At 33.9% G+C, this 60,000-nt stretch overlaps 1 protein-coding gene across 1 annotated transcript; it reads right to left on the bottom strand.

The window, feature by feature from the left end:
• Positions 1–13,323: 13,323 nt before the first annotated feature.
• On the bottom strand, positions 13,324–37,327 carry LOC138714641 (protein takeout-like). The gene is made up of 6 exons (XM_069846690.1): positions 37,214–37,327; positions 28,575–28,667; positions 26,591–26,741; positions 24,069–24,202; positions 16,904–17,056; positions 13,324–13,691 (listed from the first exon to the last, which is right to left on the bottom strand). Exons 1-6 carry the CDS (start codon positions 37,299–37,301, stop codon positions 13,540–13,542), a joined length of 771 nt encoding a protein of 256 aa, XP_069702791.1. The 5' UTR covers positions 37,302–37,327; the 3' UTR covers positions 13,324–13,539.
• Between the last annotated feature and the right edge of the window lie 22,673 nt (positions 37,328–60,000).

Below are 60,000 nucleotides of genomic sequence, written 5' to 3' on the forward strand. Positions count from 1 at the left end.
CAAGAGCAAGAATAAAGAAGAAACAGAAAGAGAAAAATACACATTTAATATAAATTGACAATCCGACAGAAGCCAGTGATATTCAATAAAAACATGAATATAGTCGACAGAAATAAAAGATAAAAAAATAAATTTGTTAATATTATCCTATATCATGGATAATTTTACAAATTACTTTTTTAAAAGATTCAATTTTAAAATATTTCAAATTTGGAGAATGGTTTGTAATTTTATTATAAAATCTTGGGCCGAAACTAACACAATGTTTAAGAGCTGCACTTGTATGACATTTAGGCTCAATTAATGGGAAAGCAGACTTTTGTCTTCGAGTACGATATTCATGTCGATTAAATTTATGTTTTATTTGATTTCTGTGGTAGTAAGTTAGTAAACTATATTTATAAATTTCTTTAATTGGCAATACATTAAAATCTGTATAAATTAAATTTGTTGGGTAATCCATATTTTTGGTCAGACAAATTTTTATTACACTTCTATGTAATAAAATTAATGGATTAAGTACAGATGATGCTACTCCACCCCAATTTATTATACCATATTGTATTAATGATTGTACCAACGCTAAAAATATTATTCTCAATGCCTCCTTAGTGACAAAATTTCGAAGTATTATGAATTTATAAATTGTCTTTCTTATACTTGTACACATGAAATCAATTTGCTTATCCTAACGTAAATGCTGATCTATAATAATTCCTAAATATTTAACTTGTGTGGAAGGTGTTAGATGTGGGCAAGTACAATAGTTACTAGTGGCTTGTGCAGCAAATGCTGCAAACTAAGTTCATTAGACGTTCAAATAAACATTTTTCAGATTTATTATCAATGAAGAATACCAGACATTCGGAAAGTTATTTGCTTCCATAATAATGAAAGATACTCTCTCTCGAGCCAATACTGAAGAGAATCACGAATATAAATATCTACACCACACCGCCATTAAATATATGAAAAAGACCCAGCCCCACTTAATTAATAACTATAAAAATATTTCATTTTTAATAATATTATTATCTTACGTAAGATTTATAGCTTTCAGTAACATATACTATATATACTATATAGCCGCCACTCAGTAAAATATAGAAATCAAAATCTAATTAAGTTATTCTCTACACCTACTTATATAACCGCAAAACGTTTCACTTTCATATCATCAATATAGCATTAATATGTATAATTAATGAAAAATAGTCATATCACGGCATTCACTACAATAATATTTCATTTCTAATAGTAGTAATGTCATCAAACCACCTCAAGTTTTGTAGTTTTTAATATACAATACACAGCTGTACCCAGAAAATTACACACCACAGAATCGAACCTGTAAATTATTTTTAGTAAGTTAAGTTTTTAATAACCAATTTAATTTGAGCTCTAAATATTTCAGCATTCTTGCAGATCATGGCCTTCGTGTAATATTGTTTACTGTAGTGTGTGTTTTGTTTTATTCTGAAATGCAACACGGCCGACTTGATGCTCGCTTCGCTTCTCCTGAATGCAATCAGCTAGTTTTCAAAACTGACGACAGGAGGATTTTGGAAAATAGGAAAATTATGTAGGAAAATTGACATTTCACTGAAAACTACTATTTTCCCGAAAAACTTTGTGTTCCAAGCTTCAAAATGAGGGGCCATTTATTAAATTCCGTTCAGCCGTTTTCCCTTAATTTCTATTACCAGTTCAAATTATATATATATATATATATATATATATATATATTTGTTAATTCATTACATGAAATATTATGTATTACTAAGTGATAATTATTCATAGGTGGAGGTAAACCTTTCGTTTGTTGAACTGTTTGCATAGCTCACGCTGTGTATCTTCTCTCCCTCCCTCTCTCCCTCTCTCTCTCTCTCTCTCTCTCTCTCTCTCTCCCTCTCTCCCTCTGAAACTCTTAAGTTAGTGTTTTCGTGGTGTGTTGTGGCGGCAATGTTTTCATTCTGCAATGTAGAACATGCAGACAATCACAAAAACTTGCAAAGTAGGAAACCTGTTCTAGTTAAGAGTTCAATAATCTCGAATGGCAACATGTTTCACTCTCATTAGCATGCAATAAACTTTATACTTCATTACAGTGTCGTTTGAGTAAATGCCATTAAATGTGCACAGGCATCATAAGAAGCTATGCGCGTGTTTTAATAATTAGGGCCAGGATTTATGTCCACAAAAAGTCTGATATATGCAAAATCAAACCAGAAATATGCAAAAACATACCTGCAAAATCAGTTTCGTTCACATATCAAGTATTGGTAACATGTAAAAAGAGTTTTAACCATCAATCCATACTTATAGATTTTTACTTTTTAAGGGTTTACTAATTTAAAAAAAAAAAAGAAGGAAACGCAAAAAATTATTGTCATATCACGTTTATTGACTTCACTAAAAATTGTACATATGTGGTACAGTACATAAATTATTTTTCTTAGATTGATTTTTGAGTGCAATTTCTCAAGATTTTCTACCGACATGAATTGCCTATTACCTGCAAGGATGTTTTTGAAAGCACAAATTAAGCGTTCAACATCGCACGAGATAACTGGACAACAACACTATAATGAATTTATTTTATTGGGTTATTTTACGACGCTGTATTAACATCTAGGTTATTTAGCATCTGAATGAAATGAAGGTGATAATGCCAGTGAAATGAGTCCGGGGTCCAGCACCGAAAGTTACCCAGCATTTGCTCATATTGGGTTGAGGGAAAACCCCGGAAAAAACCTCAACCAGGTAACTTGCCCCGACCGGGAATCGAACCCGGGCCACCTGGTTTCGCAGCCAGAAGCGCTAGCCGTTACTCCACAGGTGTGGACACTACTTTATTTACAATCCATATACATACATACATACATACATACATACTACATACATACATACATACATACATACATACATACATACATACATACATACATGCTGAGTAACTTTCGGTGCTGGACCCCGGACTCATTTCACCGGCATTATCACCTTCATATCATTCAGACGCTAAGTGACCTTAGATGTTGATACAACGTCGTAAAATAACCCAATAAAATAAATAAAATACATACATACATATATACATACATACATACATACATACATACATACATACATACATACATACATACATGCTGGGTAACTTTCGGTGTTGGACCCCGGACTCATTTCACCGGCATTATCACCTTCATTTCATTCAGACGCTAAATGAACTTAGATATTGATACAGCGTCGTAAAATAACCCAATAAAATACATACATGCATACATGCATTCATACCACATACATACATACATACATACATACATACATACATACATACATACATACATACATACATACATACATACATACATGCTGAGTAACTTTCGGTGTTGGACCCCGGACTCATTTCACCGGCATTATCACCATTTCATTCAGACGCTAAATGACCTTAGATGTTGATACAGCGTCGTAAAATAACCCAATAAAATAAATAAAATACATACATACATACATACATACCATACATACATACATACATACATGCTGGGTAACGTTCGGTGTTGGACCCCAGACTCATTTCACCGGCATTATCACCTTCATTTCATTCAGACGCTAAATGACCTTAGATATTGATACAGCGTCGTAAAATAACCCAATAAAATAAATAAAATACATACATGCATACATACATACATACATACATACATACATACATACATACATACATACATACATACATACATACATACATGCTGGGTAACTTTCGGTGTTGGACCCCGGACTCATTTCACCGGCATTATCACCTTCATTTCATTCAGACGCTAAATGACCTTAGATGTTGATACAGCGTCGTAAAATAACCCAATAAAATAAATAAAATACATACATACATACACACACATTAGTTTTACATAAAAAATCAAAGAACTCGGAAAAGCGACACTTCATAAACGGAGTTATTTAGATTATAAACATCCTGCAAAATGTTATTTTGTCCTTAAGGTAAGCGCTGAATTCTCGATATGCTACAAATATTTGTTGTAAACTATTCACTCCTTGTCGGATGTCTTTCAGTAGAATGCTGGTATCCCTGAACGCTCAAGAGAATCAAGTGGTCCCTACTCCTGATATAGGCTATAGCTTTACTTAAGATTTTTGCTCCATCATGATAATCAGGTTGACTAAGGAAGGTTATTGTCAACACTCAGAGAACGTATTTAACTTTGTAATCGGCTTTTAATCATACGAGGTTATGTGCGATCAGTATGATTGATTATAGCTAGAAGAGACCGAGGATACGCCAAGTACTGCCAGACAATTACAGAAGAACACAAACTAGGCAATCAATCCAGCTGCAGTCAGTCCAGCAAACCGGTCCTCACCCTAGAGATACGCCATGTTTCTTGTTTCTTGCTGTTCTTCCAACTCAAGAGAAACCTGATGCCAACGAATGCACTTGTGATGTCTGATGAGGTTTGATGAGGAGATATTAATGTAATTTACACGCACTGTCGATTTCAACGTTCGGCCACATTGTATTTCTACTTCATTTCGCTGTGATAATGTGTTTTCATATTTTCAAGAACATGCGTTTTCTTCCTGTGCATTAACATAACCGCAGCACAGTGGTCTAGAATGCAAATTTAGCGGGACACATTAATAACTTTTCAGCTACATAACAGATTTTTATGAAATTTTACACAGTAGTTACAGGTAGCATATATGTTTTGTATGCAAGCTCTCGTTACGTTGGTATAAGGGGAACTACCCCTTATAGGGGGGGGGGGCGCATTTAGACAAAATTAGAAACTTTTCTCCTATCTGACAGATTTTTATGAAATTTTACAAAGCAGTTACAAGTAGCATATATGTTTTGTATACAAGCTCTGATTACGTTCGTATAAGGGGAACTACCCCTTATAGGGGGCGCAATTAGACAAAATTAGTAACTTTTCTCCTATTTAACAGATTTTTATGAAATTTTACACAGCAATTACAGGTAGCATATATGTTTTGTATACAAGCTCTCGTTACGTTGGTATAAGGGGCACCACCCCTTATAGTGGGGGCGCAATTAGACAAAATTAGTAACTTTTCTCCTATTTAACAGATTTTTATGAAATTTTACAAAGCAGTTATAAGTAGCATATATGTTTTGTATACAAGCTCTGATTACGTTCGTATAAGGGGCACCACCCCTTATAGTGGGGGCGCAATTAGACAAAATTAGTAACTTTTCTCCTATTTAACAGATTTTTATGAAATTTTACAAAGCAGTTATAAGTAGCATATATGTTTTGTATACAAGCTCTGATTACGTTCGTATAAGGGGAACTACCTCTTTTAGGGGGCACAATTAGACAAAATTAGTAACTTTTCTCCTATTTAACAGATTTTTATGAAATTTTACAACTTAGTTACAGGTAGCATGTATGTTTTGTATACAAGCTCTCGTTACGTTGGTATAAGGGGAACTACCCCTTATAGGGGGGCGCAATTAAACAAAATTAGTAACTTTTCTCCTATTGGATAGATTTGTATGAAATTTTACAAAACAGTTACAAGGAACATATATGTTTTGTATACAAGTTCTGATTACGTTGGTATAAGGAGAACTACCCCTTTTAGCGGGCACAATTAGACAAAATTAGTAACTTTTCTCCTATTTAACAGATTTTTATGAAATTTTACAAAGTAGTTACAGGTAGCATGTATGTTTTGTATACAAGCTCTCATTACGTTGGTCTAAGTGTAACTACCCCTTATAGGGGGGCGCAATTAGACAAAATTAGTAACTTTTGTCCTATTGGACAGATTTTTATGAAATTTTATACAGTAGTTACACTTAGTACATTTGATTTGTGTACAAACTCTGTTTACGTTGGTATGAACAGAAGTGCCCCCATACAGGGGGATGCATTTATACAAAATCTTATGGGGGGGGGGGAAATGTAACATTTTAGGTACTGTTGCACCTTTTGGACACTCGGGAAGCTTATTTGGTACATAATTAACAAGCTGTCAATTTGAATTCCCTGAATTATACTGCGTAAGCAGATTCGGTTCACAGATATTGAAATAACTGCAACCGAGAAAAATTGCACTACTGCACCTCGAAAGAATAGTGCTCATGAATTATTACTTCCTCAAATCTGCGCACCTTAAGACTAGATTTAAAATAGAGGTAAATTGTGGAGGAAGTGAAAAAAAATCATTTTTGGACGAACTAAAGGGGTTTTTTTTTTTCTCTATCTTAGCAAAGTCTGCACTCAATGGTTATAATTATATTTTGTCCCGTGTCCATTCATGCTAATTTTACATACTATAATAACATTAAATGTAACACAAACAAACAGTGTTACATACCTAAAGAACTACTTGACATGTTGATACCAAATATGAATGGAATCGACCACTTACAACAGAGTTACAGCACAAAGAAAACGGCAGACTCGCGGCGCTTGCTGAGTAAGAATGCTGGGTGGCGAAATGTGGCATGTTACCGGCTTCTTATCTCGCTATGCTATGATTAAGATGATCAATTGAGTGTTACTCAGTTATATAGGAAAAATAATTTAAGGGTTTAATTTCATTTTTTTACATGTCATTTTTCTGCATTTGTCCTCCTAAATATGGATTTTAGACCACTGTGCGCCGTTATGCTCTGTAATCCTTGCATTTGACTACTGCAGTCAATTGTTAAAGAATATAATCACTAGTTATACTATAGGGCAGGCCTGCACAAACAGCGCTCCTCCGGAACGGGAGAGCGGTGTTTACCGCTAGCCGAAACGGAGAGGAAGATACGTCAGAATGACATAGACTTGTGTAGGTAGAGGAGAGGGAAACGACCACTCAGTTATCTAGTGGAGTGCAGTGTGTAGGCCTATTCTCAGTAACTGTTTCACGTTGCTTACCTACTGCTACAGTACAGTATGGAGGAATCTGAAAGACGGAACATAACATTTAACGATTTACAGCTCGATCTTATTGATCTTCAATGTGACCTAAGGGCCAAAGATCGTTTGAATAATACTACTAGCCTGGTTGAGTTTTACAAGACTAAACATTAGCAATAATATCCACGACTACGCAGGCTGGCTGTGAAAATAATTGCTATGTTTGGCTCAACATTTATATTTGTGAGCAACTGTTTTCTATAATCAACTTTAATAAAGGCAGACATCGAACATCTGTAACTGATGTTTCATTACGATCAGTAGGCTACTGTTCCTTTCAGCTGCCAACAGCATAAAACCCCGTTTTGAAGTACTGATAAATAAAAATATAACAAAATGATATTGTACATTTAAGTAGCTATAGAATTTCTATTACTTCTGTAAAATAAACATTTCTTTATTAATTAATAATAGTCCAAGATAGTTTTGCAAACACTGAACGGGAATTCATTTCATAAGCACTCGTAATAGTACTTCCTTTTGTGCATATTTTGTACGAGATCACCCCTTCTTCCAGTCCACCCTTATACAGAGCGCAGCTAATATCTGCATTCCGCTCATGAGCTGTGAGCCGGCTCGGAGAGCGCAAACCTTGTGCAGGCCTGGTATAGGGGAACAACTTACAAAACTCCGTTGGTCTGCGCATGCGACAATCTTAAGAAGGTGACATAATATACTATTCACCTCCTCCTTCCTAATTGTCAACCAATAACGAGAGAAGGTGGTACTCACGTAGACTTCCAATGAAGCAGAATATTTTCGCATTTTTTGTACTTAACAATAACTGAAAAAGTAATAGTGAGATTCTAATAAGGAAAAAAGCATGTTGAAGAGTTGTTTGCAGATTTCTAAGATGTTTGAGTCGCCGCATTATAACAAATGTAAGACTTCTTAATTGAGGTTTACTTTATACTACTGTAGTGTGGGAAAAATATGTTCTTGAAGTAGAAAATCAATCAACGATAACTTCTTTCCTTGAAGAGTTAAGTGGGTAGTTGCAGTGTATGAAATCGTCTAAATACATTATACTTTTTGTTGAAAAGAAACAATGTTAATAGATTGAGTCTACAAGATATTATCACTTGTTAAAGGTTTATATCTGACTGCTCGCAGTCCGTCAAGTAGCGCGTACCTAAACATTATTTATCTCCCAAACACGACAGTGCTTTAAAAATAAGCATTTATTCTTTTGATTGGTTTCATTTACTAAATGGCCAGACTGAAATGTTTAATCAGTTGTTTCCAGTCTTTTCAATTGGATGTTTGTAACAAAAATCTCACTTAAAAATAACTAAGAACAATATTTTTGCAGTGCTAATGTATTAGACAGTGAAACTGACAGAGTAATTTCGTTACAAGTTTAAGGCCCAATTGTATAAAACTCCCTGACTAAAGATCAACTTTGATCGAAGATCGAAAAGTGAACCGAGTTCAGACACTTCTTCTATTGTATAAAACTTTTCTGCGATCAAATTACCTTGGTTCAAATGCAATCTAAGTTCACGTGAAAAGATTTGGCAACATCGCATGAACAGGTGAAATATGTGATGCGCGGACCATGTTGTACAGGTTTGTTCAGTGTTGCCAATCTAGCGACTTTCACTCGTTTTCAACAACAATTTCTTTTAACTTTTATATTGCTTAAATAGAGTTTTAGGGACCTTTTCAGCACCCCATAGTGACGAAATTTAACCTTTCTTTGTTGATAATGGGAAATCTAGCGACTTTACAACTACTTCTTGGCGACTTTCCGTACACTCTGTTGGAGACACTGGTTTGTTTTGTGCAATGTAAATAATGGCGGACAATAAGAAGAAAGTTGACTGTTGTCCAAATTGTTATCATGTTATGGTGTTTGATATTGCTAAACATAATAAAGCTTTATAAAACGACAATTTTCGTTTAGTAATACAGTTAAATGAAAATTTATGAATGTACCTATCATATCCATTAATAATAATTAATGGTTGTTATAAGCATAATATAATTATAGGTTATGTTATTTGATACTGCTGAACACGATAGAGCCTTATCTTAATATATAAAAGTGAATATGGGTATGTATGTATGTATGTGTGTATGTATGTGTGTGTGTGTATGTTCTCTATACAAATCTACACGCTTTGACCGATATGTGTCAAAGTTTGCACATTTAACCTTCATAACCAGGAGAAGAACATAGGCTACATTAAAATTGTGCAAATGGAAGTTAAATTAATTAAATATATAAAAAATAAAAATAAATAGATCAAATATTCATGTATTGTATTAAAATGCAAAATCTTCTACAGTCAATTGTTCTTATTATTGTCTGTTGTATTCAACGTAGACTTTCACGAGGCCTTGGAAATTTTAACACGAAATTAAATTACATTGTTGTTACATATGAAGGCTAAAACTAGATAATTAATGCAATAAGTATCTTTACGCAGTCCAGGGCCGTATCATGAATTCCTCAATGCAGTTTTGTAGATAGTGAGCAGAGTGTGCTTTATCAAACTGAATTCTTAAATTCTTTGAAATCACAAGGATTGCCAACACATAATTTAATACTTAATATTGAATCACCAATAGTACTATTGCGAAATATTGATCCACAAGAATTATGCAATGGAATAGGAATTGGTGTAAAAAAACTCATGACAAACGTAATAGAAGTGACAGTATTAACTGGCAAAACGAAAGGAAAAGATGTTTTTATCCCACATATTCTTATGATAGCCAGTAACATGCCATTCGATTTTAAGCAACTGCCATTTCAGTGCAACTATCATTCGTAATGACCGTAGTAAAATAAAGCTCAAGGATAGTCGCTCAAAGTTGCAGACATTCACTTAAATCTCCGTGTTTGTCACATTGTCAATAATTGCGTAACTTGCTTTCGAGTGAGCACACCTGAACATTATATATATACACATTTATACAAAAGAGGGGAAAACGAATTGTATGCATATCAATGAAACTTTTGTCATGTTCCTAATGTAGTATGTGAATATACGTAAGCCCACTGAAAATAAGACATTAATTTACAGTTTCTTTATTTTTGTTCATTTGAATTGATTGGGATGCCGATATTTTAAATCCAAGATCTGGACGGCTATCATTTCGATATACTACTTAATTCTAAACTATATATATCTGTCAAACTATTATTGCCCATGTCCAATAATGTGTTATTGCGAAATTTTATCTGTGTAATCAGGTTGCCAGTGTAGTATGTCAAGCGTTGTGGAAAGAACGGTCACTTCATTTTCTATAACATAGGATGTTTTTCAGAATATTATTATTTATGCTGAACAATGATTTCTTGCAAAATTATACTCTATCTGCATTCTGTATATAAAATAAAAAGTAATATATTCAATATGTTCTGAATTTGTTAGATATGTCATCCCAAGTAATATTTAAAAAAAGGCAGAGTATGATATAAGCGGGCGTACAGCTGTTAATGAGTAAAACATATTCCAATATAAATTGAATTACATACGTATATATTGATTCATTGGTACGGCCGATAGATAAATTTAGGCTCACGATGACACCCCAACGATTCAGACTGGGAACAAGAGAATTCTCTAATTACCATCAGCTGTCTCTGAAGTTCAAGTGAAAGCACACATAGACATGACATTACGTGAAATGTATGTCAGCACAGCTTCAGTTAAATGTACAGATCTTATAATTATTTTTGCTCTGCCTCTGTACAACGTCACATTTGTGGCGGGGAGGAAAGGAGACAGCAGAAAAATTAATGGTGTTTAATACGCTGACAGCCACGACTAAGATAAAGCACTTGAAGTTTAGCGATAACTGACCGGCAGAGATAAATAAACAAAACAAATAAATATATAAATTTAAAACAAAGTTGAACGTCAGGCACATGATGAAATAATTTCTTTTCGGTGCCTGATCTACAATTGTTTTAAATTTAGTTAAACCTGGCAGGCATTTGGCTAAGTAGTATTAATTCATGTAAGTGAAGTTAAGTAAAGATTCATCTTTATGTGCGAGGAAAGCTTAGTAAAACAATTCGTTTTGGTTGTCTATAGTTGGGTTTCCGAAATTTTCGAAAATTTAACAAACAGTTCATTTGAAAACAGAAGCAGAAAGGAAAACCCGGGCAACGCCGGGTACTTTCAGCTAGTAAAATATAAGTTTGTTTGTGTATTAAGGCAAGAAATTGAAAAAAAAAAAAATATATATATATATATAAATGTACCTACCATACATATAAATAATAATAATAATAATAATAATAATAATAATAATAATAATAATAATAATAATAATAATAATGGGTATTTTATTTGCACAATCTGTCACTCGTATATTTCAAACAGAAAAGAAATACCTGAACTTGGATCATCTAACTTAATCGGAGAAATTTCTTCAGTCAAAGTTGACTTTAGTTTAAGACAAATTAATCTCAGATTAGACTTTATACAACACAAAATTCCAAGTTCAGCTAGAACAAGGATCAATTTAACCTCTGATCTAAGATTAAGGTTTATACAATCGGGCCTAAGTGATGCTTTAGATAACTTGTCAATCAGTGCGACAATGGTTCAGATTAATCGAGGAAGACTCCACCTCCAGCGTAGCCTAAGGTTTAGTCCCTCCTACAGCGGAGTTTTGGCAGTTGTTAACCTATAGCAATACAGTATTTCGATTCTCTTTTGTTTGACATGGCTCGGTACTGCCCGGTGACAATACCGGTTTTTTTCTGAAGATGAGACATGACATTAGCTCTGCGATCGGAAAAACAAATGAGTATCACACAGTGTGGGAGCCCTGTTGCTATGGTAACAGTGACTGAGTTACCAATGTTACAGTTCCCATTTAGTGAGTGGTGAATCCGGTGAATCGCTGTCTGGGCGTTATTCGTTGTGCACGCAATGTCAGCATTAATACGTTTATTGATTCATTCTCTGTCGATTTTTACATTATTATTATTTTTAAACCTTTGCGTCAATCATCAATATTAATATTTTAACGTTAAACATCTAACATCTAGTCGACCTGGTTGGCAAGTTGGTATAGCGCTGGCCTTCTATGCCCAAGGTTGCGGGTTCGATCCCGGGCCAGGTCGATGGCATTTAAGTGTGCTTAAATGCGACATGCTCATGTCAGTAGATTTACTGGCATGTAAAAGAACTCCTGCGGGACAAAATTCCGGCACATCCGGCGACGCTGATATAACCTCTGCAGTTGCGAGCGTCGTTAAATAAAACATAACATTTCTAACATCAGCTGGTAGCTCGCATCAGCTGATTGCGTCGTCACCAATCTTGGCAACATAGCGCTGTAGTTCCAAGCAATGCCGCATAACTGTCATGTCTCGTCTTTCGAAAAAACATTAACAAGCAAACGTTCTGATGGGGGCAGATAAAAAAGTTATTTTTTTTTCTTCCACCATGTTAATAATGTCAAAAGGAGTGCTTATACAAATTTTGGCCACTCGACCGCAATTACAAGGCCGTCCAGAAAGTGATTTTCCCTGGGGCCGTTTGTAGAAAAAAAACACAATTTCATTGCATAAATTTATTGGAACGGATACAGCAATTGTTGCGCTATTTCTAAACATATCCCCCACTAGAACTGAGACATTTGTCATATCATGGAATCAATTTTTGTGTCGCAGAAGTCAGCCGCCTCAGATCGGAACCAGCGTTTGACTGCGTTTGCACCTCTCTCTGTCGATCCCATGATATGAGAAATGTCTCAATTCCGATGGAAAATATGTTGAAAAATAACTCATCAATTGCTGTGTCTGTTCCAATAAATTTATCCAATGAAATTGTGTTTTCTTTCTGTTAACGACTCCTGGCGAAATTATTTTTTACAGCCCTCGTAATTGCGGTCGAGTGACCAAAATTTGTATAAGCACTTCTTTTGATTTTATTTTATTTTATTGGGTTATTTTACGACGCTGTATCAACATCTAGGTTATTTAGCGTCTGAATGAAATGAAGGTGATAATGCCGGTGAAATGAGTCCGGGGTCCAGCACCGAAAGTTACCCAGCATTTGCTCGTATTGGGTTGAGGGAAAACTCCGGAAAAAAACCTCAACCAGGTAACTTTCCCCGACCGGGATTCGAACCCGGGCCACCTGGTTTCGCTGCCATACGCACTGACCGTTACTCCACAGGTGTGGACACTTCTTTTGACATTATTAAAATGGTGGAAGAAAAACATTTAACTTTTTTATCTGCCTCCGTCAGAACGTTTGCTTGTAAGCCTAAGTTATAGAGGCTATTCCGCATTACCCAGTTGTTCCATTCTTTTCCGTTCATTGATTTATTGTCTCATTTCTTTCTGCTAAACACACCAGTAACGGAAAACGTTGTTAAATAAATCAACAGAATATTTAAATAAAACGAATTTATTTTTCATTTATTTACAACGTATTAAATAAATGTTAGATAATGTGTTGCGTATCTGAAGCTCAAGAATTCAGCTCAGACTGAAATGAAAACCTAAGACATTCCCATTGCAGTGGTGGCGCTGTCTTAAATAAACCATGAGTCATGAAATGTTTTCTTATCGGTGGAATATAATACATTATAAATAAGATGCGAGTTTTCAGTCTAAAAATAAGTTCTTTTCTGGAACTTTCGAGAACAATACTTTAATAATCTCAAGAAATATTTTTCCGAAAGTTTCCTGCATGGAGGGTCTCAGTTCTTCCCAGAAGCCTTCCCAGTTGTCGTTGAGAGCCTTGTTTGTAGAATCTCCTGGAAAACAAAGAAAAACAATATTCAATTACCCACTTGTAAGACTTTGACATATTAAACGCGATGTGAGAGATCTTCTCATATGGTTATACAGGCCTAGACCTACAGTGTGTTGGAGCTACGCGTAGGTCTCTTTCATCAGGATTTCCTTCTTTTTTGTTTTAACGTTGAATTTCATTATTCGAGTGTCTTTTGGAGATTATTACACTTTTACTACGTTATACTACTTTTGACCAATAAGCAGTGGCGTAGCGTCAATGTAAGCTAAAAAGCTCAGCTTTCCCAGTTAATAATAATTTCATAATAAACCTGCAGTTTATGGAGAAAATTATTTATTAATTTTGATAGAATTTATATTTACGCGTTAAATATTGTGATGCGGCAGCTCAGGATGATTTGTGATGCAGCAGTAAACAAGAAGCCTGCACACACCACCTTCCAAGCAGACTGGTTTCTTCTATGTAATCCACCCCGCCGATTTTCCATCCCTTTCTAACAAAACTGCCCTAGTCGTAAGTCTCGCAAAGAAGCTAGCTTTAACATTTAAAATAAGTAGTTTCCGAGTTATCCCTTTTCGTCAGTTGTGTTCAGTTGAAGTGTTAGTGTGCACTGTGGCTGATATAATAAATAATGAGCGAAATAACAGTTCTTGACACTAGTTTACTTGAATTTTTTAGGACAATTCTATTATCAAGACTGACTTACGAACAAAAGTGTGATTTAAAAAACAAATGACCGACTCCCTTGCTGTCAATGAAGGACACAACCAAAAGACAGACGCATACTTACGTAATGATACTAATATTGTGATTTCTCTAAGTATGACAGGGAGTGAGCTAATGTTATACGTACACGAATCTATTTGTTAAGAGATATGTGTAAACCGTGAAATCATATTTTACTACGTATCATTTGAGGTCATGCCTTATTGGTGTTACTTACGATGTTCCAACCAATCTTCGACTGCTGACTTGAAATTGACTACTATTTATTTTAAGACTATATTTTTGTAATACGTTTTCTCATATTGCATGAAAGACAACTTGAGTTAGCTTCCCCTGCTCAAAATTTCATGCTACGCCACTGATAAAAGGGTACGGAACAACAATGGCTGCTTATCCTACAATTTGTATTACCTCCCTAGCATTTGTTTCTTTGTTTGCCAACATTGTACTTTCAATAATTGCACCTTTTAAAATGATTCATGTTTATTTGATCATCCTAAATTAAAACTTTTCTATCATTTATCTTGTTTATATTATTTTGGTTATGTTATAGCTTCTGTTTTATGAGATTACGGATAGTGACGTATCAGATCGTATTACCTGGGAAAGTTAAAGGAAATTACATTCTACTCTCACTGGAAAAAAAAGGTAACACCTGGATTAGCAATAAGAAAGGTCCATCTTGTGGCCAGTGGACCGAGGCCATTAAAATGAGCACCAATGTCATCGCAGTTAGATCTCTCCCCGGTAGAAGCCTTAGCAGTACCCATTGCAGGAGATGAAATGAGCTTGAAACGTTGCCCCACGTGCTAGGTTTCTGCCCTCAGGGCGAATTACTGCGAATTGACAGACATAACACAGTCCGCTCAATAATTGCTAACAGATTAAGGGAACATGGTGAATACGAAGTATATGAGGAAGTTCAATGGAAGGATCTACACGGCGTGCTGACATCATAATAATTGACCGAGAGAAAAAAATTGTCTCATTCTTGACCCCACTGTGAGGTTCGAAATTAATGAAGATCAACCAAAGCAGGTACATGAAGAGAAACGCGCTATTTACCTTCCACGCTGTGATGATCTCAGTCATAAATATAATATTCAAGATTGGAATGTCATTGGACTTATGTTTGGTGCGCAAGGAACAATTCCCAAATTTACATTGGAGATCCTCAGAAAATTAAAGGTTCCTGATATGACTCTTCAGACAATTGCATCAACCATTTTAAAATCTTCATTAAACATCATCAATCACCATCTCTATTTATGTATATTATTATTTTCAATAAATTTTTATTGTTTTGATAGCTACCAAATCTTGTCGCAGAATATTCTTTTTTAAAATTTCATTATGTATAAGTTTAACATTAATTTACATTTTCTTTTTTGTTCATTTGAATTGATTAGGATGCCGATATTTTAAATCCAAGATTTGGACGGCTATCATTTCGATGATATTCTCGCTCTATATTGATAATTGAAGTGGAATGCATCTGTTTTAATAAAAATGAAACTGAATCAACAAAGCCTTCTTGACTAGTTATCATCCATAGAGTTCGGTGAAGATTATGTAGTTGGCACAACTGATAACAAGAGAAAAGCTTATCATAACACACTAAAGCCATCTAGCGGAATTTTGTATTGATGAGACGGTACAACAATACATTTGAAGACAGTTTAATATTTTATTAAGTCTATTAATATTTTATTGCATTAGAGTGGGCCTACTTTGTTCCTTCTAATCCTTATATACTTTCTCCTAATCGTATAATAGTCAATTAAATCTTACTCGAGTTTCGAATTTCTCTAGATAAATCAAAATCTCTAGTGAGATTACTGTTGAAAAAAACTTATGGGAATATGTACACCTTCCGCTAGTATAAATTTAGTCAAATTCAAAATTTAATTTCTATTACTGTATCTGAATTAATTTTGCGCTCGAATGTGGTATAGTGATTAGAGAAAACTTCTAGATTAATACAAATTTTTAGGATCCAAAATACTTCTATTGTTAAGGGTAATTATATTTTCAAATTGGAGTACAATTTGTGTAGAAAAAATTGGTTTAACTGATATCTTGTGCAATTTTTAATATTTTTATGCCTTCTCCTGTGTTTTATTCATAATGAGAGTGTTAATAAATCCTGATATTATCAAGCGAATATATAATTTTTTTTTCAATTTTTTTGTCGTAAATAGTAAAATGTAATTATTTTTACTTAAAGAAATATTAATAAAAAAACTTTGCTAAAGCAAGGTTTATTCTCCAGTATGGAATACACTTGTTTGCAAAACTTCATGAATTTATCTTTAAAATGCGGAAATTATAAGGAAATACTAAGTACGAAGTACGAAAGTTTCGGGAAATGACAAGTTTTGTCTATGTTTAAATGGCCACGTCAATTGGCAGAGTGTCACCTTTTTAGATCATAAATGAGGAAGTATTAGAAATATTTAAGCATTTTTTCATCATATTACTGCTTACCTAGGACCTTGTTGCCGTTGAACATGTTGTCGAAGTGCACAGTGAGGTTCTTTGGGTTCGAGATCACAAGATCAAAAGACTTCACGTCCCAGTACACGTCACCGTTCTTGGTGATGGCGTCTGCTTTTAGCTTGAAGTTGGTCGTGTACGAATCTGTAATCATACGTCCGAGATGTTAATATTCTTGCAGGTACTGTTACCACTGATTCTGTTACCTTATACTCAGCCCCGCAGGGTCCAAAAAATTTTGCACAACAAACTAATGTAAATCCTAGATATTTAGCGTTCAAACTGTAAAAAGTGGCATGTAACAACAATTTAACATAATATGCTACTTTTAAAGCAGTCATCTACGAAGTACGAAGATTACGAACATTTATTCTCAGCTCGATTTTTTGTTTTCTGAAAATTCTTTCGCTTCTACGAATTTGCCGCCCTGTCTAAGGGCCCTTGTAACACATGCATAAATACGGGCCTGTTTATACTAATTCTACAGGGATTTTACGAAATGACTGATTTTTTATTAAGGGGTTAGGTAGGCCTACTCTTACAGCAGTAAAATTTTGGGAATATTCAACATCTTTTTTGTCCCATTACTGTAACTTGTATAATAATGAAAATTGGTACGTGTAAAATACTGTCTTTCTGCTATACGAAAAAAAAATTCACAATAAAAACATATTTACATTACATTTTTTTCAAAATCCAAATTGTTGGCAGTTCACTGTGCAGTAATGAGGCGTTTCCCTCATATTCCATACAGTTTTCAAATTTTTCATTTCCTCTCTCTTTTATTTTATTGCTGAAACTAATGTTTACAATTTCATGCTCTCTCAACTGCATTCCTTAATAAATAATATATTTTTTTATTTTGTGTTTAAGCAATATGCCGATATTTGGCTATTTTTTAAATGATAGATAGAGAAGTGATTTTGCATCACTTAATAACTGTGACATGCATAGATACACACAAAAAATTTCATCACAGAAGGTTGGATAGTTTTTGAGTTATCAGGGAAACGATTCTTGAAATAGCAATATGCGTTGCAAGAGCGGTATGTTGAAGTTTTCATGTTGGAGGAAAAGTTTGAAAAAGCGAAACGTAGTTGAGCTTTTTTAATTTCCGAGAGTTGAAAGAAAACATACCGCTCGTGTATCGTACATTATTTTGTGCGAAGATCGTTTATTACATACCTGAAAGAGGAATTTAAAATTAGTTGCAATGAAATCTCCATCTTGGTTCCTGTTCAATGACGGCAAATTTGTAAAACAAAAATATCTATCTTCAACATTGTTGCTTTAAAATGTTTTCTGTGTTTACTATACTCCAGCAGGCCGTGATATACGTCTGTCTTTTTTTCCCCCCCAGTCTATAAATGCGAACTTAAACCAAACGGTAAGGTTATGTAATGATTTATTTTTCATTTTAATATTTTAACAATATTATTTGTATAACATATTGCAGTAATAACATCGGCAAGTTTAATTTTGCCGGTCAAGGAGATGTTTAGAAATGGAAAATATCTTTGACATCTAATTCCTTAATGTTACTTGCATCACGAATGCAGTAACTTTAGTGGAGTTTTAGAGTTTACTTAATTTTTTCAAATATTTAAAAACAAAAATTAACAGTGCAATTTAGGTGAAATTGCAGTGGTAAGTTTCCAATTTATAATTATTACTATATTGAACGTCTCTAAAAATAATATGTTAAAAGCCTAAAGCAGTAAAATCAATATGTCACTTAAGCGGTAAGAAGAGGGAAATTGTTATGTGTGTTAGGTTGGGAATACTGAATGTGGAATTTTAGACTTTCCGCGGATTGGCTTTGTGCGGAAACCAAGCAAATACGCACGATCTCGCACAATCGTAATTTAACGGAAAAGAGTGTTAAACATTTTTATGTAGACTATAATTTCTTGAAACCAAAGATCACGTTCTTGTGTTTACAAACTGAGATGGCTCCCGGCATGAGAAATTAAATCTCCAAACTCTTGCTCATCAGCTGGTATGAGAAATATTGTCTAAAATTAACATTTATTGGAGTGGGCGTAGCGCTATCCACTGTCAGGAGGGACTGAGGTTGCAGCATCCTATGTTTTAAATAATAACTAAAAAACTATTGCTGAGAATGACATATTTTTTCAGTAAAATATACTAGAGTAATTTGTGCATTAAATAAAAAACATTTTGAAAAATCGATTATTTTGTAGTCTTAAGCTGTACCTAACCCTTTAATTACCTTTCGTCTCGTTTCTCTTATCTATACTCTAACCACGACGTAAATACCAGATCACTTATCTGTGGCACGCTAAGTATACCTCTTCATAGAACATCTTGTTATTCATCATCTTTTACAATATCCACCTCGCGTCAATGGAATTCCTTGTCACAAAGTATTAGGGGCTGCAAGACAACAAACACCTTTAAGAACAGCTTAAAAGATAACCTTATTAGCATTTCACTCCAATCATACTGACTTAAACTATCACTGACTACATTGTTACTTTTTTCTTTAGACATCATCCTGATTGTGCTGTATTTTAATTGTCTCGTAATAATTTCTTTCTATTATCTAATATTATTTGAAATATATTAACATTCTATGTATTTTAGTTTAATTCTGCTACACAGTTTATTTCAGTGTTTAATTAATAGTTCATAGTATTTTGTTGTTTAATTTGTAAATAACTTTTGTATACATGTAACTCTCATCTAAATCAAATTGTTGGATTCTTTGTAAGTTCATGCATATGTATATACACTTTTTGCTGGTTGAGTGGAAGAGAAGGCCTTACGGCCTTAACTCTGCCAGCTAAAATAAATCATTATTATTATTATTATTATTATTATTATTATTATTATTATTATTATTATTATTATAAATAAAAATATTATGAATTCATACATTTTACCCCACCTCCGAGAAACGGCAAGATTTGATTGATACCTGGGTGAATGAAAAGTATTGTTACTCCACTCTATAACTTTTTAAAAACCACTCGGTTAACCTGAAACATGAAAGAGCACAGTTGAAAATCTGTGTGATAGCTGTGGTTGGTATAATCCCACCGACCTAGTCACACCAAATAAGCGTCTTCCTTTTTATCACAATTTCGCAAAATGAGTCAGATTCTAATCCGTCTTGCCCTCTGTGACGTCAATTTTTCAACCAACGTATGCATGTCACGAAAGCACCATTCAGATGTGTTGACCTGGTTGGCGAGTTGGTATAGCGCTGGCCTTCTATGCCCAAGGTTTCGGGTTCGATCCCGGGCCAGGTCGATGGCATTTAAGTGTGCTTAAATGCGACAGGCTCATGTCAGTAGATTTAATTGCATGTAAAAGAACTCCTGCGGGACAAAATTCCGGCACATCCGGCGACGCTGATATAACCTCTGCAGTTGCGAGCGTCGTTAAATAAAACATATCATTTTAACATCATTCAGATGTTGCCAGCACTGTTATTTTGTCGTCGGCGACCCTATCGGAAGATTTTGCAAGTCGCGCTGAAGAAAACATGATGGCTGTCTGTGAATCCACGCAAACTCAAAATTTGTGTTTGATATTCATTATTAATTTGTTATGATTGCTAGTGACAAAGTTAATAAATACTGTTTAATGAAGAAAAGTGTCTTCTTTAATGTTGTGACAGCGTAGTGTGTAGTTGTGATGTTAAGTCGTGATATCATAGCCGCGGCGTTCCCTAGCTTGACATTTAATGGTATCTGTTTGTTTTCAACATGATTCCCTTTTAGCTTGATTCATTTATTGATACGATAAAAAAAATCATCATCGGTTTCAAATAGGATTAAGATTTTTTGCTGAATTGAGTCATAAAGGGCCGTATTCATAGACATTCTTAGCGCGGGCTTCCGGTGGATGATCAGCGAACTAACGTTTTTCGTATTCATAAACCAGTGTTAGAGATATGATATGATATGATATGTTATGATATGATATGATATGATATGATATGATATGATATGATATGATATGATACGATATGATACGATATATGATATGATATATGATATGATATGATATGATATGATATGATATGATATGATATCATATGATATGATATGATATGATATGATATGATATGATATGATATGATATGATATGATATGATACTGTTTATAAGTATGCATAAGGATGTAATTATTTGACTTATTTGAACTGTTGTATCAGTGAAGCGAGGTGAGTCAGTGAAGTTATGGTTTTACAGTGCAGTGAACAGTTCCGATCAGTGATAATTTATAGCGTCAGTGAAATGTGTTACAGAGTGTCAGTGAAATGTGTGCTAAAGTGTCAGTGAAATGCGTCATAGTGCCACTACAGGGAATGAGATGAGAGTAAAGTGAAAGACTATTGAAACTTATGTAGGACCTATAGATAATTATGTAGGTTGTATTGTAAAATTAGGTATTTTATTTTATGTTTTATTATTATTGTGTTAAATTGTATTGTGTATTATTATTGTATTGTGTGTAAAATTGTATATGTGTTGTAAAATTGTATTGTGTATTGTAAATTTTATTGTGTATTGGTTATAATTTTATTGTGTATTGTTAATATTGTATATACCACTGCCACTGGGTGCTTGCCCACTTGCAGTGTAAATAAATACATACATACATATGATATGGTATGATATGATATGATATGATATGATATGATATGATATGATATGATATGATATGATATGATATGATATGATATGATATGATATGATAAGATAAGATATAATATGATATGATATGATATATGATATATGATATGATATGATATGATATGATATGATATGATATGATATGATATGATATGATATGATATGATAAGATATAATATGATATGATATGATATATGATATGATATGATATGATATGATATGATAAGATAAGATATAATATGATATGATATGATATATGATATGATATATGATATGATATGATATGATATGATATGATATGATATGATATGATATGATATGATATGATAAGATAAGATAAGATATAATATGATATGATATATGATATGATATGATATGATATGATATGATATGATATGATATGATATGATATGATATGATATGATATGATATGATATGATATGATATGATATGATATGATAAGATAAGATATAATATGATATGATATGATATATGATATGATATGATATGATATATTATATGATATGAATTCTGTACAAGTAATCAGTCGATAGCCGGGGCTAGTTTAGTAGCGCGGGCTAGCGAAATGTCTATGCATAGCACTCTTAATGTTTAGATCACATCATTTTCGCTCTCGAATTTCCTTCCTTTTAATTCCTGTTTCAGGTTTGGAAGCACAAAATAATCTGATGCAGCCAAATCTGGTGGATGCCACAACAGTTCCAGCCCTCTCCCACATCCTTGGAATGTCACTTGAGTTGCAAACAGTCTGTTGAAGGATGACTGCTTTGCTGGCTTTCCTTACCTCTTGAGCCTTACCTTACATCTTCTCATTTTCCTTGTTATAGTTTATAAAATTATAGTTCTAAGTAATTATATTTACATTTCTATTGTATTCAAATTGATTAGTAACTTACCTGGGCATTCATTAAGTAATGGACGTATAAAACACTTATTTGAGATAACTTGTTCCCATTAAATTAATTTATTGCTACTGTGAATTAATGTAATATGTTCGGAATATGTATTCTTATGTTAAATTCTATCGTACCTGGTTTCCATGTTTCGACCTTTTATGGGCCATCCTCAGAACTGGTCGTTGTTGGTCTTGGCGCCTCTTGTTTTGTTTCCTGTGAGGGTGTGTTCGTGTGGTGTAATGTAGAGTCAAAGAGTGTATGTGTTCTGAAATTGAGTTGTGTGTTGAGAATTTCATTGGGGTGTGTTTTTGTGTGTCTGTATATTTCACATTGTTCTAGTGTGTTGAGTTTCTGGCTTTTGGGTTGGATGTGCAGTATTTCCATGTCTGTGTTGATGTCTCTGTAGGTGTGGTTAGCATTTGTGATGTGTTCTGCATATGTGGAGGTGTTTTGTAATTTTGTTATGGCTGTGATGTGTTCTTTGTAACGTGTTTGAAATGATCTGCCTGTCTGTCCTATGTAGAAGTTGTTGCAGGTGTTACATTTGAGTTTGTATACATACGCCTGTGTGGTTGTATTTGTTTTTTTTTTGTGTTGTTTGTGTGCTGGGATGTTTTTGTAGAGTGTTAGTTGTTCTGTATGTGATGTTGTAATTTAATTTCTTGAATGAGGTTGAAATTTTGTGTCTACTTTTGTTTTCGTATGTTAGTGTGATGTATTTTTTGTGTTCTTGTTTTTGTGTTGTACACACAAAATTGCAACCTCATTCAAGAAATTAAATTACAACATCACATACAGAACAAATAACACTCTACAAAAACATCCCAGCACACAAACAACACAAACAAACAAATACAACCACACAGGCGTATGTATACAAACTCAAATGTAACACCTGCAACAACTTCTACATAGGACAGACAGGCAGATCATTTCAAACACGTTACAAAGAACACATCACAACCATAACAAAATTACAAAACACCTCCACATATGCAGAACACATCACAAATGCTAACCACACCTACAGAGACATCGACACAGACATGGAAATATTACACATCCAACCAAAAAGCCAGAAACTGAACACACTAGAACAATGTGAAATATACAGACACACAAAAACACACCCCAATGAAATTCTCAACACACAACTCAATTTCAGAACACATACACTCCTTGACTCTACATTACACCACACGAACACACCCTCACAAGAAACAAAACAAGAGGCGCCAAGACCAACAACGACCAGTTCTGAGGATGACCCATAATAGGTCGAAACATGTAGTACGATAGAATTTAACACAAGAAAGTCATATAATGCATATTCCGAAGTGATACATTGTTAAAAGTTTTGTAATCAAGATGTGTAGTATGTTCCTTTTCACACCCTATATAGAACGCACAATGGGCCAAAGAGTGCCCAAAATGTACGGACCCGTCCCAGATATACAGCCCTAGAAGAGCCAAGCCAAGCAACTGCCCGTTGCTGTTACTACTATTACCACCGCTACTTGCCAGACAAGGATTCCCGTCTGATAGCCCTAGTGTAGGGAGGTACTGTACTCACGCAGAGCCATCTTGAACTTCCCGTTGCCCTTGAGAGGCAGCAGGGAGAACTTCCCGTCCAGCTCGTACGTGCCTTCCATGTCGAACACGGGACTCTGCACCTCGAACTCTATCTGGCGGTTCTTGATATCACTCCTGCAACACACAGTTTTCATATATACTAATGAAATGGGAGCAGTGGTGAGATATGACTGATAGCAGGGTTGCCAGATGTCCTGTGTATACGTGATACTTCTCTATTTTTCGTTTTTGTCCTTGTGTCCCGAAGAGTTTGCCGCGACGCCAGTTTGTCCCGTATTACGTGCAGTACTATTCTTCGTTAGAGCCAAAACCAACTGCAAACTCTTTTTTTTAGGGTAGGTTAAGCTAATTTGGGCATAAAAGAGCCCTTTTTAAGTTTAAAGACCCATAGCCTGTTACCATGATAAAAGTTTCGTCAGCTTTTATGTTATCACTGTGACTTTCTTTAATGATGATATTGCATTTCCAAGTATGTTGGCCTCTTGTCATCGTAATAATAACTCTAAGTTTAACTATACCCAATTTAGCCCATTGATGGGGAAATTTGTGTATAATGTGTATATTGAAATAAAATATGCTTTTAAGTCCTTATAAAATCAAATTATCCCAACCATAGATTAGTGTAAGTATCCTAGAATAGAATGCAGAGGTTGGGTAGGCATTTAAAAATTTTAATTTGACCTAACAAGACGGAAAAATTTCAGCCAACACTTAAGTTCTTGATAAGGCTTATTTTGTAAACTTAAAATATCTCCCATTAAAATCAGGGACAGAAAACACTTCGGATATTTATTTTACTTTCACTAATCCATCATTTGAGTACTTGGCATAATCTGAAACGAAAATAGCTTAATTATTTATTGACCTATAATTATCCCCACGTTTATATGTAAATTATAATTAACTAACGAACTATTAATGACGTATTACTACATTTATTAAAAACTGTTCTAAACATGTGTCATGTAGACTGCATGAATTTGATATCTGTATCACAGCTGGTTCTCCAGCAATACTGCTTTGTATATGATGTGTCATATCACACACTGATAAAAACAGTTTTTTTTTACCAGGCAGTGTCAGTATGATAAATACAGATTTGTAACACTTCATGATAGATAATTGTGAAATAGCAAATATATATTAAATTAACATTGTTTGAAGATTAGGTAAAGTTTTATTCAGTAAATTGTAACTTATACCCAAATTACCCTCACTATACCCAAATTACCCCGCCCCCAGTAAAGTAGAAATTGGCTGTGCTGACCGATAGTAACACGTGAGAAAACTCGACCAGACATGTTGTTAGTACTAGTCTGAACGTAGTGCGCTTTAGAAAATGTGATTAAGAATTTTTAATGGTATATGTACGTGAACGACCACAAATATTATCAGAAAATGTAGGCTCAAAATTTATAAAATTTTATAAGGAAATGAACTCACAATTGGACAAAAATTACAAGGTGCCACAACAAGACTTATCAGAACTTAAATATCTGATAAAAGTATAAAAAGATTACTAATAATATTTTTCAAACCAATTTTATCTGCGTAAAAAAAAAATTCTGCAGTTACATCATTTGGTAACCATAACATTTTTATGGTCTCTCTCTGACATCTTTAATATTTTTCCTGCGTGTAATAAACACTTATTTCTGAAAAGTAGACTACTCTCAGACATGTAGAGTTATTTATTTTAATACAATTAATTTTTTATTTGTGCTATAGAAAATATATTAAAATTACATAATCTTTTGTGACCTAATTTTTCTATTTTCAAAGAAATGGGCATTATTGTAGTCTACCTTTCGGATAAATTCGTGTTAAATCAGTGTACAAAATTTCAGAATTTTATCTCTAATGGTTGTGGAGTTATGAAATAATGTGTGCAAATTTTGGAAAATTTAGTTTAAAGTAAAAAGTGAATTCTTAAAAATATTATTAGTAATCTTTTTAATACTTTTATCAGATATTTAAATTCTAATAAGTCTTGTTGTGGTACCTTGTAATTTTTGTCCTATTGTGAGTTCATTTCCTTATAAAATTTTAGAAATTTAGAGCCTGCATTTCCTGATAATAATTGTGGTCGGTCACGTACATATACCCTTAAAAGGTGAATTCATATACAATTTATTGGTAATTAAACCAGTGGCTTTCGCAAAACACGCTCTGAAATGTTTCATATAATTTTTTTTTATCTCCAAAAGGAAGTAAAAGACAAGCGAAATTGTATTGAACTATTTTCTTTTAATCATCTTATAGAATATTAGAATTAGTGACATTACTTATGATTCACCCTGTATATTACTATATTTGTAAATAAATTATTATTAAAATAACACCACTTTCTTAAAAAAATAACCTCACTTTTAACAAATTTAACATCACGTTTAGCCAAAAAAATAACCTCACTTTTTACTGGTCCCTAGTAATCATTAATTAACTCAAATGAATCCCATATTTAAATCTGGCAACCCTGCTGATGGTGAAACCGATACCAACTTGGCAGATGTGGTCATGCCGCCGGTGATTCCTCTAATCGTGGTGTCGGTCATAATCAACTTGAAATTGATAGGCTTGCCAGCTCCTTGCTCGAGGCTGATTTTCTTGACCGACAGCGGGTCTATGGGCAGCATCTGCAACGACGGAATACCTTCAAACAGAACAAAAACTTTAATTAATATGTGGCAGCGACAGAATAAATAAGTCATTGCCTAATTAGGTGCACCATGTCATCATTGTTATGTCTTCAACAACACCATTGTCGTCGTCATCAAATTCGACGTCGTCAGGATTGTTGCCAACATTTTTATCTTTCGTAATACGAATGCTGATAGTTTTCCGGTAATTTAATAACTGAGGTTAACGAATGTTTGTTGCCATGATAATTATTTCGATACCGGAAGTCGAGAAATAATTATCTAATGACAACCATGAGTTTAAAAAACGAAATTAAATTACCTGAGAATACCTATTATCACGAATTGTATTCAGCAAGATAATCTCAATGCGAACAAATGTAATTATGAACAACTAAACATATGAGGTTATAATATTAAGATCCAGAAAAACAGTCGAATCAAAGCAGAGATGACAGGAATAAAAGACTCCTTGGAATAAGAACAAATGAACATTTGAGGTCATAACAACACTTTCTTTTGCACTCTTTTATTGTTATTTATTTATAATTTTGAACATGTTTCATTTTATTGTAAACCATTTTCACTTATAATAATTAATTGTGCGATTAGGCTATTGTAATTAATTATTATTGTTGCATGTTGAAATTGCGAGTCTGACGTAATCGTCTGATTGCTGATACATCGAAACAGAGACGAAACTAATAAAACGAACGTAGGAGGAAGAACTAACACTAATTAATTCTGAGCAGCATGCTTTGAACTAACAGCACAGTGTAGTATATACAGTCACGAAGCTCAATACGTAGTAGATATGCATCCATAGATAGTTGCTAATCACTAGGATCGCTACTATCGCCTCATTACAGACAATGCGAAATAGTAACTGCACAGTCTATTGTTCCTAGTACCCTCATAAACTCAAGCTTCGTGACTGTATATATACTAGACAGTGCTATCAGTGTAACTGAATTCTCATTGGTCAGTTAAGCCTCAGTGAGCTCGTTCGTTGGCTGAGGAACGTTCGCGTGGGATTACAATAATCCTTTTTCTTCATTCACAATTCAACTTTTTTCCGGAAAATTTTGGTGATATTAGTGATGAACAAGGGAAATTGTTTCAGTAAACATTTCTGTGACGGAGAAGAAGTACCAAGGTTGTAAGGATCGTGTAATGATTGGAGATTATTGTTAGTTTCTTGTGAAGGGGGGAAAGCAGAAGTACAAGAGAAAAATCACATGCCAACAAACACTTTTAAGTTACAAGTTGCAGTCACGTAGCCTATGTTCTCTTCAAATGTGGTTTAATATTATGGCATGAATATAAAACTACACTTGTGAATTAATCTTAACAGATGAAACGTGAATATACCATTTTATCATAATTTAACATATTTTATCAACAACCGCTCATATTATGTCAATTTCTATTTACTTAAGATTTTAAACGTACTTATATAAGATTTTTAACGTACTTATATATTTTAAACCCGACGTAATAGTTGAGTTCTAAAATCAGCGCTATTATTTCTTAAAAAAAACAGCTTTTTATCGCAATATATGAAAAAAAAGTTTTTTTTGTTGACTAACGTAATCATAGACAAAAGCTTAGCTTTCACATTTGTGTATATAACAAAAAAGAAGTCAACAATTAATCAAAATCAACCTTCAATATTGAAAGTCTTGAACCAAAATTTAATTTCACAACCCTTTGTAATGATTTTACCTTACTTCGTAGTCTTATTATTTAAACAAAATTTCCCTTTCACGTAATGTATTCCTATAATTGGCATTAAAATAAAATAGATGCATAGTTCTACTTCTACTGGAAATACAAACAGTACTCACCGTTTTTCATGAACTTGACGGCGTTGTGAATGGCAGGAGCGAGGCAATCTTTCAGGTCAGAATCACTGCGCTTGCACTGAGGAAATTTGGGAGCTGCGAAGAAAATAACACGCGTATGAGACTTTTTATTCCAGGTTACCATAGCAACCTTAACCTTGTTTACAGTTTCAGTTGTTTATCAAATTCATTACAGATAACATTCATAATAATGTGGAAGTGGTAGTGGTGGTGATGGTCATGATGATCAAGACGAAGAAATAATGGAGTAATAATTGAAGGAATGGGTAGACACATACTAATAAGGGAAGTATCCGGTTTCGAAACCTGAAATTCTGTTGAAAATTTGCATACCAGTTGACGGGAAGTCGCTCTTAACAATGGTAATAATCAATTTAAAATCATGTATTAAAGTTTCTCTTAAGTAATCTCGGTTTATTATCATTATCTGTTTATTGACTTTGCTAAAGCATATGATTCAATACATCGAGAAAGTCTATGGAATATAATGGTATAATTTGAAATATCTTTGGAATTAATCAGATTATGCAAGATATGTAGGCCTATGGAAGATACGTAAGCAAAGTAATAACAAATGGAATTTATTTATTTATTTATTTATTTATTTATTTATTTATTTATTTATTTATTTATTTATTTATTTATTTATTTATTTATTTATTTATTTATTTATTATTTATTTATTTTATTGGTAGTAAGTTTGAAATGAATACAAGTTAACAAATACAATGAAAGATAAACTGGCCCACTCCTGAATGAGTAAGACTCGTGCTCCGGAGGGGATTTCAATACAGACAAAAATAAAATTAAAATTGAGAGTGAATACAGAAGAATTCGTAAAGACGCTCTCTCGCCAATCTTATTTAATAAAACATTAGAGAAGATAATACGACAGTTAAGGGTCATTCACAATGAAAATTAAACATAACTTAATCGTTAACTTAAGAATATAAACGTTACGGTAAAATCAAGATCATTCATGATGGGAACATAAACATAACAGCAAACATACTTGGTAACCATGGAAACATAACAACGACGCCATTTCCTCATATTCTGTCGTATACTTCAGCGCTCCACGATTGTGTTCTGTTTGCAAATCACGTAAGCATAAGCATGAAAGTTTGGAGTTTGCAAACTTTCATGTTAACGTCTTACGGTAATGTTTATGTCAGTGTTTATGTGAATCATTGTGAATGATCCCATTTGGTAGCCTGGGCGCAAACTTGTGTTTATGTTACGGTTATGTTTAATTGTCATTGTGAATGGGCCTTTAGACTTAATACCAGCTGGAATAACTTGGGTGGACAACATAAAATGTTTGCATATGCTGATGATTTAATAGGAAGAAATGAGCTTGACATAAGACAGCTATTTATTGAATTCATGAAAAAGCACCAAACATTGAATTAAATATTAACGAGAGTATAACAAAATATATGGTATTCACTGAAAAAAAAGTATCCCAAATAGTCTTAAAATCCAAAATTATACTTTTGAAACAGTCAATCAGTTCAAATATCTTGTTGTTTTGATAGACAATTCTAATGACAGAAAACATGAAATACTTAACAGACTACATAATGCAAACAAAACTTTTTATGCTGTTCACAAATTATTATCTTCCCATTTTTAACTAGAAATTAATAAATCATTTTGTACAAAACACTAATCTAACCTGTACTATTATATGGATCGGAAACACGGAGCTTAACTAAATAGTAAAAACACAAATTAATGGTGTTTGAAAAGAAAGTGTTGAGGAAAATGTTTCAATTTTTGACCCACTTGAAAACAATGTAATGATATTCACAAACTTTATAATCAACTGTCAATTTTAGATGTAATAGGGACCAGAAGATTAAATTGGACAGAACATGTTATACATGTGGATGACTACAGCAGTGCAAAACGAATATATGTATATATAATGTTATTTTACGACGCTTTATCAACATCTTAGGTTATTTAGCATCTGAATGAGACAAAGGTGATAATGCCGGTGAAATGAGTCCGGAGTCCAGCACCGAAAGTTACCCAGCATTTCCTCGTATTGGGTTGAGGGAAAACCCCGGAAAAAACCTCAACCAAGTAACTTGCCCCAACCGGGAATCGAACCCGGACCACCTGGTTTCGCGGCCAGACGCGCTAACCGTTACTCCACATATATATATATTTTCATTTATTTTATTGGTTTATTTTACGACGCTGTATCAACATCTAGGTTATTTAGCGTCTGAATGAAATGAAGGTGATAATGCCGGTGGAATGAGTCCGGGGTCCAGCACCGAAAGTTACCCAGCATTTGCTCGTATTGGGTTGAGGGAAAACCCCGGAAAAAACCTCAACCAGGTAACTTGCCCCTACCGGGATTCGAACCCGGGCCACCTGGTTTCGCGCTGACCGTTACTCCACAGGTGTGGACTAATATATATATATCGAAAAATCGAAAGAGAATTGGGAGGACAAATTTAAAAGGTACGCAAAACACGTCCTTGCAAGGGGTTGGGGGCTGTACAAAACGAAGTATGTGAGCCCCAAGCCTGTTGGCCACTAGTCTCACTCCGGGTTACGCTGCTCCACTGAAGGAGCTCTAGAAAATTTTGAAGGGGAAGCCGAAATTGGACGTAACGTCTTAGGTACCACATACGCGAGGGGACTGAGATTTGATCAAGTGATCACGGAAAAGGGGCGAGGAGGTATATATATATATATATATATATATATATATATACACCTTTAACAACGCAAGGCCATTGGGAAGACCTCGAAGTAGATGGAAAGATGAAATTGAGAAGGAATGCATGGAAATGAGAATTACCAACCGGGAGGAACTAGCAAAAGACAGAACAGAGTTGGAAGCATTTTGTGAAATAGACATGAAGTCGACATGCTCTATAATGTCCTTTGAGTGATTGATTTATTGATTGATTGATCTCGGGTTTTTAAGTCTGATGTTTTGTAAGATTTTAATGAGTTTCCTTAGTTTAGCAATGGAATTCACAGGACGCTATGGTTATTATTGTGTATTGTAGACACGTGGCAGTGGTCAACTGAAAGGAGTTGTGCAATAAGAGGCCTACTAACAAAAACCTGTTTTCTAGATTGACTATTAAAGTAGGCCTACGTGTAAATCTGGTTATTTATTTCTTAAGTACTTTATGCAAGAAGTATTGTAAAACACATTAAAAAATTACAAAAATAGAACTAATAAATAAAAAGGCTAACCGGTTTTTAATAAAAGACCCGCAGTTGCTTTAATATTGCAAAGCAAAACAAAAAATTAATTTTATGCATTAAACGAATGTTGTTTATACATGGCAGATATCGCTTTCTTGATTTCTTCTGAGTTAAATTATCTAGTCAACAACAAATTTATGCAAATGCAAGGTAGGGTAATGTTCATTTTTGAACGATCGTCTTTTTTTTTTTGCTTTATTTAATGTGCTAGTCCAAGCTGAGACAACTCAACAGTTTTGGTACGAATTTCTTCCCTCTGGCACAGCTTATTATTTTAATCACTGTGTGCTCCGGCCCGATTTCCTTCAACTTCTTTTAGCCTCTAACGCAAGGAAATATTGATTATCCCTCTTCGGTCGGGAGGCACTGCTGGTAAACCACTTAAGTTTACATGAAAGAACTGACATGCAAACTTCCATTAATATCCGACGTGAATGCTGAAATTTGGTACTTTTTTTTTTCGTTGTTGGTAACTCGGTTGTGCTAACAGATGGAGTTACTTGTCAACAATGTGACGCTGAAACGTGTATTCAGGTTCCTGCCCAGCGACAGTCCTGATGTATTTTTATATTGTGATGATTGGTTAATTAATATTAACCCGGCACACTCACAATCATACAAATTTCCAGACTCTACTGCGTGTTCAGTTCAAAATGTGTCATGGCTCGCTGTATGTCGTCATGTGGCTATCCGATGAGCCTAGAGAATTCAATCTTCCTGCACTTTCGCAAAGGCATATTACCTAAATGCGAGAGAAGTTGCCTAGCAAGTACGGCGTTCATTCTGAAGATTACTTACCGATACGTACGGTAACGCCAGTAGTGGCAAGAATGTGAACTGTTTGGAAACACGTACTGAAGTGAGTTTTTTTTCTTACTGTCGGGATATGGGGAGAGGGTTAAGACGATTACTTACGTATTTGTTGACATTACCTTGGACGGTCAACATGGACACGGAGCATTTTGATTTGTGTTGTGGAATGTTGCCGTACGCAATCGATGATAACAAATACCCTGCGTACGACTTGTCCGCGAAAAACACAGTTCGAAAGAGGTTATGGTAGCACACAGACTTTACAGACCGCCATCTGTCACATAAAAGCTGAAACTCGCTTCAAATCGCTGACTCACAACAGTGACGTCACGACACACTTTGAAATGAACACCCAGTAGACACCCAGGGAATTCTTCTTCTTCAAGAAAAATTCACCGAGCGCCGAGCCCGGGAATCGAACCCGGGACCTCCGGATCTGGAAGCCAGCATGCTGACCAACAGACCGCGGAGGCAGCCGGTACTTTTCTTGATTAGGAAACTTAATTCACATCCGCATTGAAGAAAATAATTAAAATATGTCTTCATAAACCTATTGATTTTCCATCTCAAAATTTGTTTCTAGACCTTAATGTACTTAACGTAAGACAAATTTATTATATTGTATTAATGAAATTCATACATAAAAATCGAAATAATTTTGAATTGTACTCTCATACTTATGAAACAAAAGGTATGAATTCTTTAAGATTGTTTGAACCAAAATGCAACACTGTTACAGTATTTAGTCATAGCAGTAATTTAGGCCCAAGAATATATAACAAATTTATTTTTAAATATCCTAATCTTGTCAATTCTAATAGTTCTAGTATTAAATTTAAAAAGTTATGTATGGATTTTATAAAAATTGAAAAATTGTAAATTTAAATTTATATACTATAATTACATAGCAGACATAAGACAAATTGTATTGTCTAATTATTAATTTCAATTCAGGAATCCGCCCCTGAACACGAGTTCTACTCTTTCAGGGGCGAGCTAAACTTTTTCTGTATATATTATATTTTATGTTACATTTATTAGCAAAATAATACATACATACATACATACATACATACATACATACATACATACATACATACATACATACATACATACATACATACATACATACATACAAATGGCTTTTAAGGAACCGGAAGGTTCATTGCCGCCCTCACATAAGCCCGCCATCGGTCCCTATCCTGTGCAAGATTAATCCAATCTCTATCATCATATCCCACCTCCCTCAAATCCATTTTAATATTATCCTCCCATCTACGTCTCGGCCTCCCTAAAGGTCTTTTTCCCTCCGGTCTCCCAACTAACACTCTATATGCATTTCTGGATTCGCCCATACGTGCTACATGCCCTGCCCATCTCAAACGTCTGATTTAATGTTCCTAATTATGTCAGGTGAAGAATAAAATGCGTGCAGTTCTGCGTTGTGTAACTGTCTCCATTCTCCTGTAATTTCATCCCGCTTAGCCCCAAATATTTTCCTAAGCACCTTATTCTCAAACACCCTTAACCTATGTTCCTCTCTCAGAGTGAGAGTCCAAGTTTCACAACCATACAGAAGAACCGGTAATATAACTGTTTTATAAATTCTAACTTTCAGGTTTTTGCACAGCAGACTGGATGATAAAAGCTTCTCAACCGAATAATAACACGCATTTCCCATATTTAATCTGCGTTTAATTTCCTCCCGAGTGTCATTTATATTTGTTACTGTTGCTCCAAGATATTTGAATTTTTCCACCTCTTCGAAGGATAAATCTCATTAGCAAAATAATAAATAAATAAACAAAATAAATAAATATGTAGATAATAAATCTAAATACAAAAAAAAAGAGGAAACTTTTCCGGGTGAATTCCCGAGCCCCTTTAGTGAGATACTGCCCGTAGACTGGAGTGTGAGTGAGCTATAACAACATATTGTTTCAGTTACCCTCATTATAGTGTGCAATAAAAATCCTGGCGAATTTACACAGATATTGCGCTGGGCTGCAAGTATAAGAGACCGATTTTACCAAACTTACTTAACTTTAAATTTTTACTTAGTCTTTTTAAATGCCACTTAAAGGAACAATGCATTTCACCAACACAAATTGGGCTTTAAGCTTTCATTAAATTGAAAAATTTAACCTAATTGGTCAAAATTTGGTCATTTAAATTATTAATCCTGCATTAACGACAATAATTTCCATCATGGCGAGAGGAAAGAGGTGGACTCGATATACGAAAATGATAATTTATTACCAAGACGGGCGAGGATAATTTCCGAAAGACAAGATGCAATAAAACAAAATAGATTTGTTGATGTGATATTAAAAATTCTTTCTTCTGTTTTCCTCGTGTTCTTTCTGTTTATATCTGACATTGGTCTAAGAAAGGTGTGAAGGATTTAGTTCACATGTGGTAGCAAGATCTCCAATTATAGGTGGAAAGTCATTGAACTCTTTGCTGAAAATTATAGGAAAATAGTATAGAACAGTTTAGAAGACTTCAAAGTTCCGTGAATTTATTATATATTTATTGTGTGTTCAAATTTCAATGCAATATGTAAAACATAGGATCTAGATTTCTGCATTTCTTAAATGGAATGCAAACATTTTCTTATTAATATTCTGAAGGTAGTTGATTTTATATAATATTGCTATTTGTTACTCTGTAATTTGCCAACTATAGCTACATTTTACATTTTTGACTATGATATCTATACTTAACTATTTTTCATTTATTTTATTTTGTATTTTTCATTTCTATCTATATTTGTGTCTTTTATTTAGGTAGTATCTATTTGTCTGTTTTTTCTCTCATTTTCCATTTTAATTTGTATTTACACTTGTATCTTGGATTTGTATCTGTTTCATTTCTTTTTTCATGTTATAGTATATGCAATTCTATGTTTTTTAAACGAATATCTGTACTGTCTATTGTAATTGGGGCCTTGCCCTGTTATATAAATAAATAAATAAATAAATAAATATTAATTTATTACTAAGTCTATTATTATTATTACTTTATTATTATTATTATTATTATTATTATTATTATTATTATTATTATTATTATTATTACTATTACTATTATTATTATTATTATTATTATTATTATTATTATTATTATTATTAATGTAAAATATTCACGATATAAAACGATACACTATCGTTATTCAACGTTTCTGACTTGAATGTTCTGGCACTACTCAAAGTGGCTTCAGCCACCACTGCTCACTACAAAGGTCAATTCCTGCATTGGCAGTGCACATGACCTTCGGAATTACGACTCTACTATGATTCAGAAGGCCGTGTTGACTTAATTTAGAATTAAGTTAACTGACTTTATTTTAATCGTGTATTAGTTTGGTGAAATGCAAACGAATTAAATATGATTTAACTTTATCATCAGCTGCTGAGGAAACGATGCACAACATGCTTGTTTTTTTATTGGGTTATTTTACGACGCTGTATCAACATCTAGGTTATTTAGCGTCTGAATGAAATGGTGATAATGCCGGTGAAATGAGTCCGGGGTCCAGCACCGAAAGTTACCCAGCATTTGCTCGTATTGGGTTGAGCGAAAACCCCGAAAAAAAAACTCAGCCAGGTAACTTGCCCCGACCGGGATTCGAACCCGGGCCACCTGGTTTCGCGGCCAGACGCGCTGATCGAACGTGCTTGTTAAGGGGAGAGGATGGAGTTTTTTTGGCGAAAAATGAGTAAATTAAAAGAAATTCTTTAAAATGCTCTGTGATATGTGTGGAATGCATAGCATATTATTAATCACTCGACCACTTTTATTGGTGTTTCCGGTAAATTGAATTTTCAGATTTTTTTTTCTTTAAAATGCTCTTTGATATATGTGTGGAATGCATTGCATAACATTTCATGGGTATTTGTCCCTTATCTGATGTTGAGACGCCATTTTTAAACTTCCTGCGCTATGGATTTTCAAATCACTCGCTTCCTTTTATTGGTTTACGGTAACTTCATTTTTTTGCTACATTGTCAGACAAAAATGGATATAATTTCTGAACTATTAAAGATACATGCATTAAATTTAAAACACACATTCTTTAGACTATTATGAAACTTTTCTCTGTAACAGAATTTTGTTAATTGATTTCATTTTAAAAATACGTCCGTTTGTTTGCAAGAAAGGAATTCACAAAATTGTTATTAAATTTTAATTGTTTATTTTACAAACGTAGGGACTAATATCACAATTCTGTTTCAGACAGTTTGTGAAGCATGCTTTTGTAAGTACATTTCAAAAAACGGGATGAATCTACTTTTAAAAATGGTTTAGATATATCGATTTTAATAAAATCCTGAATTGGGTATATTTTTTCAAATCTGGGCCTCCTAATATATATATATTTTTTTCAAAATATTTATGTTTGGTTGAGTTTCTACAGGTATGAGCATACAAAAAATTAATATTTTACTCCAAATAGGAAAAAAGTTAAAAAAAAAATACCGTCCTCTCCCCTTAAGAAGTTAAGTGGCACCTCATAAGGCCGATTACAACCTCAGTCGTTTCCGTCATAAAGCGTTTATACTCACGTAGTTTGTTAGAGGCACTGGAGCATAAAACGAACGACAGGACAAGTAAAAGTGCCCCGGCAACATTCTTCCTCGTAATCTTGCCCATGGCTCCTTGACTATCGGATCACTATTGGTGTCTGCAGTTCACGCATTCCGTCTTTTATACTTTGGCGGGGAGTCCTTGTTCGGAACCGTCCAAAAAATCTAGCCCTCCTTCGTCTCAATTTCAATATAATCAGTCTTCCTCAATGCTAAAACAATATGAAGTTCAACACGCAACAGAATTATGCAACCTCAACCTTTCTGTTGTCCTCGGCGGATTACTACACGTCTTGTGGCTAGATCCGAATGCCATGGATAGCAATGACAAAGAAATCTTTCAATACAGAAAGGAGCATCTTGTGTGGGTCTCTGGAAAAAGAACTAAAGAAGAGACTAGTGAAGTGCATTGTGTGGAGCAGAGGTCTGCATCGGACGTTTTCCTCGAGCGCCAAGTAGTTCATAGCATAATCCGATAGGTAGTGCACATGCATGATGGGTAAAATTGTCACGAGCGATAAATCCTCGAACGGTATAATCCGAGCGTTAGACATTCGTTCTTGTTACAGTGATGAACTGTGTAGTAACGTCATAGATGTATGTATTTATTTACACTGCAAGTGGGCAAGCACCCGGTGGCAGTGGTATACACAATATAAACAATACACAATAAAATGATAAGCAATACACAATAAAATTTACAATACACAATACAATTTTACAACACATATACAATTTTATACACAATACAATTTAACACAACAATAATAAAACATAAATAAAATACCTAATTTTACAATACAACCTACATAATTATGTATAGGTCCTACATAAGTTTCAATAGTCTTTCACTTTACTCTCATCTCATTCCCTGTAGTGGCACTATGACGCATTTCACTGACACTATAGAACACATTTCATTGACGCTATAAATTATCACTGATCGGAACTGTTCACTGCACTGTAAAACCATAACTTCACTGACTCACCTCGCTTCACTGATACAACAGTTCAAATAAGTCAAATAATTACATCCTTATGCATACTTATAAACAGAACTACATTTAAACTAAACATTTCTAGTCTAAGGCCCTCTTATACGCTATTTTTAAATAATTTACAATTCAAACCAAGAAAGTAAACTCGTCAGGTTGATGTTTATCATTTCAAAACTTTGCAATGTTTAACTAACCTCTCCATAGTAAAACTACAAAACTTGCTTTAAAATGTAATATAAATGTTGTAGGTAAATGTTTTTTTTTTCTTCCACGCAGAAGTGATTTTGTTTTTGCCACATCTGATAGATGTTATTGATGTAACTGTAATTATTATTATAAACGGAGAACACAATCACGATATTGCAAGAACTAGTGAAGTGCTTTGTGTGGAGCAGAGGTCTGCATCGGACGTTTTCGCTCGAGCGCCAAGTAGTTCATAGCATAATCCGATAGGTAGTGCACATGCATGATGGGTAAAATTGTCACGAGCGATAAATCCTCGAACGGTATAAGCTCAGCGTTAGACATTCGTTCTTGTTACAGTGATGAACTGTGTAGTAACATCATAGATGTTTATCATTTCAAGACTTTGTAGTGTTTAACTAACCTCTCCATAGTACAACTACAAAACTTGCTTTAAAATGTGATATAAATGTTGTAGGTAAATGTTTTTTTTTTTGTGCGAGATCGTGCGTATTTGCTTGGTTTCCGCACAAAACCGATCCGCGGAAAGTGTAAAATTCTACATTCAGTATTCCCAACCTAACACACATAACAATTTCCCTCTTCTTATTGCTTAAGTGACATATTGATTTTACTGCTTTAGCCTTTTAACGTATTATTTTTTAGAGACGTTCACTATAGTAATAATTATAAATTGGAAACTTACCTCTGCAATTTCATCTAAATTGCACTGTTAATTATTGTTTTTAAATATTTGCAAAAATTAAGTAAACTCTACAACTCCACTAAGTTACTGCATTCGTGATGCAAGTAACATTAAGGAAGCCGTGAAAAAGTCAACAATATTCCAGATGCCGATGTTATTACTGCAATATGTTATATAAATAATATTGTTAAAATATTAAAATGAAAAATAAATCATTACATAACCTTACCGTTTGTTTTAAGTTCGTATTTATAGACTGGGGGAAAAAAAAAGACAGACGTATATTACGGCCTGCTGGAGTATAGTAAACACAGAAAACATTTTAAAGCAACAATGTTGAAGATAGATATTTTTGTTTTGCAAATTTGCCGTCATTGAACAGAAACCAAGATGGAGATTTCATTGCAACTAATTAGAAATTCCTCTTTCGGGTATGTAATAAACGATCTTCGCACAAAATAATGTACGATACACGAGCGGTATGTTTTTTTTTTCAATTCTCGGAAATTAAAAAAGCTCAACTACGTTTCGCTTTTTCAAACTTTTCCTCGAACATGAAAACTTCAACATACCGCTCTTGTAACGCATATTACTATTTTCTTCACACACAGGAGTGATTTTGTTTTTGCCACATCTGATAGATGTTATTGGATGTAAATGTAATTATTATAAACGGAGAACACAATCACGATAATGCAAGAACTGTATCAAGTTTTCTAATAATAAGAATAATAATAATAACAATAATAATGATAATAATAATAATTAGTGTATCAATCTTTGCGTCTGTAACAGTTGTGCAGCATGATTATTCGTTTTATTATATTTTCTGTGACGTTATCTCTGTACTAATATTGTTATTAATCTACTGCTATATCAATAATATTTTGTAAAACGTTTCTACATTGTCGCAGTATATAGGCGGAACACTATGTATGGACGGTAAATCAAATATTGAATAATTATTTATTAATTAGCAATAATAACTGTACCGTATATCGAAGTTTTTCATACTATTTTATTTATAACTTCATGTTCCTGTTTTGGTACGTTTCATTGACTGTTCCATTAAACGTTTGTCATAAACGCAGAAAATAAAGCCTTATTTTTACCGTGTGAGCAAAACATATGTGTATCTTATCTGTCGCCTTCCATACAAGATAAGACATGTCGGTGAGATGACCTTGTACTGTGCTTCTATTTATTACGAGCGTATCACGACCGATCGCATCTCACTCGAGGGTACGACACTCGACCGAGTTCAAGCGAGCGATTTAACCCCAATGCAGCACTCTGGTGTGGAGTATAGCGTTGTATGGAGGAGAAACAAGGACATCACGACGAAGTGAAGAGAAACAACTAGAAGCACTTGAAATGTGGATATGGAGAAGAATGACAGAATAAGAAGCGAAGTTGTGCTAGAAAGAGTGGGAAAAGAAAGAATAATGCTAGAACTGATCAGAAAGAGAAAAAGGAATTGGCTGGGCCACTGGCTAAGAATAAACTGCCTACTGAAAGATGCACTGGAAGGAATGGTGAACGGGAGAAAAATTCGGGGCAGAAGAAGATATCAGATGATAAACAATATTGAGATATATGGATTAGAGCTGGGGACGGAGCGAGTAGAACTGTTGAGTTGCTCGGTTCTATCGGTTTATGTGCTTGACAGCGGAGCACCGAAGTTACTCGGTTAACCGTAGCCGTTACCGGGCAGTTCAAACAGAGTTCACGTGTTTTACTTAATTCTAGCAGACAACAACGTAGGTACTGTTGCATTTAAATATTTTCTGCTGCAGGACAAATTATTTCCTTATCCCCAAGGCGGATTGAAAGGCCTCTAGTATTGAAGAGGAGTTCATCCTATTATATGACCTGTCAAGTGGACTTAATGAACATTGACAGTCTGAACATATTACTATACATAATAATAATAATAATAATAATAATAATAATAATAATAATAATAATATTAATATTATTATTATTGTTATTATCATCATATTAGAGTGATTGATTAATATTAAAATATGTTAAAAAAGGAAATGCGTTTTATTTTTCTTCTATTTGTGTTTATTGGATTTGTGTTACCTCATCAGTCATAAATTTATTTGTATTTATTTCTACGAATTATGTTACCTAATTACTTTAATTTATCAATAATATTATTCTTCACCAAAGAGAACATGGTTGTATTGAAGGCTAGTAATGTTATAATAGTAATATGCGTTACAAGAGCGGTATGTCGAAGTTTTCATGTTCGAGGAAAAGTTTGAAAAAGCGAAACATAGTTGAGCTTTTTTAATTTCCGAGAATTGAAAGAAAACTACCGCTCGTGTATCGTACATTATTTTGTGCGAAGATCGTTTATTGCATACCTGAAAGAGGAATTTCTAATTAGTTGCAATGAAATCTCCATCTTGGTTTCTGTTCAATGACGGCAAATTTGCGAAACAAAAATATCTATCTTCAACATTGTTGCTTTAAAATGTTTTCTGTGTTTACTATACTCCAGCAGGCCGTGATATACGTCTGTCTTTTTTTTTCCCCCAGTCTATAAATGCGAACTTAAAACAAACGGTAAGGTTATGTAATGATTTAGAGTTCACTTAATTTTTGCAAATATTTAAAAACAATAATTAACAGTGCAATTTAGGTGAAATTGCAGTGGTAAGTTTCCAATTTATAATTATTACTATATTGAACGTCTCTAAAAATAATGTGTTAAAAGCCTAAAGCAGTAAAATCAATACGTCACTTAAGCGGTAAGAAGAGGGAAATTGTTATGTGTGTTCGGTTGGGAATATTGAATGTGGAATTTAAGACTTACCGCGGATTGGTTTTGTGCGGAAACCAAGCAAATACGCACGATCTCGCACAAATTAAATAAACATTATGTTCTTGAGTTTAAGATTGCACGTTTTATTCATTAGTCTATTTTATCCACTTTCCGTAATAGTAAATAATTCTGTGTGTTATTTTTAAGTGTTTTAGGCAGCGCTTCATGGAGCCCGTTTCTTTCTATCTTCTTTTATTAATCAGCTGCAGCGTTTAACGTTTACATCACATGTTAATTTATTAGTTGTTAGTATTATAAATTATTTTATCAATATTATTTCGTTTGTCATATATAACAACACTGAAAGTTAAATTGTCCTTTCACACAAAATAACTCCGCAAACAGCTGTAATCACGCAAATTAATTTTGCAACCGCCATTTTGCAATGAAGAGAAGCACTTTTTTCTCGTCAATTGGCAAAGCGAAAGCACTTTACTACAGCGCTTTTAAAACACGCTTGGTTTCACTTTCAAGGTACGTTCTAAAATCGACTCAATCTATATAAATTTTAAATCTGCCGGCACAAATTTGTACTCGGTACTGTACTCGGTTCAACCGAGTAGTGACGTCACAGTAACTGCTCCGAACCGAACCGCTCCGTCCCCAGCCCTAATATGGATCATATGAGGAGACTGAGGAGAGCGGAGAATGGTAAGGATTGGAGAATGCTGGGTTTGCAGTGAAAGACCTGACCTTGAGCAGAACACTATGAATTAATGAATGGAAGCGCTATCATCCTATAACCCTCATGGTAAGATTAAAGATATCACTGTCTAGCTGGGAGAGGATTCTTTTATTATTTTGTCAGAAGACTGAGGTTTGGTTACAACCAGGGTTTAAACCGCAATAGCATTTGTCGCATTTTGCTACTCGACTTCTAAAAATGAAACAAACTTTGAATATAAATGTGCAAAAATATGATAACCACATTGGACTTCAGAAACGAAGACGGTAATGGAGAAAATGAAATCAGAGATGTGTTGGAACTAATCTGAATTTAAATGAAATGCTAATGGCATGGGCAATGTTTAATAAGGTATTGAGCAGGAATTGAGTTCAAAGAGTTGGTGCAAGTCACGTAAGTTAAGTGAACAATTTCTTCTAATTGATTTATATAATTCCAGCGCATACTGTAAATTGTGAGCGAGGCTTCAGTTGCTTGATTCTTGTAAAAACTGGAATTAGAAACCGCCTTTCAGCAAAAAAGAGTTAGCACTCTGCTAACAATAAATCTTGAAGGCCTACTAGTAAAGAATTTAGCTATATGTTTAGAGTGCCCTTAAAATAACGTATTTTAATGTGATGTAAATAACGCAGTAATTGATTCTAAACATACCTATGTCTAATGATTTACTTGCATAAGTATATCTACACCTTTTCCAGTTGTATTTCAGAAAATATCAATTGAATTTCAGATTTGTCATTTGTATTTTAGATTAGTCAATTCAATTTCAGATAGTATCAATAAATATTGTATTACAGAAAACATCATTGTATTTTAGATTTGTCAATTTAATTTCAGATAGTATCATTTGCATTTCAGATTAGTCAATTCAATTTCAGATAGTATCAATAAATTGTATTACAGAAAACATCAATTGTATTTCAGATTTGTCAAAATTGTATTACAGAAGTTGATTGGCACCTTATTCTCCAATGTTAAACCCAATCGAGATCATTTGGTGTAAAGTGAAGACGTACGTAAAAACCCATCTTGGAATTCCTGACGTCATAGCTCCTGGTGTTGTAGGCTAATTTACCTGCTTATTTTCTGAAATACATTTAATACCATCTGAAATACAATTGACAAATCTGAAATACATTTGATACCATCTGAAATACAATTGACAAATCTGAAATACATTTGATATCATCTGAAATACAATTGACAAATCTGAAATACGTTTGATACCATCTGAAATACAATTGACAAATCTGAAATACATTTGATACCATCTGAAATACAATTGACAAATCTGAAATACATTTGATATCATCTGAAATACAATTGACAAATCTGAAATACGTTTGATACCACCTGAAATACAATTGACAAATCTGAAATACGTTTGATACCACCTGAAATACAATTGACAAATCTGAAGTACATTTGATATCATCTGAAATACAACTGACAAATCTGAAATACATTTGATATCATCTGAAATACAACTGAAAAATCTGAAATACAATTGACAAATCTGAAGTACATTTGATATCATCTGAAATACAATTGACAAATCTGAAATACGTTTGATACCACCTGAAATACAATTGACAAATCTGAAATACGTTTGATACCACCTGAAATACAATTGACAAATCTGAAATACATTTGATATCATCTGAAATACAATTGACAAATCTGAAATACGTTTGATACCACCTGAAATACAATTGACAAATCTGAAATACATTTGATATCATCTGAAATACAACTGACAAATCTGAAATACATTTGATATCATCTGAAATACAACTGACAAATCTGAAATACGTTTGATACCATCTGAAATACAATTGACAAATCTGAAATACATTTGATACCATCTGAAATACAATTGACAAATCTGAAATACATTTGATATCATCTGAAATACAATTGACAAATCTGAAATACTGTACGTTTGATACCATCTGAAATACAATTGACAAATCTGAAATACATTTGATATCATCTGAAATACAACTGACAGATCTGAAATACGTTTGATACCATCTGGAATACAATTGACAAATCTGAAATACATTTGATACCATCTGAAATACAATTGAAAAATCTGAAATACATTTGATACCATCTGAAATACAATTGACAAATCTGAAATACATTTGATACCATCTGAAATACAATTATTGAAAAATCTGAAATACATTTGATACCATCTGAAATACAATTATTGACAAATCTGAAATACATTTGATACTATCTGAAATACAATTGAAAAATCTGAAATACATTTGATACCATCTGAAATACAATGTATTATTGACAAATCTGAAATACGTTTGATACCGTCTGAAATACAATTGACAAATCTGAAATACATTTGATACCATCTGAAATACAATTGACAAATCTGAAATACATTTGATACCATCTGAAATACAATTATTGACAAATCTGAAATACATTTGATACCATCTGAAATACAATTGACAAATCTGAAATACATTTGATACCATCTGAAATACAATTATTGACAAATCTGAAATACGCTTGATACCATCTGAAATACAATTGACAAGTCTGAAATACATTTGATACCATCTGAAATACAATTGACAAATCTGAAATACATTTGATACCATCTGAAATACAATTATTAACAAATCTGAAATACATTTGATACCATCTGAAATACAATTGACAAATCTGAAATACATTTGATACCATCTGAAATACAATTATTGACAAATCTGAAATACATTTGATACCATCTGAAATACAATTGACAAATCTGAAATACATCTGATACCATCTGAAATACAATATATTATTGACAAATCTGAAATACATTTGATACCATCTGAAATACAATTATTGACAAATCTGAAATACATTTGATACCATCTGAAATACAATTATTGACAAATCTGAAATACATTTGATACCATCTGAAATACAATTGAAAAATCTGAAATACATTTGATACCATCTGAAATACAATGTATTATAGACAAATCTGAAATACGTTTGATACCGTCTGAAATACAATTGACAAATCTGAAATATAATTGATACTATCTGAAATTGAATTGACAAATCTGAAATACAAACAATTGATAATTTCTGAAATTAAATTGACTAATCTGAAATATATTTTATAATTTCTGAAATACAACTGGAAAAGGTGTAGAGTGTGATAAGATGGATTGAAAGTAGCCTAATAAAATTTCAAGAAACAAATTACATAACTCTTTGTTTCAGCGTACTTTATTAATTTTATTTTTCTACACAATTATTTATAATATTGCACAAGCATTTCACAAATTTTCATTTGTGCATTTTTGCGACAATTACTTATTTTGTAGCTTAAACCCTGGTTAAAACTGAGAGCAAAGCGTCTTATCTCTGAACGAAATCTAAGCCACGGCCTTCGTGTTCTTATCCAGAGGCTTAAAGGACTGAGCTATAATAATTTTTGGCGTTCGCATAATTGATATCATCTCTATTTTTGTAATTTTCAAGGGTAAATAAAAACACTCGGGTCAATGAAAAACATGTTGATCATGGTTAGGTTAACACAAGTGTCGACCTCTAAACAAGAAGGCTTTATCTACCTTCAGATAGTGCTTCCTAGTTTTCAAGAATTGTCCGTGATTGAATCCATAAGTTTACGATGGACACTCAGAGTTTCAGGGAAGGAATCCGACACAGAAGCAGTAGACGACCTCGTCCACGGCGTTCTGTGACCTCGAGCAACCAAACCAGTGCGCGAAAGAGCGAAACCTGTTAGTCTAGCTGACAATCCAGCAATGAAGAAAATCGCAAAGATGACATGAAGGGGAGTACGGGGCGAAGTGGAATGCTGGTTAGCTCATCATATCCAAAAATGGTAACTTGTTCCTATGCAGATCGATACACTTTCAAGTTTCATTTATCAGAGTTAAATCTTAAGAGACAAGTTTTACATGATATCCTTATTGAGCTTGGTTTTCCCAAGAAACTAGTTCGATTAATTAAAATGTGTCTCAGTGAAACATACAGCAGAGTTCGTATAGACCAGCTTCTGTCAGATGTTTTTCTAATTCACTGCGAGCTAAAGCAAGGAGATGCACTATCACTTTTACTTTTTAACTTTGCTCTAGAGCAGCCGTGGCGAAAATGTGACTCGCGAGCACATTGTTGCTCGTAATGATAGCTATGCATTTCACTTGCTTCCAACCTCCTCCAACCGCCATCCTCTCACTCACTAGAGTCAAGCTCCGTTCCATTTGTATTTCTCTCTGACCTGCGAGTAGCGTATGGTCGCAATGTCTCTCTCGAAACCATGTAGGCCTACCTCTACAAAAAACGAAGGTTTCAAGTAGGATGGGAGGACGCATTTTTTTGCTGCCAATATGATGAAAATATTAAATGCATGATTTGTTCCCAAGTATTACGAGGAAAACGGTTGTATAACATAAAACGGCATTATACTACATATTACTGATGAAACATTAAAAGGTTAAGTATCTCTGTACGTCGGTCATTTTTCAGCAGATGTACGAATAATGCGGTTAGCTCTTCAATTTGAACTCACTGATTTACTATGTGATGTCAAATGAAAGCTAGATGTAAGGACTTGACAAATGTTGAACTTTTCAAATCTTTGCCAAAAAATAAATATCCGAAACTTCGTTCTTTCGCTTGCTCTGTTGAAGCCATGTTCGCTACAACTTACGTTTGTGAAAAATTATTTTCAACAATGAAAATAGTAAAAACTAAATTTAGATCACGACTGACAGACAAATACCTTCGTGATCAACTACGACTGGCAGTAAGTGACATAATTCCTGATTTTGAAACTCTGTCACAGAGACCTTCTAAAAACAGTGAATTTTAGGTTGTGATAATGTGTCCTATGTTTTATAGTTCATTTCATTCTTCGCTACACATACTAAATATTAGATAGTAGCCTTATACTGTATAAAATTATATTTAAGTGCTTGACGTAAGGAAAATGAAAATCCGTTAATAAGTCACACAGTAGCTTCACTTCCCCTTCGGTGGTTCGCATCCCTCCATAGGTTAGTATGTTATTTAGCGTCTGAATGAGATGAAGGTGATAATGCCGGTGAAATGTGTCTGGGGTCCAACAACGAAAGTTACCCAGCATTTGCTCATTTTGGGTTGAGGGAAAACCCCGGAAAAAACCTCAATCAGGTAACTTGTCCCGACCGGGAATCGAACCCGGGCCACCTGTTTCGCGGCTAGACGCGCTAACCGTTACTCCACAGGCGTGGACTCCCTCCGTACGTGCTATGCACGTTGCAGGTTACACAGTGGCTCGGTACACGATCACATTTTCGTCACGGCTTCTCTAGAGTATGCCATTAGAAAAGTTCAGGATAACAGAGAGGGTTTGGAATTGAACGGGTTACATCAGCTACTTGTCTATGCCGATGACGTGATTATGTTAGGAGAAAATCCACAAACTATCAGGCAAACCACGAAAATTTTACTTGAAGCAAGTAAAGAGATAGGTTTGGAAGTAAATCCCGAAAAGACAAAGTATATGATTATGTCTCGTGACCAGAATATTGTACGAAATGGAACTATAAAAATTGGAGATTTATCTTTCGAAGAGGTGGAAAAATTCAAATATCTTGGAGCAACAGTAACAAATATAAATGGCACTCGGGAGGAATTAAACGCAGAATAAATATGGGAAATGCCTGTTATTATTCGGTTGAGAAGATTTTGTCATGCAGTCTGCTCTCAAAAAATCTGAAAAGTTAGATTTTATAAAACAGTTTTATTACCGGTTGTTCTGTATGGTTGTGAAACTTGGACTCTCACTTTGAGAGAGGAACAGAGATTAAGGGTGTTTGAGAATACGGTGCTTAGGAAAATATTTGGGGCTAAGAGGGATGAAGTTACAGGAGAATGGAGAAAGTTACACAACGCAGAACTGCACTCATTTTATTCTTCCCGTGACATAATTAGGAACATTAACCCAGATTTTCCCACCGTCCTTTTTTAAGGACCGTCGCGGTGCTGTCATTGTTGGTGTTAGGGACATTTTATAAGTTGTGCGATATTGTTGGTAGTATTTGTTAGCTTTAGAAAATATACGTTCCTTGTTTCAGTTTATTTCAACATCATTTAACAGATTTTTTAGAGTAATTAATGTGCTACTGTATTTTTATCATAAAAATGTTTGGCCTTATCTGGGTTTATTTAGGTATTTATTTCTTTGTTTATTTATCTATGTAATTATCTATCTATCTATCTATCTATCTATCTATCTATCTATCTATCTATCTATCTATCTATCTATCTATCTATCTATCTATCTATCTATCTATCTATCTATCTATCTATCTATCTATCTATCTATCTATCTATCTATCTATCTATCTATCTATCTATCTATCTATCTATCTATCTATCTATCTATCTATCTATCTATCTATCTATCTATCTATCTATCTATCTATCTATCTATCTATCTATCTATCTATCTATCTATCTATCTATCTATCTATCTATCTATCTATCTATCTATCTATCTATCTATCTATCTATCTATCTATCTATCTATCTATCTATCTATCTATCTATCTATCTATCTATCTATCTATCTATCTATCTATCTATCTATCTATCTATCTATCTATCTATCTATCTATCTATCTATCTATCTATCTATCTATCTATCTATCTATCTATCTATCTATCTATCTATCTATCTATCTATCTATCTATCTATCTATCTATCTATCTATCTATCTATCTATCTATCTATCTATCTATCTATCTATCTATCTATCTATCTATCTATCTATCTATCTATCTATCTATCTATCTATCTATCTATCTATCTATCTATCTATCTATCTATCTATCTATCTATCTATCTATCTATCTATCTATCTATCTATCTATCTATCTATCTATCTATCTATCTATCTATCTATCTATCTATCTATCTATCTATCTATCTATCTATCTATCTATCTATCTATCTATCTATCTATCTATCTATCTATCTATCTATCTATCTATCTATCTATCTATCTATCTATCTATCTATCTATCTATCTATCTATCTATCTATCTATCTATCTATCTATCTATCTATCTATCTATCTATCTATCTATCTATCTATCTATCTATCTATCTATCTATCTATCTATCTATCTATCTATCTATCTATCTATCTATCTATCTATCTATCTATCTATCTATCTATCTATCTATCTATCTATCTATCTATCTATCTATCTATCTATCTATCTATCTACCTACCTACCTACCTATCTACCTACCTAGCTATCTACCTACCTACCTACCTACCTACCTACCTACATACCTACATACCTACCTACCTATCTATCTATCTATCTATCTATCTATCTATCTATCTATCTATCTATCTATCTATCTATCTATCTATCTATCTATCTATCTATCTATCTATCTATCTATCTATCTATCTATCTATCTATCTATCTATCTATCTATCTATCTATCTATCTATCTATCTATCTATCTATCTATCTATCTATCTATCTATCGATCTATCTATCCTATTTATTGATTTATTTTGCTAATAATTGTAACATAAAATATAATATATACATAAAAACTTTGGCTCGCCCCTGAAAGAGTAGAACTCGTGCTCGGGGCGGATTTTTTTAAGTATTCTATGTTTTATTTTGTCAGGGAATCTTGTAAAATCAAATTAAGTCTATTATAGCTTTTAATAGAAAAAGGATCATCTTATGCGGAGCCCTGGAAAAAGAATTAAGGAAATGACTAGTGAAGAGCTTTGTATGGAGTATGGCATTGTATGGGGCAGAAATTTGGACATTAGCCTACGACGAAGTGAAGGAAAGCGAATAGAAGCATTTGATATGTGGATATGGAGAAGAATGGACAGACAGAATAAGAAATGGAGCTGTGCTGGAAAGAGTAGTTTGAAGAAAGAATGATGCTAAAACTGATCGGGAAGAGGAAAAGGAATTGGTTGGGTCACTGGCTGAGAAGAAACTGCCTACTGAAGGATGCACTGAAAGGAATGGTGAACGGGACGAGAGTTATGGGCAAAAGAAGATATCAGATGATAGACGACATTAAGATATATGGATCTTATAAGGAAACAAAGAGGAAGGCAGAAAATAGGAAAGATTGGAGAAGCTGGGTTTGCAGTGAAAGACCTGCCCTTGGACAGAACACTAAATCAATGAATGAATAACCGTTAGTTTAATCTTCTCTGTATTAAGGATGATCGACCGGACTTGAGTACCACGAAACCTGCGACATGAGTAGCACAAAGAAAACTGGACTCTGTATACGGTTGTGCAACAACCAATCACAGTGCCCTTGATTTAATGTTTTTTTTTAAGTCATATGGCAATTAGTATTGAGACTTTTTTGTTGCCTCTAATCTTTTGCAGTTGTTTAACTGTATATCATAATCTTACATTTATCACTGTTGCTTACAAACATGCTTCTCTGTTCTAAAAAAATAAGTGGCGTTAATACCTTCACTACAGGTAGTAGCGCCAATATGCGTCATACTTTTATTTACTTGTATTGCTGTGAAATCTTGTCACAATTACAAATTCTGAAACGTGCATTCCACAGGAGAGGCTACAAATGGTCAATATATATTTTATTTTATTGGTTATTTTACGACGCTGTATCAATATCTCAGGTTATTTAGCGTCTGAATGAAATGAAGGTGTGATAATGCCGGTGAAATGAGTCCGGGGTCCAACACCGAAAGTTACCCAGCATTTGCTCGTATTGGGTTGAGGAAAAACCCCGGAAAAAACCTCAACCAGGTAACTTGCCCCGACAGGGATTCGAACCCGGGCCACCTGGTTTCGCGGCCAGACGCGCTAACCCTTACTCCACAGGTGTGGACGTCAATATGTAAAACATCAATATTTCTGTCCTTTTTTCTGATCATTTGTAAGCCATTTTTTTAATTGATGGTGTTAATACTTTCACTTACCCTATGTTGTATGAAGGAATTGTTAGGGCAGACATTGTTGGAAGCGGGTGTAAAAGTTGTGACAATCAGGAAGCAACTGAAACTCTTTGGTGAAGATGTTTTCTATATGTAAACAGAAGGGACAAGAAATGGAAGTCTCTCACTTCAAAAGAAGTGCTTATACAAATTTTGGCCATTCAACCGCAATTTCAAGGGCCGTAAAAAATAAGTTGGCTAAGGGCCGTTAACAGAAAAAAAAACACAATTTTATTGAACAAATTTATTGGAACGGATACAGTAATTGCTGAGCTATTTTTCAACATACAGGGATATCATTTTATTTTTACTAACATTTTTAATATTAACTTGCCTATACCTCTGGATCAACGCCGTTTGCTACCCCCTTCCACGACTGGAGTTCGATGATACTGGCGTAATATACAAACAAATCACTTTACTAGGTATAGGAGGGAAGAAAAGTAGTTCATCCGTTTCGTAAACTAGGAAATATTGCGCTTTTCAGTTTGATAATTTTCATTAGGTTTTTGTTTAATCAAAATACAGTACTGTATTAACAATGAGTGTTTTTACTCACGAACTGAGTTATCCATTAGGACGTATTCATTATGCAGTGTATATTATACTGTCTACAGCACATTAACGTACAATATAGAGAATGAAGTTAAATTGAAAAATAATCATAATATGGATATTTAAACACATTTTTTAAAATGGTGGACGTTTATTTCGATACAGTCTTCAGTTATTTTGTGCATATTATCGCTCTATAGACTATTGTACCTAAATTACAATACCAGTTTCGTCCTTCGTACTAGTAACTCATGTTGAAATAATTCTGTACTTACTCTATAAAAGAGTACCTTACGTACTGTAAATTCAATCTTCACTTCTGCCCGATCCGAAAAGATAAAATTACTCAGACATACAATCTACTGTCCGTCCAAGGGGTTTTGTCGTAGGGTCGTAGAAAGGGGGGAAATCACGTGACAGTTAATTACATAACGAGCCCCTTTCATTTAAATTATTTTAAATAGTTGTATAATATTACGTAGACGTCCAATTCCTAACAGAAATAAATGTTCTCAGAAAAGAGCTAAGACAGCCCAGCCACTAGATGGCGAATAAAAGCTGGTGTGGGAAACCGGGGTACGACGTAGGTAAATGGACGACAGTACCTGTGCGAAAATGATTCAATATTGAAAGCTCTTTCGTTACTGGAAAACGCGAACATATTTTTGGAATGTACTGTTTGTTATGACCGTAAGGCTACTATGACTGTATATGCGGTCTTAGATCTGTGTGGAGGAGGTTGAACTTCATTAGTAGAAGGGGTGGGAGTGAAGTACATTAAAAAACTCAGGTACAATAAAAATTGAAGTAAAAATAAAATGATGTCCCTGTATTTTCCATCGGAATTGAGACATTTCTCATATCAAGGGATCGTCAGAGAGAGGTGCAGACGCAGTAAAACGCTGGTTCCGATCTGAGGCGGCTGACTTCTACGACACAAAAATTGATCCCATGGTATGACAAATGTCTCAATTCCAGTGGGGGATATGTTGACAAATAGCGCAACAATTGCTGTATCTGTTTCAATAAATATTTCCATACAATTGTGCTTTTTTTTTTCTATAAACGGCCCAGGGAAAATCACTTTCTGGACGTCCTCGTAATTGCGGTCGAGTGGCCAAAATTTGTATAAGCACTTCTTTTGACATTATTAACATGTAGAAGAAAAAACATTAACTTTTTTTATCTGCCCCCATCAGAACGTTTGCTTGTCAGTCGAACCCATGATACCATTTTCAGGGACGAAGTTAATGATCAAATCACGAATGTTGTAGATAAAACGTACAACACATTATGAACACGGAATGTGTGAGTGAGATTAACACTTAAGTCAGTAAATAGAGAATCACTGTAATCGAAATGGGTCGTAACGAGTATAAATAATAGTATGGGGAAATGGTCAGATTTGCACCTTAGGGTACAAAGTAAGACGATTGGAACTATACACACAGTAAGGAGATAAAAAATGTAAAGGTGTTCGTTAGTTTACAAAAACACCATCTGCAAAGACCTTGCTCTCTGTGATTACTTGGAAGTCCTTCTGACTTGTTTCTATTAGTATTCCAAGAAATATAAATGAGAGGAATTTCAAGAAGTTTGAGACGGAAGGTCTTGTGGCGTCACAGAAGAAACTGGACTGAAACTTGTCACTGCGGATGATGTATTTATTCCACTGACAGCTATAATAGACTATTTCTTTGCTAACTTGTGACATAAGCTATAAATATAATGAGCGTTTCATTCCGTATATCTCTATCGCACCGAAATTCCGTTCAGTGAATCTAGGTATTTATGTGGATAAAAGTTTAAATTGGAACATTCAAGTTGCAGAAACCTACAAAAAAGTATTCTCATTAATCCACTCGTTTAAGCGATTGAAGAATTTTCTACCCTTTTCCATGAAAAAAATGTTAGTGCAAACTAGAGTTGGGCAACACGATTCTTTTTCAGAAGTCGATTCCAACGATTCAATCACACATTACGAATCGATTCTAACGATTCGTTCACGATTCTTCTCAGTCTGCGATTCCAACTATTCTTTTGAATCGTCGCAAGACACTTTCCTTTGCAAACCACGCGTAGAACAAAAACGTTCTACATCTCTCTCATAGATGGCATAAGAGGCGAGACATTGGATTGTCTCTTTCTCATTGGCTGGAACCATTCAGTATGAACTCCATTAGTCTACAAAATTACCCAAGATAATGTTTCTAAATTATAATTTATCAACTGAACCTTATTATGAAGTACATTTTTTGCATTACATCTCTATTTAACTATGCAAATTTCAGGTTTGTGTTCATTATTTTCCATACCTAACAAATGCAGTACATATTTTGATTTCACTCTCGCTCGGGAGCATTCGACACGGTTCGGAAATGTCCGTTGACAGGTTACATCAAACAACGAATAGAATCGTGGGTTACGATCAACGAGTTAGATACTATAGAGAGGCTGAAGACCTCTGATAAGCGCTCCCTGCGGAGGCCAACAGTACTATGGATCGTTCCCTAAAAAACATGGCGGTCTATAGTACCGTCAGCCTCCGCAAGGAGGTACACTGCAACGAGTTGGTACATGTATTATATTTTTCAGATACATCAATATTTAATTTAAACATTTCGCTATAGGTTTTGTAAAAAGCTGATTTATAAATGAAAAAGTAATAATTAAGACTTTAAAATTTCCAAAAATGTCTCATTCCCTCGGATTTAAATGAAATGTACCGTAAATCATAATATTCGTTGCTGGATAATTAAACCCTCTCAATACAGGTACCATTGCCGCAGAGAATTATAAGTTAAGACGGACTGAGCATAAGCGAAATATCTGTGTTAATAAGTTTGTACCATCAAGAGTTTAGTATTTATTGTGTTTATAGGGCCTACTCCAATTTTCTTTTTATTAATGCGTAGGGCTCTTTTTGTTAACAAAGAGGAAAGTTAGCACTTGCATCACACACAATTTGTCATTATTGTTCAAAATAATGTAAGAACAGTTTTATTCTGCAAAAGCCTCTGCTTAGTTGCGAGACACGTGTGAGATCAATGTTTGTTTCAAATTATATTAGACTACACGATGCCTCCATCACGCGACAATATTTGTTTCAAATTATATTAGACTACACGATGTCTCCATCACGCGAAAAGAAGTGTAGCTAGCTGTGGCTCCTGTTGTTTCTGATAACAATGTTAATAGTAAGTATCTTATCGTTTCAATAAATGTGGTGAGTTATGATCATGAGTAACTTTCTATTAGTGTCATTCTTTAATTATTATGTTGCATGCTGAGAGGTTATTTGTAGTTTTAATAATTTCAGTTTGCAAAAGTTCTCTGTGTTAATTCCAATTTCAAATGAATTTTTCTCAATAACTTAATTACTGGATATATATATTTTTAATTTTCGCCTATTTTACTCCTATTAGTTACATACGTCGTCTCTCTTGAAATCACCTGGTGAGCACTGAATTACATAATTTCATGTTAGGTTAGATTAGCTGTAAGGTAATTAAATTTGTGACGAAGTCAAAAAATTATTAATTTTTCTTCTGCCGATTAAATTCATCCGTCTTTAGGTGCTTTGCTTTGGTTGCATCGAGTATAGCTTGTCATTTAATATCTGGGCTATATTTAGTGAAACTAATGAAACATAGGCCTACAGTTGTTATAAAACGTAAAGCTTTGTGTGTATTTTACTTTTTACTTATTAACATAGTCTTAATATGTAACTCAATTCACAATAATACTAACTTCATCGCAGTCATTTCCTACAACATCCGAGCCACGCCCCTTTGTTTTGACAAACCGAAACATGGCGGACCTATGTTCAATTGTCTTCAACTTTCTGAGGTCTTTGTCCTCTCTATAGTATCTAACTCGTTGGTTACGATACCATGCCGATTCCTTCATATTCTTTTGAATGACGATTCGTTACGATTCTCTTGAACGACAATTCGTTGATACCACGAATCGATTCTTACGATTCTTTATTATTAGTCGTTCGAATGAACGATTCGTTCACGAATCGACCCAACTCTAGTGCAAACAATCGTGATGCCCCACTTCGATTACTGTGATATTCTGTTTACTGACCTAAGCGTTACTTCGGCGCAGAGACTACAACGTGTTCATAATATGTGCGTCCGTTTCGTCTGCAATATTCGCCGGGCTGATCACGTAACACCATCCCTCGAAATGTTGTCCTGGCTCCGTCTAGAAGATCGTAGGAAAATCCACTTCTTTCCCTTCTCTTTCACATATTGCATTTCTCCACTCCTGTCTATCTTGCGTCTCGTTTTCAAAATCTATCCACCCATCATAACCTAGACACACGATCACAACACTCTTCAATATTATCCATTCCCTCCCACCGAACATCCTCATATTCATCTTCTTTCACTGTGGCTGTTCCTCGGCTTTGGAATTCCCTACCGGGTAATGTCAGGGACTGTCAGACATCAAACCAATTTAAGAATAGACTAACGAAATATTTTTCTAACAATTCTTGTTAACAATAATAGCTGTTTCAGGTTTCTCATTGTTTAATGGTTATATATATCACAGATAAATATCTAAATTATCTCATTATTATTATTATTATTATTATTATTATTATTATTATTATTATAACTATATCTTACCTATGTTTATTATTGTCACACTAACATTACTTATCCAACTTTCATTATTTAATTTCATGTTGTTTTATGGTCTAGATATTAATGTAATAACTATGTAAGCAATTGTATTCAATTAGAATTAGAGTCTGGCTGGACGGAAGAGAAGGCTTACTGGCCTTAGCTCTGCCAGATTAAATAAATAAATAATAATAATAGTAATAATAATAATAATAATAATAATAATTATTATTATTATTATTATTATTATTATTATTATTATTATTATGAAGGATAGATATGCCACGTAGGCTATGCCGATTATTGTATGATTTTCAAAAGAATTCTCTTGAAAATCCGTGCAACCCACAAATAAAAATTGTGTTAACACAAATACGTTCATAATAAATTGAAGGGTTTCTTGCAAAAAGAACCATAGTCCAAAAAATGAAAATTTGATATATTAAGCGTATAGTGAACGTATTGTAGCGGCCATCTTCTGAATTAGTTGTTAGGGGGGAAAAAACGCCATAGTCCTATGTTATAGGAGTGCAACTTTTCAGTGGTTTTCATAAAACAGCCATAGTCCAAAGAATTTTTTTTGTGAAAACAGCCTTTGTCCAGCCAGGACAGTGGTAACATTTACAAACTCCCATTCATATCATCTTGAAACATTTGTCCATATAATTTGAAACTGTAGTAGATTGGCAGTAGGCCTACTGCGTACGCGATAAAAACCACCTCAGAGAAAACTACTTTGGCACGTGAATTATTGTATTAGTTATGGAGTCATCTATAGGTGCAGAAGTAACCCTATGGAGGATATGTAAGCAACGAAAGGAGAAGAAACAGGATATAGGCCTAATAATAATAAAAGAAGCTTAAAGGAATGGCACATTTCAGCCAGAACAGAGTATTTGTTCTTAAAACCACCATAGCTATTTCAACTTAATTATAATTCTTTACATAATTGCATATAGACTGAATTGAATTAAATTAGCTAATAAATTAAGTTATTCCTTTTTCGTACAGACTTTATCTCAAATTAACCCCTTCAGACCTTAATTTATATTAAAAACAATTGAAAAAAACTGGTCACATAATCATTCTGATTTAAACTATCACTGACTACATTGTTACTTTTTTCTTTAGACATCATCCTGATTGTGCTGTATTTTCAAAATTGTCTCATATCTATTATTATTTGAAATATATTAACATTCTATGTATTTTAGTTTAATTCTGCTACACAGTTTATTTCAGTGTTTAATTAATAGTTCATAGTATTTTGTTGTTTAATTTGTAAATAACTTTTGTATACATGTAACTCTCATCTAAATCAAATTGTTGGATTCTTTGAAAGTTCATGCATATGTACTGTGTGCGCGCCAGCTCTTAAACCGTGAGGTATGAGGAAGTGGGGAAAGGGGGCATATGACTCAGCAGGAGTGTGCATGAATGTTCCCTCCGTAGTACAAACATTAACTTTCTCGCTTATCGGTTTCACGCCGCGCCGCATTCCTGCCGCGTTATATGTATTTAGCCTAGTATAGTACAGTCTTACGTCATCACCCGCTTATCGCTTCCACGCTGCATTCCTGCCACAGTTTAAGAGCTGGCGCGCAGACAGTATATACACTTTTTGCTGGTTGAGTGGAAGAGAAGGCCTTACGGCCTTAACTCTGCCAGCTAAAATAAATCATTATTATTATTATTATTATTATTATTATTATTATTATTATTATTATTATTATTCTGGGGATCCAAAATTCCCAAACCAAGTCTTCACAGAAAATCAAAATTTGGGGACAATTTTGACCCCCTGGGGTCCCAAAATTTTATATTTTATTTCTACTTCAAGTATATAAATGTTTCAAAAATAATATTCTCCATTTCTCTATCACATTGAATTTTTCAAAATATTTAAAAGTATCGAAGACATTCCAAAAAAAAAAAAAAAAAAAAAAAAAAAGGAAAAAAGAAACAATGTACACTATAATGTACATCAGGCCTGAAGGGGTTAAATAAAAATGTACTAGTCGTTAAAATGTAACTGAAGAATATTGCTAGAGAATCTTTAGTTTGTTGAAAATATTCATAATTTAAATATGTATGCCTCTATTGTATTGATTAATGCTGGTTGAGTGAAAGAGAAGGCTTTGTGGCCTTAACTCTGCCAGCGAAAATAAAACTTTCTATTATATTGTCCGCAGTTACCTACAATGACATCATGTTATTTCCATGAGGCAATTTAAGTTACAAATGTACTTCAGTTTTCCCAAGTTTCCACAAAACCTTAAGAAATGGCATGACGAATTTCATACTTGAAGTGTCTACAACACCCACGCCAGATAGTTATCTATTTGTCCTGAAAATTTATGTTTTTGGACTATGGTTGTTGTTTTTTTTAATCTTCAATTTTAATAGTCTATTCAGCAAGGTGACATAAAAGTTAAAAAATATCTCATTAAAGGCATTAGGGTGACGGGACGTTGAAGACTTCACTTTACTGCACTGAGTAGTAGCAGTAGTAGTAGCAGCAGCAGCAGCAGCAGCAGCAGCATTAGAATTGTATAATTCGATATAGCAGGTAAAGAGAATGTACTAAACGTTGCAAGATCGACGTTTAGTACATTCTCTTTGCCTGCTATATCGAATTATACATGATTCACACCCAACTACCTTGCTCTCGGTTTACTCTCCTAGCTTCACATCATAATCGTAATACACGTTCACAGCACAATCTGTTGCTATCAATGCCACGTCATCAGACATCTCTGTACTCAAGTTCTTTCTCAATAGCCATGGCCCGCTCATGGAATTCGCTGCCGCTGGAAATCAGGAGTAGTCTTAGTCCTCAGTTGTTTAAAATTAGGTTGTTTAGAAATATTTTGAATGCACAGAATTAGTTTTTTTAGGTTTAATTTTTATTTATTATTATTATTATTATTATTATTATTATTATTATTATTATTATTATTATTATTATTATTATTATTATAGACAGTAATTATCTTATTTTTCCATTAACACTAATATCTAGGTAATTGTCATTGTCTCAATGTAACCCGTGCTGTGCTGATCATACTAATTGTACTATTCCTTTAGTTGTGAGATTATATTCATATGTATTAATTCTTTCTTTTTTCTTTTAACTTAATACTTGTATATTAGAATGTATTTTT

The sequence above is a fragment of the Periplaneta americana genome, chromosome 15, assembly GCF_040183065.1.
Source record: "Periplaneta americana isolate PAMFEO1 chromosome 15, P.americana_PAMFEO1_priV1, whole genome shotgun sequence".
Lineage (NCBI taxonomy): Eukaryota > Metazoa > Arthropoda > Insecta > Blattodea > Blattidae > Periplaneta > Periplaneta americana.

Bases quoted from the DNA above. Each gene is read 5' to 3' on its own strand.
- LOC138714641 (XM_069846690.1), bottom strand. From the start codon at position 37,301: ATGGGCAAGATTACGAGGAAGAATGTTGCCGGGGCACTTTTACTTGTC. The intron at 26,742-28,574 runs GTGAGTACTGTT...TTCTGTTTGAAG, and splicing joins CGTCAAGTTCATGAAAAACG to GTATTCCGTCGTTGCAGATG. The intron at 13,692-16,903 runs GTAAGCAGTAAT...TTTGTTTTCCAG, and splicing joins CAACGGCAACAAGGTCCTAG to GAGATTCTACAAACAAGGCT.